Genomic DNA, 59,144 nt, shown 5'->3' with positions numbered 1-59,144 from the left:
TTGTGGTCTGGGTACCTCTTGGCTCCAAAGTAGGGATCCTAGGCTGGTATCTTCAGTGGGCCCCCAGGGCAGACTGTTAATGGGTCCATCTATTATGCATTCGAATGATGGGAGAGAATCATCTCGGGACTCCTGGTGGACCCTGTTGGACCCCCTCCCCTCTCATTTGCCCTTTTGAGACGGCAGTAGGGACATTATTATTATTATTTCGATAAATATTCAAATATTTCCTTGAGTTACGTAGAACAGTCTTATCACCAACGGTTCCGTGGAACAGCTTTATGACTATCCAGGGTTCCTCGCGAAACTTTCAGTTAGAGGCCAAAAGAGCAACCAAGGAAATGTGCAGAAGTGTGCAAGCATGTGAGGTGCCAAAAGAAAAGTCTAGAGAGTGTTTGAGCATGAGAATGATCTAGAAAGCGAGGGACCACGTCAGCCAGTGTCAAAAGAGTGACAGTGACCCAGAGAATGAGATACCAGGTCGGTATAAACCAAAGAGTTACGAAGAAAGAAGAGAGCATGCAAGCGTGTGAATCGCCTAAAGCGGTGGCTCTTAATTTTTTGTCTTCCGTGACTCCCTTGCCCTAAGTAACCGCGGCACCCTAGCCTAACGGTTCCAATAAGCCTAACAAAGAACCTTTTCATGGGGTATCGAATAGGCACACACACATAAATAAGAACAGCTCACCACGGCACACACTTTGAGAACCACTGGCCTAAAGAGTAATCTAGAGAGAGCGAAGGACCATGTCATTGAGCGAAAAAAAGACTGGTCGACAGAGCGAGGGACCAGGTCGGTGGGAGGGGGAGTCGAGTTTCCAAAAAGAATGGCCAAGAGAGTGGGAGGTCGGTGAGCGACGGAAAGTGATTTAGGGCGTGCACGAATGCGAGTGAGCAAATCTAGGAGGGAAGCGTGTGAGTAGTCAGAAGAGTGATCTAGAGCGTGAAATACCAGGTCAATTAACGACCAAAAAGACTGGCCTAGAGAGCGAGCGACCAGATCAGTGAGTTACCAAAAAAGCGTTTTAGAGTGTGAAAGCATGCGAGTGGCTAAAACAGTGACCAAGAGTGAGGGATCAGGTCGGTGAGCGACCGGAAGTGTGATTTAGCGTGCGCAAGCATGGGAGTGACCAAATATGTGTGCAAGCATGTGAATTGTCAAAAGAGTGATCTAGAGAGCGAGTGATCAGGTCAGTGAGTGAACTAGAAAGAGATGGACCAGGTCACTGAGTGCCAAAAAAAAGTGATTTAGAGGTGTGAAACCATGCGAGTGGCCAAAAGAGTGATTTATGGTGTGCAAGTATGTGAATAGTCGAAAGAGTGACCTACTAGATGCTTGGTCACCTGGGGCAATCGCGCATTTTGACGCCCCTTGTAATGTTCTAGGAGAGATTTCCGAATGAAATTTGAGCCCTCTCGGATCCAGCGCCCGGGGCACGAGACCCACCTGCTCCCCCCTAGTTGCGGCCTGGAGTGACCAAGAAAAGGTATAAGTATGTGAGTGACCGAAAGATCAACTTAGAGACAGTGGCGTATTCCCAGAAAGCGGGGGGGGGGGTCAAGCGGGCTATATATAGCCTAGGGTCGGGTGGAAAATTTGAAAGAGTGGTCAAGAAAATTAGACTAGGACAAAGGCGGTAAAACCCAGGGCTGTCTTAAGAGTATCATGGGCTCTCGGGTGAAGACCACCCCCCCCCCACCCCCAGGTCAGAAACGCCTGCCTATCAATTTGCATGCTTACCCTCAAAATTTTTAATCAGAATCTCATTTTCACGACGCCCCCGAGTCAGTGCCTGGGTGGGCCCATGGGCTAAAACGCCATCGGCAAAACCCTTAATCCTCCTCTGGGACGAAAAAACCCGGTAATTTTCTGAAATAATTTTGCCCACGAAAAACTATTTCCTGAAAAACTGGAATTCGTGCACGTTTTTGGTCACGGCAATCACGCACGGGGTATTAAATACCCAGGGTCCATCACGCTGAGAGAAAAAAAAAATTCCTCGATGACCTTGAACTGACCACAAGCAATGGGTCGCACATTACGCTAGGTAAAAAAATGTTAAAAAAAAAAGATCGTTCGAAAGAGACGATCATATCGATCCATCGACCGATCGATTCATTGGAAAACCGATTCCCCCCCCCCACACCCGCCTTTAAATATGATGGGACCCGACTGTGTGTGTGTGGGGGGGGAGGGGCGGAGCTTCTAATGAAAAGAGACCCCACCCACACCAACCCGTTCTGTCTCTCCTCTCCAGAGCAATTGGGTCTGATCTCTCGCCAATTGGCATGATATTTTTTGGCTGACATTGGCGACCAAATCCCGTCCTGGATCAACAGTCAACCGTATTGGTTTTATAGCTATTTCGAATTGTAGGACGGACAAATACATGTTGATAAATTGGGGGGAAAGGGATTGACAGGCAGTCCAGGGGCCTTTAAATCGTGGAGACCGGTTCTTAGGCTATTTTTGGTGGGACACTGGACGGAATTTTGCATGGGATCCTGTAAAGTTAATTTTTAGAGTAAAACACAGAAAAATAGATCCCGGACCATAGGGCTGTAGTCCTGTGAGCGCAGGGGCGTATCTATGGGGAGGGGGTGACCACACCCCCCCCCCCATGTGATAATGCGTGAAATTTTCGGAGCTTTTATATGATAATATTGCAACACAACAGAAAAACGGAAAAACGTGGAAAAAAACAGAAAAACGGGTCATGGAAAATACGGGACGTATGGTCAACCCTTGCTAATTTCATACTTTTTCGCGACTTGTAAAATCACCCCTCCCGACAGCGAGCTCTAGATCCGCCCTTGCGCCAGTGCTCTCCATGTGGGGGGGCCCTCCATGGCTGTCCATGGCCACCATGGGAACATTTCCCGGACCCCGTAAAGTGAATTTATCGAATAAATGCTAAAGCAAGCAGGTGAAATGTGGCCCTCAGATGCGGTCAGTAATTATAAGGAGTCAGTTTAAAATCTAGGGGCCCATCAAAAATCAAGCCCCCTCCCCCCTCAAATTTAAGGATGATGTGGGGGAGGGAGGGGGGGCACGGATTCACCGTAATATAGGTCTATGTGTGTCTGTTAGTGAAAATCGACATGTTTTTCATCAATAGATCGACAGAATTTCTAGTTCTGGCTTTTTAAAGCAGTTACAGTTTAAAAAAGTTCAGTTTTACAGCCCTTAAAATTTTGCGGCCCGGCGCGATCGCCCCCTTTGCACCTGCTTAAGTCCGTCCCTGTTTCAAGTTTTATCCCGGACCATGGGGCTGGAGCCCCCCATACAGTGACCCCCCCCCTCCCCCACGACGGAATTTTAAACGGTTCTTTATAAAGTATAGTGTGAAAAACACAGACAAATAATAGGATTTATCCCGGGCCCTATGTTTGCCGGTTCTGTTCCTCACAAGTTCAGGCTCTGGGCAAATATGAATTTTGGGGACACCTTACATGTAGTCTTCTTTGAGGCATGTGGGCTGCGTCTAAAATACAAAAAGCAGTGGCCCTCAACTCTGGAGCGCTCAAAATTTGTTGGCCTTTCGCACGTACTCTATTTGCCCATTCGACAAACAGGCCCTGAATTTTTGGAGCCATGTACGCTCACTCCCGTAGGAACCCATGCTCGCCAGGTTGTCCTGCAGGACAGACTTCCTCATGGGGCCCCTATACAGTAAATTTAAAGCTTAAAAAATTAGATTTGTTCTGACTGGAGCCCTAATTCTTTTCCCTTCAGGGCCATGAGGGTGTCTCAATAATGGAACTACGGGTAAATAATGGTGCCTACAAAAATGTTTGGGCTATGCCGGGGTGGAGGGATGTCTTCATCCAAGATTGAGACCCTTTGAATAGATTTTTTTTGAGTAAATTTATGGTGAAAAGAATTTTTACAAATAAGGTTGGTTCCCTAGGCCTATAACGAGCTTCCCTCTCGGCGTCGGAGGGACGTTTTAAAGAGGGCCGTCTCAAAAGCATGGGACCCTAAACAAAGTGGTGTTCTGGGGACCCGAACAAAGAAACTACCTCTCTAGGAGGTAATGGTCAGCCCCGCGCGCTTGTGGGGACTAGGGCCCGGAAGTTCAGGCAAAATGCCATAAATGCCTTTTTTTTGCCTATTTTCAAACTCTTTCTGCAAAAATGCCCTTTTTGAACTTACAGGCCATATTCAGAAAAGCTTTTTGAGCATTGAAAGCAAAATAATTGCTTTTTTTTAAGGTTTTCCAACTCTCAGATTATCATCAGAAAGCCCCCATTTAATCTCGAATAAGTGATCTGAGAGAGAGGGAACTTGGTGTTGCCACCTTTGCTTTGACCGTTGGACATGAATGATTGTGTGTCACATGAACGCAGCCCATGTTAGGAAAGCAGAGGAAAATTAAAAATTGCCTTTCCCCCCACACATGCTTCACATTATATGTCTACTAAGGCGCTGAACTGCGCATAGGTGACTAATGACTGTCCCAAGAGGTCATCAGTTGACGTCATGGCTCACACAAATCGTGGTAGGAGGTGACAGGGCTCTGGGACACCCCCCCCCCCTCCCATGTTATTTTAATTTTATTATTTACACCATAAATACAATGTAAACAACAACGGCTCTGTTGCGTGCGACAGATGCGGCCACCATACCCGAAGGAGTCCCACATACGTGCTAATATAAGAAAAAAAACTAATTTTTTTATACAACAAAGTAGCCATATGTTTCAACTATAGAAATGATAATGGTTATTCCAAATAATACGACAAATAAGCGAGAATTATTGGAAACTCGCAAAAGCCCCCCACAGATCATTTTCTCTACGGCATCTGCATCTGCTAATGGTGGCCCCGGAATTGATACAATTCTGAGGAACCACTGACATTTTATTTCGGGCTTGAAATCAATTTAACTTGGATAATAATAAAGCGCATTATTATTATCCAAAATGTTATAATAACTGCACAGTTATTATAAACTATAATTAAAACAGTAGACGGATTAAGCGGAACTAATTTTTTAAGCTAGTTTTTGGCCCTTAATATTTTTGTTTTCGGTTATTTTTTTCCCCTTTCCATAAATTATAAATGCCCTTTTTTTTAGTGCCAGTTTTAGGCATTTATAGTGCTTTTTGCCTGCTTATTTCGACCATTTTCAGTGCCCGAACTTCCAGGCTAAAATCATTACTTACACTTATCTCATGAATAGGAAGTATAACGACTTTATTATGAAATTTATTTCATTAAATTCATTTCTGATACTCCACACACAGAGCCCCACATGGTGCGTTCACATATTATTCCTACAATGGTGCTAGCGCGGTTGATTTATTTGCTATCTCTCATGATTTATACATACAATTTTTTCATGACTTTGAAATTTCTGATGATTGTTTCTCCGATCATTTTCCAATTAGTGCTAAATTTATCTCAGCTACTACTTCACCGCACACCAGCCATATATCGCCATACGGCAATTTCCAACCAGTGGAGTTGGGAGGTAATTGAAGGCTCCATACATCGGTGGTCGCCCCAGGCTCGGTAGGTAAAGAACTTGCTTCGATGTTCTATGCCCGGATTCAAACCCATGGACATTGATGGTAACCTTCGTAGTGGAAGACGAGCATCTTTACCGCTGCGCCACTTGGGCACTATCTCAGCTACTACTTCACCAAACACCTACTGTCCCTCAGCTACTCAGCTACTGTCCCTCAAAACAAAAGATTATTAACAAGCTACAAAAAATCATTCTGCAATACTGATTGCTCGGATGAGTTTGACACGAAAGTCAATCATTCCTTTTTTTAGCCTACAGCAACGTGGTACCAGTTTTATTCAAATTTGTTTTCACCGACTGATAACAATTAAGTACAAATTTTTCCCTCCAGTTTCGATCGAGTCGGCTCTTGCACTTACGGATCCTATTTTAGACAACCCGTTTTCTTTGGAAGAGCTTTTGTTTGCCCTCAAGAATATGAAAAGTGGAAAGGCTCATGGAAGTGATCTCATAAAACCTGAATATTTGAAGAGTTTGACAATCGTTCAAGGCTTCTAAAAATCTTCAATGATATCTTTGAAAAATCATGTTTTCCAGTTTCCTGGATCGAGGTACAAATCAATCCTATGTATAAAAAAGGTGACCCCACCCAACGAGAGAACTGCAGACCCATTTCTTGGATCTCAGTCGCGACCAAGTTATTTACCTCCATCTTGAATAATCGATTAAATACCTGGCTAAATGAGAAAGACATTATTCCAACGGAACAAGCTGGGTTTCGTTCTAATTTTTCAACCACTGATCAAATTTTTATTTTGAATAATCTCATACAGAAGTATATTTTTAAACCTGGGGGTAAACTCTACGCTATTTTTATTGATTTCAAGGAAGCTTTCGATAGTGTTGACCATTCCCTACTCTGGCATGTTCTGAGATCCATAGGTATCAGTGATAAATTTATCAAGATACTCTCTGACATGTATGCTAAAGCAAAAGTGAGAATCAGAACTCGCGATGGGCTAACTGCTGCAATAAATATTACTAAAGGGGTTTTGCAGGATGAAGTTTCATCTCCCTCACTTTTCTCTATTTTTATTAAAGAACTCACAAACCGTCTAAATTCCTCTAGTATTTCACCAGTTTTTAATAAATCATACCACTGGAATACATGCACTTCTGTACGCGGATGATGCCGTAATTTTATCAGATTCCACAAAAAACTTGCAAAGAAAAATAGATATACTCCAGGGGTTTTTGTGACGACTTTTTGATTGACCTTAATATTAATAAAACTCAAGTTATTGTGTTCAAAAAAATCAGGTAAATTGTCAAAAATATGATGAATGGTATTTTAGGGGTCAACATCTAACTATCGGAGTTAGATGTTTACCTTGTTTTCGGAGAACTAACTTTGATGTTTTGCGAAGAAGGTTAGCGGAAGTTTTCAAAGACCGGTTGGAATCAGTAGGGGTGGTAAGTCAATGGGAAGAATTTAGTACGAAGCTGTCCTCTGTTTTGCACGACGTCATACCCTTTGTTCGAAAAAAGCGTGTTTGTACATCACACCCTCTATGGTTCACGGATAGCGTGCGGAACCTTTATCTTGAAAAGAAAAGAGCATTCAGAGAGTATAAAAGTGGACGAGGTGACCTATCATTGTTTACTGATAAAAGAAGACTGTTGAAGAAAGCGATAAGGGATAGTAAAAAGCAAGTTGAATCTAGGTTGGCAGATAACATTGGCTCTGACCCAAAATCATTTTTTCGATACGTCAATAATGGATGTAAGGGGACAGTTGGCCCCCTCTCGATAGGAGGCTCAAAAGTAGAGAGCAATGTAGGCATGTGTAGTGCTTTCAATGACTTTTTCGCGTCGGTTTTTAATGGAGATAATGATATTCGATATACGGGTGTTGCATGGGGTAATAAAACGCTCAACGATATTCAAGTGGAAGACGTGGAGGTCCTAAATCTTCTAAGAAATGTATGTGCAAGCAAAGCACCAGGACCAGATGATATCTATCCCAGGGTTCTCAGGGAAGGTGCTAATGAATTGTTGGGGCCAGTCGCACAGATATACAGGAGTAGTGTTGCTGAGGGTATCGTCCCGAGAGATTGGAAACTGGCTAACGTTGTTCCGATATTTAAGAAGGGTAGTAGAGAAGTGGTGTCTAATTATCGTCCAGTGAGTTTGACGAGCTCCCTCTCGAAAATTTTGGAAATTATCATCAAAAGGCAGTTTGTGAAGTGGATAGACGAGAATAATGTATTGTCGGATAATCAGCATGGATTCAGGAAGGGGAAGTCATGTGTAACTAACCTCCTTTGCTTCTATGATTACGTGACTAAGGCTTTGGGTAAGAGCAAAAATGTCGACGTTGTTTACCTTGATTTCCAGAAGGCATTCGATCGGGTCCAACATGGCAAACTCTTGAAGCGTTTACACGAGATTGGAATAGGGGGCAACTTGCTGAATTGGATAGAATCGTGGTTAAGAGATAGGTCGCAACGAGTTATGGTGAACGGGGAATTCTCTGGTTGGACAGACGTCACAAGTGGAGTTCCTCAGGGAAGTGTCCTTGGCCCCATACTTTTTTCACTTTTTATCGATAAACTCGATCAGGGTATCGATGGAATTACTAGCAAATTCGCAGATGATGTGAAGCTAATGGGGGTAATCGGGAATGAAAGCGATAGGGAGTTGCTCCAGACCAACTTAAACAAGATTGCAGCATGGGCAAATGAATGGAGCATGACGTTTAGCGTAGATAAGTGCATGGTCGCTCATTTTGGTTCGAACAACCAACGGTTCTCTTACGAGTTGAATGGTGTCACTATCCCGGATGCAACTAGAGTCACCGATTTGGGAATTCTCATTGACGAGCGACTTAAGTTTTCTGAACATTGTTCAGCGGTTGTCAAAAAAGCGAATAGAATGCTTGGTCTCATTTTCAAAAAGGTCTCTTCGCGTTCTCCTAAAGTCATTCTTCCTCTTTTTCGAGGCTTAGTTCGTCCTGGACTGGAGTATGCTGTAAGGTTTTGGAGACCATACCTACAGAGGGACATAGACTTGGTTGAAGGGGTGCAGAGAAGAGCTACGCGTGTCCTTATTGGCACACAGGGCTTGAGTTATGAAGAAAGACTTCATTTTTTGAATATGTTTACATTGGATGAACGCAGGTGTCGAGGAGATATGATCGAAGTGTTCAAAATTTTCAATGGGATGGATAGGATGGACCATGAACTTTTAGTACACCGCCAATCGACTGCTTTTACAAGGGGACACCAGTATCGATTGGTGAGGGACAATGCAAGGTTATGGTGTCGCAGGGAATTTTTCTCCAATAGGGTTGTTAATAAATGGAATAGCTTACCCCCGGAGGTAGTAAATTGTAACACAATTGACACGTTTAAAAAGAAATACGATAAACATGTTGGGGTAAATCGAGAAGCTATCCATTCTTAGAATAAGACAACCATAAGTAATCTTTATGGGCATCGTATAATATTTTATCATGTGTATATATTGTTTGTAATTTGTGTTAATTGCATTTTTAATTGGGTTGCTGTATTTTTGAAACATATGACAACCATATTTTTATGGGCATCTTTTTATCAGCCACCTCGTTGGGCATTTTGCCTGTTGTGGCGTTGTATTTGTATTTGTATTTGTATTTGTATCACTTCGACTTACATGTACTTGGGGGGGGGGGGGTCCCATTTTCAAGTTCCGGCAAATTTTATACAGCATACTTACACTTTCTGGCAAAGTCCAAAACAGCTATACTACCAGTAATAAATATACTTAGAGGAGCTCATAATAATTCCTTGGTCACGGCTTTAAAACTTTTTAATTCCCTTTTGCTTTCAACAGCCTCATATGCATCTTCCATTTGGGTATTACAATTTATTGATAAAATGGATCAAATAGTTAGTATTTTCGCTAAGAGGCTATTGATAGTTTCTAGAAATAACCCTGTGTACGCTGTGAGAGATGAACTTGGCCGCCCAAGCCTCAGTGTTTCGTTTAAAAAATATATTTTAAAACTCTTTATACGTTTGCTTGAAATGAAACAATCCCGTTTGACAAGAATAAGCTATGACCAACTATTTCAATCTTGTAATTCGTCCACTAATAATAAAAATAATTTGGCATTACAAGTCAAAAATATTCTTTACAGTGCTGCTGGCTTCGGTTTTATTCGGGTTCAACAAAATCCAAGTCTGGTAAAAGCTTATCTCCCATTGATTATCGAGAGTATAAAAAACCAGAGTATCCAAACTAATTTAAATCTCTCTTCAGGTACCGCTAATATTGCTCAATTACTTTCGACCACTGATAACGTATACAGTCAAACCTCGTTAGTGCGTCGCCCGGTTAACACGTCACTCCGCTTACCGAATCACTTTTTGGAAATACCAATTATCCTCAACCAGGAGTTGTCAAAGCTATGGCTCACTCCGTTTAACGAGTCACTCCGCTTATCAAGTCATATTTTTGTTCTCCAAAGAGTGACTCATTAACGAGGTTTGACTGTACTCAATATATCTATTTATCTTGTCTTGTATTCGTCTACGCTCGCTCTGTTTGGACTGAGGTCCATATGTTTCTATTGTTATTAATTTACTTTTTTTCTTTTATTACTGGCTTTTTGTCCACTTGTATGTATATTACCTATTATTAGTTGTCGGTATGTTATGATCATGTTTATTTTGTGTCTGCTTATCATTCATTCATTATTTCCCCTTGCCTTATATTAATTGTTCTGACACCAACATATGTACTTCATTATATTCCCAATACATGTTATATTTTGTAAATATGACTGTAAGAAGTAGCAAGAACGCATTGCCACTCATTGAAGGACCTACTTTGTGGTCAAATCAATAAAATTTATTATTATCATTACTCCACAGAGCCAGAAAGAAGCCGGATTTTTCCTTCGCCTTTATTTGACCGTTCCAGAACAATTCCTGGATAGGGGGTACGAAAATGCGCACTTGCCCCTTTGCGTGTGTGGCGGAGTACATTTTTGATTTTTGGTACCACGGTCCCAGTCGCCCCCCTTCATTTTCCTGAACATCGCCGTCTACGTATGACTCAAAAGCGTTATGTGAAGTGAGTTTTTACACTATCGGGAATTTTAAAAATTTCAGCGCCCAACTAAAACCTACACTGCCGCCCGGGAGCACCGCACCCTTTGCACCTTCACTTGAGCCGCCCCTGGCCATGAAAAGTCTGGATCGGGGGCCCAGAAAAAGATCCCAGTCTTCTGGATACGGGAGGCCCATGCTGTCAGTCTCCCCCCCCCCACCCCCCTTCCCTCAGTAGCTCTCCGAACGCAAAGTCCCTGACTATGATGAAAGCTAGGGGAAAAACAAACAAACCGTCAGACGTAACAATACCGTCGCCAAAGTTGGCGACGAGCCATCCACTCGCTCACGGACCTTTTTGGCGGCGGGCGCCGGTCACCAACAACAACAACAGACACTGCTATAACGCGTGCGCACGGCTCCTCTTCCGCCCTTAAAAAAAAAAATAGCCAGCCAGATGATCTGGTTCCACAGCATCCCTTCCATTATACTACTCCGAAAATAATTTTTTCCACCGATGTCCGCAGGGGCTCCCACAAAAAAGGGACCCCAGAGGATTATTCCTTCCGTACAGTCCAAGTGAAAAAATTACACATCTGGAATACTCTAGGATTCCATCTCTCATCCCCCCTGAAATTCTCCTACAAATGGTGGACACCATCCAGCAGTGAAGACGAAATGGTCATGGTGAGTGGGACACCAACCGATTCTCCGTTCAGGTGTGTATATGTATGTATTTACTCGTATATTTAAATGTGCGTGTTTTACGCCACTGTCGCGGCGTCTGGAACCCATACAGAACGCCGTGAGAGATTCGTCTTTTGTTACTTGCACCATCCGGGCAGCTTTGTTTTAGCGGGACGGCTGCGGTTGTCGGCAATAATTAGCAGCATCTTGATGGGGTCGGATTGCACAACCGAAACAGTAATGGTAGTTCTCCGGGGTCTCCCACCGGAAAGACTGCGTTACTCCAATCGCTTTCTGGAATATTCCGTGCCCCTGTGTCTTCTTTCTATATTCCATAAATAGAGGCCAGTTTTCCGATAAGTAGTCCGAGGAACCTATCGAAGATCCTCCTAGTGGGCTGTGTTTAAGAGGAAAAATATATCAACAGTGAAAATATGCCGAGTGATCAGGGCTGTAATTTAGCCTGTCGCCCAGGGCATTATCCATTTTGGTGCCCCCCCCCACTGTAATTTTTGAAGTAGAAAGAGTGAACCCGGCACCTGGTCCAACGAACGGGACACCAGACCTCCCTGCCCTCCCATAGTTGCGGCCCTACGAGTAATTATGACATAATAGACTCCCCTCCCCACAAGGGTGGGTCTCATGGGAGTACAGCCCAGAGGGCCTAAGACGATTCTCATCATTTTTTTTTTTTTCGCACTATAAATTCACTATAGAGAGGTCCATGAAAAGTCTGACCTTGGTCAGGGATGTGGGGGCGATGCATAGGTGATGATAGACTTGAAAGTTTGTTGGGGTGGGGAGGGGCATGATGATGATAGTGATGACAGTTCATATATACCAGGGCTGGACGAATTTCCAAAAAATTTACATGTCTGGTCATGCATGTGACTTTAACTAACACATGCCCGAATCGATGTTTCACATGCCCGAAAAAATACTCCTAAAAACATATTATCGGATTTACTGATTTCATTGTATAAAAATCATTTCGTATTACTGAAAAGAACGCACAAAATAGCTTCACGTGCAGTGGAACCTCCCATGCTAACGGACAATCCATGTTAACGGACACTTTTCTGAGAGAAAGATTCCCGGTCCTTTTTCTTAGAATTAAAGCGCTTTGATGTATTTTACTCCCCGTTAGCGGACACTCTCGATAGCGGACAGTAAAATCGGGCGAACTCTAATTTATATTAACTTTTGTTCATAAATCGAGAACTTATCGTATTCAGTGGTGATTACGCATAATCTCAAGCTCGTATTGGTAAATATGATAATCCGTCAATCAATTACTTGATCAACTGAATACAACGAGGGATGGGTGAATTCGAATGGTAACGTGTGTGTCGGGTTTTGTTTGCGCATGTTGATGCGTGTGAAGAAAGCCAACATTACAAGACTGATAATGTGAATGTTTATGTTATGAGAATGTTTCTATCTCTTCTTCACACTTATTTTAATTCAAATTTCTATTGCAAAATATGTGCACCGCACGTATCACACATGTGCAAGTGAAAAGAAATGGTAACAAATTTTACCATATTTATCGTACTTTCCAACTTCATTTTGGGAATTATGCGTGATCGCCGGTAAAAGTGATAAAATGGCGCGAAATTAACAAAATTTTATTCATTGAGACAATTGGTGATTATGCATACTACACCGCACCGACACGTTACCTTGTCACAGTAACATTTTGGCATTAAAATTCATAGGAACTGATTGCGACCGAAGTCAAAACGTCGTATAAGTATTGAAGTCGTATAAACGAAGTTCCTACTGTAACTCATCAACATGAAAACCAGCAGAGAGGGGGGGGGGGGGTTCCCCATATCTCTTACTGCCTTTTTTTTTTTTGCAAGAAATTGTTTTTCGATTTAGGGTCAAATTTATCAATTTTTTTTTTTTTTACTATCAGTCCTCATCCTCATAACAAATTAGTGCGATATCTCCAATTGAAAATCTAAGCTCACTCAATTATAGTTTTTTTGGGCTGTTGGTGTGTGGGGTCATTCAAGTATTACGTCAGCATCGATGGGAGGGGGGGGGGTTCCGATTTGCTGACTTTTGATGATAAGGGAGGAGGGGGGGGTTTGGACGATGCTTCCGTCATCAACCACCCTTTATGAAAATATGTAATATTCTTAATGGCATCTTACTCGGGGGTGCGCCAAAAACTAGAAAAACCTTCCCCTAGTTTGTGGGAACCTGAACTATCCTTCTTTCTATTGATAAGTCCCCCCCCCCCCTACAGAGCCACTTTAATGATCTCTGAATGTTTCGCGGATTCACGTGATCTGGAAATGTGTCCGCGCCGCTCAAGTTCTCTGGAACTGTGTCACGCATCACTGAAAAGATCCGTAATTATTCCGTGGGCCACTTAAGTAATCTGCTGGGAATGGGCCGCGGGCAACTTGAGTGATGTAGAAGCGCACTGGGGCCGCTTAAGTGCTTTAAAACAGTGCCACATGTCATTCAAGGGATCTCTAAATGCGTCACGGATCGTTTAAGTGTTCTGGAACTGTGTCACGGGTCACTTAAGTGATCTGCGAATGTGCCACGGGCCACTTAAGTGATCTGCGAATGTGCCACGGGCCACTGAAATGCTCTGGAATTGTGCCACCGGTCACTTAATTGATCTGTAAATGTGCCGCTGCTTAGTTCATTTTCACAAAATTAGGTTTGGGTGGGGGGCAGGCCACATCAGATAACAAAAATTTGCTGACGTAACACTTGAACGGCCCCATACATTAGATCAGTCGGCTCCGTCTTTGACGCTGGGGGGGGAGGGAGTATGCCCCATCGTGTAACCCCCCCCCCCCGAATATCCACCCATGAGGCCATGCTAAGGTGGGTTCGACAGAATTGTTTTTGTCGAACCCCCCTGGCAAGCCCTCCCGCCCCCCTCCCCCACTTCCATCGAGTGCGTGCTTAATGAAAAATGAGAGGAGTAAATTGAAATATATTTAAGCTGAAGGCTGAAGTTATTTTTTTCATTCGATCATAATTATAGTTGCGATAATTGTTTTCCGTGTAAATCATAAAATCCATCGATATAATTTAATTATAATAATAATAATATCGCAGTTATATTTTTCAGAACACGCATGTTCTGTGAAGCTTCTTCACTCATGACACAACACGTATCATACTCCTAATTTAAAAAGGATATATCAGTGAAGTGTGATTCACTCACACGATAATTCATGTGATAATCGTTTATCAAAGAAGAGGATATGTCCGCGTGATAATGAACTGATGATAATCCATGTGATAATCGCTCATTAAAAAAAAGAGGATGTATGTGGCGTTTCCTCAGTCTGATTCATATGCTTAGAGCATAAAAAGCAGCGTTCTTAAGTAGGGTTCAACGGACCCCGTGGGAATACTTCGAGAGGTTTCGGGGTGGGGGGGTTCCCGTGAGCTTGCAGGAGAAAACTATTGACTTATTGTGTTTTTACATTACCATGGGGACTAGCGGGGTTAGCTATCGACCGACTACTCTATTAATACTTGCACCTTGTACGCATTCCCCTACCTACGGAATTTCAAACGAATTGGCACATGCCGGAATGTGCGTGCAACGTGTTATGAATCTAACGTGAAGGTGTTTCTGTGTAATGTTTGTCGTATTTAGTGCTGCTGCCATCTGCCATCAATTTTTCTAAACTATGAGTGAAGTGTAAAGATGTAATGATTGTACCGATGTAGGCTTCTTCTGTGGCGAGACTTTTTTAACTGGAAGATCGGCTCGCCAGCATTTGCACGTCTAAGTTTTGGGAACCACAAAAAATCAACTTCAGCTGACAATGTGGTTACGGGGGGTTCGAACGACCGGGTCCTCGCGATGCGAATCCGTCACTGGATGACCACTGGGCCACCACAGCTATCAACAGACTAGAAAACGTCATCGGCATCTGATATTTATTAGAAAGAGAAGCTCACATTTCTTTACTATCATCCTTGAAAACAAGGTGACAGTAAAACCCCTCCATCAAAGAAATGTTTTCATGGGGTGGTCAAAGCCGTACAGCTTTCATGAAACAACAGTACGTCAAGACCGACCATATTTACCTCAGTAATGTATATAAATATGGTGCTCATGGATTTCGTTGTACTTCTCGGTGATCTGGACAATCTTTGGCGAGGTTTTTTTTGTTCCCCAACTGGCGCTGTTTAGGGAGAGTTAATTCTTACATCCATGGTAGCAACAATATTGTCAAGAATATTACATCCCGACCTGTCTTGAAAATTCATCATGTGAGCCGCCATATTTGTTTACTGTAAAGAGACGGTTTTTGAACGGCTTTGACCAGTGGTATATAAAAATACTCAAAATCATAAATTTGCTGCCATCTATGGTTTAGAAAAAGTACTTGACAGTTTTTCGTTCGCTTTCTAAACAATAGATAGAAGTATGGGTCCTATTTTTCTGTTTGTGATTCATTAATGAAGTTCTCAAATTTCACGATAGGTGGCAGCAAGAGCTATAGTATCTCGACGTGAATATCAAGAATGAATTTTTGCAGCATAAAAATTCAAGAATTTAGACAACCATTGGCACGGCTGATAAGGGATCCGTGGTTGTTAATTCTATTGGCATAGTGAAGAGTCTGGGTCCACGAGACACAAAAGGTTATGAACCCCCCCGACTTACGATTTTTATGCGGAGTGAATAAAAATAATTCTATTGGTATTTGTTACTGACTGTCGGTCTATTTATTCATTCATGGTGAAGTGTTAGAACAGTTGATTCCCAAACGGTTTGCCACGGCATCCCATTCGGCCACGAGATATATTGAGGATGAAACTATAATAACGTCGGTATAGCGATAGGGCAATCGCGGGAATTTACAATGCTGCCACCAGAGTTGTTTTGAGATCGGAGAGAGAGAGGATATAGGCGGAGATAGACTTGAAGGTCTGGGGAGAGGGGGTTTGCACAATGGCAATGCCAATACATATATACAGACATAGATCACACATCTTTGATTTTGGTGGGGGGGGGGGGACATGCTTCAGTATCTTCACCCACACCAAAAAGGTATAAATAATGCAAACGCATAACTATAGAGGGCGTAATAAATTTAAGGCAGAAAGACCAAAAAAAAAAAATGCCTAGGAATTTATCGGAAAACTGAAAATATTTTATATAGAGATTATAAGAAAAACTCTAAATAATGTTGAGGCCCGGCCTGGCTCAAATGCGTAGGCTTTTAAGGTTTATAAAAATCTTTCTCGCGCAAAGAAAGCATGCGAGACACCTCACCCCACACACACACTACATATGTCAAGATGTTTGGTTGGTCACCCCTGGAATATATGCTGTTCAAATTTGAGACCACTAAATTATACAGGGTGTCCTGTAAGTGCTAGTACGGCCTTTATCTCATCAACCGTCCGCCGGCAGTAGAGGTATAGCTTAAATTTAAAAAAATGCTCAAAAGGCGTTCAAAAATTACCCCGCACTAGTTTTTGAAAGCAGAAATACAGTGTGCGTCACAAAATAAAAAAAACCTAAATTTTTATACGGTCCCCTTGTGCTCTAACGTCCAATTAGTAATTTGTTGCCCTGTCTCTCCAGATACCAACAAACACAATTCCAAGTGCAATACTCACAGAGGGAATTCGGGAAAGAACCGCGTTAAATGCGGGTAAAACGATGTTTCCGCATTTAACGCTGTTCTTTCCCAAATTTCCCCCGTTTTCCGAATATCTCAGCGAATATTGCACTTTGAAACGTGGGAATTTTTTTTTTTTTTTTTTGTTGGTATCTGGAGAGACAGGGCAACAACTTTCTAATTGGACTTTAGAGCACAGCGGGGACCGTATTAAAATTTAGATTTTTTTTATTATGTGACACATACGGTATTTTCACTGTCAAAACTGGTACAGGGTGATTATTACATCATTTTTTAAATTGGAATCATAAACCCCTCTATGGCGGACGGTTCATGAGATAAAGGACGTGGTAGCACTTACAGGACACTTTGTATATATAGGGCTCTGCACCAGCACAACTTCTTTTTACTCAGTTCGGAACATTAACGTCTAAACGTTGGGACTAGTGATGTCATCTATCAACAGACTGGAAAACATGTGGATAATCATAGACACGGGTTTTTTGTTCCCCAACTGGCGCTGTTTAGGGAGAGTTTATTATTGCATCCATGGTAGCCTGTACCAACAATACTGTGAAGGATATTACATCCCGACCTGTCTTGAAAATCCATCATTTGTTGACTGTAAATAGACGGTATTTGGACGGCGTAGGTATATAAAAATACTCAAAATTATGAATTTACTGCCATCTATGGTATAGAAAAAGTACTTGACAGTTTTTAGTTTGTTTTCTAAACACTAGATGCCAAAATGGATCCCATTTTTCTAAATACAAATACAACGCCACAACAGGCAAATTGCCCAACGAGGTGGCTGACTTAGGTGGCCCTACCTACTACTGCTACACCCTCCCCGCGGAACCCCCAACGAATCGTTACATGCGGGAATGTGTGTGTACGTGTATTGAAACCTGACGTGGAGTTTTTTTTTTTTGTTTCTCAGTAATGCTTGTAGTGCTGCCATCTGCCACCAGTTTTTCTAACTATGAGTGAAGTGTCATGATTGAATGATTTATCGTTGTAGGACTGTTGCTCTCTGTGGCGAGACTTTTTAACGGGGAGATCGACTCGCATTTGCGCCTTGAAGTTGGGAACCACAGAAAACCAACTTCAGCCGACCACCACTGTGGGGTTCGAACCCCACGGCGGATCCTCGCATCGCGAGTCCGTCACTATAACCACTCGACCACCACAGCGGCAATTCTGTTTGTCATTCATTAATTAAGTTTTCAAATTTCACGATAGATGGCAGCAAGAGCTATAGTATTTCGACAAGAGCTACAGTATTTCGAATTTTCACAACATGAAAATTCAAAAATTTGTCATCTTCACTTTAACATACGGAAGACAGATGGCAGAACCTGCAAAAAAAAAACAAAAAAAAAACAAGCACAACGCTGACACATTATAAATACGATAGAGCCATCAATATACACACCCACACGTTCCGGCGTGAGTGATTCGTTAGAAATTCCGCAGAGGGATTTCTACGAAGTGCATGTACGGGGAGGAAGAGGTGCTAAATATGATTTTACCACCCTCTAAATTTTGCTGCAGTGGTAAGATAGTCGTCTATGACCGTGAAGGTTGCTGTCAGATCTGCGAGTTTCAATCTTTGGAGAAAACCATGGGCGGAGATACGGGGGTGTGGGGGGGTCATTGCCCCCCCCCCCCAGCGTCAAAAGTGGAGTCGACTGATCTTATGTATATATGAATTGACATCATCATCATCTTGCCCCCAAGCAATAATGACCGTGCCCCCCCCTCCCCCCAGGACTTCAAGTCTATCTCCGCTTATGGAGAGAACATAAATAACAAGTTACTGTTATTACAGTACATTACAAATACAAGTTACTTGTTACTTACAAGTTACAGCCCTGCCGATAGATGGCGCCTTCATTTCCAACCCAAAATCGTTCGGCTGTAAATTGCTATATAACGATGTGACCGGGGTTACCGTGATCAGAGGCGGATTTATCAGTGGACGTGCCCTGAGCCCCGATTTCTGAAGAGCCCCAACAAAACCTCAACTTTTCACGTTTTTCCAATTTAAGGATAACACAATGTTTTCTTCTGCGCCCTAGCCTCAATCGACACTCATTCCGCCTCTGTGTGCGGTAACCTCGGCCGACACTGTGCGTCAACGGTGGTGGTCGGCTGAAGTTGGTTTTCCCAACTTCGCCGCGTGGATCCGAGACTGTCTCCATGGTAAAGTCTCTCCGCTTGAGAGCAGGCAGACCCACAACACGATACTGACATAACACGAAAATTCAAGAATTTCTCGTGTTCACTTCAAAATATGGAAGACAGGTGGCAGCACCAGCAATAGCACGAAACAAGCGTGATTCGAACAACATAACTACGTACGTTAGGGACACATACACTGAGAACGCACATTGTCGCATGCACCAATTCGTTAGAAGTTCCGTAGGAAAAAGTTTGTACGATGTGTTAAGTAAATAGAAGTAATAGCAATAGGGACAAAGGGGCACGTGGGAAACAGGTTGAAGACTCCTACTGAAAGATGTCCACAAGGTCCATTAATTGTCATTGTAAGAATGACACATTTTTTGTGTGAAATTGTCATTTGTTCATTTTTTACGGTATGAAAATGGCAGCAGGAACACGTGTGCACAATTCTGACAACATAAATGCGTTAAGGCCACATGGCACAGACAGAATACTCGGAACGCACATTCCGGCATGCACTAATTCATAAGAAATTCCGTAGAATAATCTGTACGAGGGGCATGTAGGGCGAAGTAGTTGTAGCTCCATTGTCCGCCCCCCCCCACCACCACATCCTCACATCCTAGAGCAAGGCCCATATGCTGAGACATTGGATGAGCCCCCCCCCCCCCAGACTAGACTTTCCACAGACAGAAAATTATGATGATTCTCAAATGATGAGAATCATCCCGGGCCAAAGCCCTGTCAGTTACTGCAGGCCCTCTTTGTCCTCCTTTAGTTCCGGCTCGCATATACATATTATTCCGGATAAGGTCTCTCGCAAGCACTCAAGAAGGCGAAACACGAAACAATTCGAAGAATAACACCGATTTATTTTACACAAGCAGAGATTTGACTAATAATAATAAATACTAATAAATCTCATTTAACAGAGAGAGCGACTTTTCTCACATTCGAGATCCCGTGTTCAAAGAACTCAACGAATTGCTCATAGTTCTGCTATGGTGGCGCTTTTGTATAACACGAGAAAAAGTCGGGAAGCTTCGGGAAAGATCTTTTGGCGTCATGACATCGCCAAATCATCGGAGTAGTCGGTAAATCCGCCAAGTTTGTCGTCAATTTGGCGAGATTTACAAAGAAAAGCGTTAATGATTATTTACAGGTGAAAGATGACATAATAAATGGTATTGAAAGATGACATAATAAATGGTAAATAATGTGACTATTTTCGTCACAATGTGTATGGGTCACACGTACTCATCTTTGATGTTGGGGGGGTTCCTTCACCCATGGCCACAAGATATTCAAAATGCTGCGAACATAATAACATTAGGGAATCTCTATTAGATCGTGAACGTGAAATTCACATGGAAATGTTTACGTCTAATTAGGGGCGTACGCAGGATCGACCTATGGAGAGACACAAAAATTTTCTTTACACCCGAGAAATTTTGAGTTACCACCCTTCAAAAAAGCATATACCGTATAAGAAACAAGTGGTTTGAATGAAATTCTTGTCGTGTGGTTGTTCATCATGGAATTTGTTTGTTATCAAACTAAATTGTTTTTCTCTGCTTGGAAAATTTTAGGAATATTCTGATGTGACTGTCTCCATTGACAATTTGATCCCCCGTCAAAAATAATAACTGAGACGGCTGTTTAACAAGTTGCCGTCGTACTGAGTGTATTTGAATCGGTAGAAAAGACAAGGACCGTGGTATGACGGAGAACTCGCCAACCTGTATCTTGAGCAGCTCCTCCTCCTCCTGTATCCACCACAAGTCACCGCCTCCGTCACTGAACCGCCGCAGCCACCGCCGTCAGCAGTCCCGGCAACAGCAGCAACAACAGAGGGTCAACCTCAACTCGGCTGTGGCTACGATACCACCGACTGTTGGCAGCAGCAACAATAACAGCAGCAGCAGTCCACGGGTCGTATTCAGCAGACCGCAACCACCGCCGCCGCCGATTATCGTCGACAGTGGAGACATAACTGATCCGGATCCCGTCCATAATCCACATCATCTTCACCCGCGTAAGAACAGCGGTGGGAACGAATCGACGAGCGAAGACGAAGATCCGAATCCGAAGCAACGTAGTTTGAAGAATAGACGTTGTTTCAGCAGTTTGACCGCGTCCAGTTGCTCGTCCGGCAGCACTGGGGGTCACCAGCAGCAGCAACAACAGGCTAGTGTGTCTCCTAGCACGACGCGATCGCGATCTCCAGTCTCGACGTCTCTTAGCAACAGATGCTGCGCTGGTAACAGCTCTTCATCTTCTCCACCTACTTCTTCTCGTGGACGATCTTCTTCAGCATCACGTAACACCCTCTCGCTGCCGACTGAGCTTGGTAAGTTTTGCTCCTGTTGTGTGTGACACATCTAACATCATTCAGTTCACTATCTAGTCCTGTCTATGTACAGAGCCGTCTTAAAGGTTGGGTCACAGCCCCCACCCTAAGTGAAATTAGAAGCTCTAAAATTACCCAATACTTTTCATTATTTTAGGATTTTTGTTGTTTTTTCTTTTAATAATTCCAAACATTTTTCTTTCATTTATAAATAATAACTATTATTAATTGTAAATGAAACTATAAATTATATAACATAAGAAATAATTCTGGCTTTTTTGCTAAAGTCCGTAGAAACTATAAATGCATAAAAACCGGAAAAATAAACGCAGAATTAGCATCGCTAGGTCACGGGATTTTTGTTAAAGACGGGGAAAAAAACAGCCGATAGGTGGCACTGCCGTACACAAGTCAAAGAAAAGATACACAAATAACGAACAGAATGCTTGCAAATCGCTTACTACAGCAGTATGTATTCCACATGACCACCACCACAGGGTATAACACATTGCAGGAGAGTCACAAATCCAGCAACATCAGAGTGCAGCAGGTCCGGATGTATACATGACACCTCGGCGGATCGCATCTTTCAGTTCCGACTGATTGGATGGACCTGATCGATGCACTTTTCTTTAACTTGTGTACGTCAGCACCACCTATCGGCTTTTTGAGCTCGTTTTTTTTTTGTTTTTTTTTTCGTCTTAAAAAAATTCCCACGACCTAGCGATGCTAACCCTACTACTACTAAACCAGACATGCACCTCGTCCATATTCCTCTGCGGAACCTCTAACGAATTGGTACATGTTGGAATGTGTGTGTCCGTATAGTGAAGTTTGTTTCTGTGTAATGCTTGCTATGTGTAACGCTGCCATCTGCTATCAATTTTTTAAACTATGAGTTTTTCCTCAACTCATAGAGCGTGAAGTGTAATGAATGAATAATTATAACGTTGTAGGCCTGTTGAGCGATGCTAACCCTGCAAAAACACGTTTTTTATTTCGATTATTTTCCGGTTTTCATGCATTTTTATAGTGCCCACCCTGTATAAATAAATATATACCTACTACCTTTATTCTGAAATAATTTCTTCCATATATTCTGAACTATTCTGTTAATTATTTTTACTTCATTCTGAAATCATTTACTGCATTCTGGAATGATTTCCTTCATAAATTTTAAAGTTACATTAATTCTACAACCTTTTCCTTAAGTAAGATTCTAAATTTTTATGAATTCTGACATTAGCTTCTTTTATTCTGAAATCCTTTAATTCATTAATTTCGAAATTTTTAAATTTCCAATTTATTTTAAAATCATTTGCTGTATATAAATTCTGTAATTATTTCTTTTGTCTATTATATTCCAATCCTTTCCTGCATTCATTTCTTGCATGAAATTCATTCATTAATTCTGCATTTTTATGAATTCACAAATCATTTACTTAATTCTAATTTTTTATGAATTCTGAAGTTACTTCTTTCATTTATTCTGCAAATTCTAAGCAACATTCGCGGATCTGAAATGACACCTGGACTATATAGATCGAAATAATCTGATAGAAATTATATTTTAAGCAGGCATGCTGGTCGTTTACTGTGAAAAAAAAAAGGTAAAGAATCACAGTAAGTCTTCATAATTAAATTGAATAGAATTGATTCGCCACTGAATTCAATAATTCTGGTGGTAATGGTGACTATGGCGTCATATTATCTATAGGAAGCCTGTACTTGCCCTGTCTTTCTACTCGTGACATAAAATCATGTCTTTGATGTCAATGGATGTTCATGTGCATCTTCTTTTCTTCCAGACAGGAGAGAAGAAGAAGACGAGTCGAGCACCTCCCCGAACAATTCTGACTCCCAATCTTCACAGAAATCTCCCAAATCTAGCAAAGTTTCTGCTTGGAAGACTTCCAAGTTCTTCAGCAAATCGATGACGTCTAGTGACCTATTGAAAGGACTCAAAAAACTCTCCTTGTCCTCGAACAACAACAACAACAACGAAGATCAACCGCAGCAGCAGCAACAGCAACAACAACAGCCAGCAGAGCCCCCCAAAACACTGAGGAGCAGAATCACAAACTTCAAAAAGAAGTCCCTCGTCGGCAACGAGGCCGAGTCTGAAGAGGCCACCGGCGACAAGCCTAAGACCCCCGTCAAGACACCGGTTTCAGACGGAACGACCCAGAAGAGCGGCCAGGACGACGGCATCGTGTGCAAGAAAGAAGACCTCAAGGCCATCATCTGCAGCGCCACTAAACGAATACCCCTCTGTTCACCATCCAGGAAGAAACGAGCTTTGCGCCAGACGAAATCAGCATCGTTCGAACCTCCTCCGGACAAGTCCAAGAAAGAACCAGTCCGCAGGGCAGGTAGCGAAGACTACAAATCCCGCAAATCGATGCCCAACATCGAGAGAGACATCGCGCATCTCCTACCAAAGCTGGACAACAGGTTGGCAGCTGCGGCATCAGTCTCAGCCATCGCAACGTCTTCGACGAGTCACGTCGCCGCCACCAACAACGCCACGCAGCCTAAAATCACCGTCTCGAAGACGACGACTCCCACCACCACCACCACCCACTGCGAGGTCCAGTCGGCACCAACACCACCGCCGCCACCGACACTGGTCTTGAGTAAGGTAGTCGAACAACCAGCAGCAGCAGCATCCGAGCAACAGCCATCGAAACCCGAAGACGCCTGCGTCGTCTCTTCGACCGTCAAATGGGACGACAGCGAAGTCGTAGACGCGGTGCTCATCGGGGACGCCATCGAGTCGTTCTTGAAGGGTTCGATGGCGATCATCGACAAGAAACCGGCACTGCGCAAGAATTCCTGCGAGCGTAAGAAGTCGTAGTCTGACGCCAAATATTCCGATCTTTTGAGTCCTTTATAATGAATGACAACCGGCATCTGATATTGCTGTGGATGCTCTTTTGAGAATTTGCCATCCACGTCGAAGATACTACAACATTCCAGCAACAATATAACAAGTTGTGGTGAATGACATTGTTAAGATCTGAACTGAGGACAATTGTTAAGACGAGGTCATGATGGTCAAGATGTTGTCCAAACAAATGGAAATACGAGCTGAATTTTTTTTTTTTTCTCATAGATTAGCAAATATTCTCGTAAATGTTCTCGCAAAAAAAACGAAAAAAAAACGGAATATTATAGCACGTTTAATGTTATTTGTGACAAAGAACGATTTTATAATCATAAAAATTAATTTACGATTTTTCTTTGATCTAATATATATAGTTTTAGCATATTTATATTATTAGAGATTTTTTTTTTTTGGGCAAACAAATGGCACTACGTAGAATGCATATTAAATGGTAGCGCGTATTTATACATATTAGCAATTTTAGTAGTAAATTAACCATATTATATATTGTGATAATAACATGAAAAAAATTGTGCCACTAATTTTTGTGTGTGTGTGTGTGTGCCGTGATATATATTATATGGTGTGTTGTGCGTGTGCTTTGTTATACTGGAAATTTGATGTATGAGATAAATATTTAGATAGCTTAGATTTTTAATTACACGTTCGTTTTTTATTTTATATTGATATATATATTGTAATATATATTGCTTTTTTTGGTTTAGTATATATTTATTTATTGTGGATGGTTTGTGGAATAAATGTGCACGTTATCGATAATATTATATATACATATATATTTACATATAGTTCCAGTTGTATCGAGCTTCTATCTGCAGTGTTTGGATTGTAATATTTAAGACAAAAGTAATATTAATGATAATATTATTGGAAAATATATATATATATTAGATGTTGTGAAATTGAGATCTTTTTGTTATTTTAGTTGTTACCCCCCCCCCCTCTTGAGTTTTATTTGATGTTATGATGTAATTATAATATTGTAAATCATGATTATAAAAATGAATATAGAGGTGCGAATTATGAATTATATTAACTGTTATTTGATTGGTTTATATGAGGTCATTGACTAACCAACGCTATTGTTGAAATGTGAGCGTGAAGTTTGAGTTAAAATTCTTTTACGTTTGAAATTTTTCAACATAATTTTATCAATTATAAATTTTTTTAATTGAAAAAAAAAAATTTTAAATACTTATATATTTCTTTTTTGCTTAATACTTCCAAATATTATCCACCAATATGGTAATATTTCAATGAGAAATAAAATATATATATATATGTATACAAATCACATCAAAATTAGAGATCAATGATAACTTAAAACACAGTACATTATATACACAAATAAAATAAGAAACACTAATTTTTTTTTAAGCACAAATAATTCTGGCATTTATCAAGGCATTTACTCTAGGAGTTTATAATCAAGGGGGGAAAAAAACGTAATTTGCACTGTTATAATAATGTCCGAAAATGGATTCAAAATATATATTACATATATAATAAACTCGATTAACTGTATTTGTGAGGGGGAAATATATATATATATACATATATAAATATATCCTTTTTATTTGTACAGTTTTATGTGCTAAAGTGAAATAACAGAGAAAACAAAACTGCAGTTTGTGGAAACATATCGTGATGGTGAAATAAATGCTGATTATTATGACAAAAAAATGAAGCTGCATTTGTATTTATTTCTATTAATGATCTCTTACTGTGTAAATGATGCTGTGATAAGACATTATCATGATCGAAAAGTTACTTCTAAAACAGAAATGAATGGTTTGAGAGGAACAAAGTAGTTACTCTACAATTGTACACAATGAAAGATCCTATTATAAAAATCAAGAGACCAGATCACACAAAGAAAGAATGTAAATTATAGAATTTTTTCTAAACAGATAAAACTCGCACAACGTGGGGGGAAATGTTTAACTTATAAGCATATAATATATGGGAATGATTTCTTTTACAAGGATCATGATTAGGATGACACTAATTCCATTGACACAAATACAAATACTAATGATTCATTAGTAATGAAAGTCCTGCTCTTGATCACTGGATTGAAAACATCAAGAACAGTCCAGAATCCCAAGGATCAATTTGAACCATTTTTTAGAGCAGGCATCTTCAACCCGTTGCTCGCGAGCACCACTGTGCTCCATGAAGTAGCCAGAGTGCTCGAATCTCGTGACCGAGTTTGTGCTTACGAGCACTTGATCAACGTTCCAATTAAACACCTTGTACAAATTACATTCAAGTCAAACTTTCTGCATGTAGTCATACTACATGAATTCGTATGTCAAACTTTCCGTACTCTTTTTTTGCTCTTTTTTTTTTTATGATGGGTGCAGGCAGCGCTCGTGACTGGAAAAAGGTTGAAGAACTCTGTTTTAGAGGAACAGTCATGCGGTTTATGTTTCGGAAAATATAAGCCCTGGAATTTTTTAAGGACGGGTGTATTCCAGAAATTTTTTCAGTAGGACAATATCAAATACTCAAATGATGTAAAATAATTCTCGAAAATTATAAAGTCGTACAGACAACTGTAATTTTTGTCAAAGTTGACACGTTTCACACGTCATGAAATCCCATATACTTTTTCGAGATTGCACTATAAAAAAGTTTGATAAAAGATCTTTTGCAAAACTTGAAAAAAACAACCAATAAGCGCATTGGTTACATTCTCTCCCGATGTGATTATTGGTTGCATTTTTCAAGTTTGATAAAAGAACTTTTATCAGACTTTTAACGTATAATCTTGACTCAAGATAATTCACAAAAGTTAATTTTTATACACATAATTTTTTCTGAAAAATGTCGCAACAATCCTTTCCATTAATTAACATTCTGATATTTAGTGATGAAGGTAAGAACTAGAAATTTGCATACATACGAATTTCAGGTAGGAAACGGTACTGAAGAATTTCTCATAAATGTAGAACATAAGTGCAGTTTCACATAAATGTGTAATTTAATTTCACATAAAGTGCAGTTTCACATAAATGTGTAATTTAATTTCACATAAAATGCAGTGTCACACATAAATGTATAACATAGGAGTTCTCCAGAACCATGGATAATTTTCTATAGGTGATTCCGAACACATACAAGTTGTAATTTAAGTATTACTTAGAACACGTCGATTGTATCAAATATGCATTCGAATATGGATAAGGGTTCTATTGGGTTCTCAAGGGTTCTATTGAACAGTTGTGCGCAATCTCCGGGCTTACGAGAGGCGTACGTAAAAATATCAATCCCCACAAGTACGCCAGTTCGTGGCCCGCATATGATAGCCATGTCGCGTATCTGGCCCGTAAACTGAAAAAATTTTACACCCCTGCTCTAGAAGTCACTTTGAAAAAGAAGTCCACGAACCCGCGGGGATCTGCGAGTCGTTTCACAACAAAGACACTGGAGTAACAACGATAGGAGTGACTATGACACAGAGTGGGGAAGGGGTGGAGGTACCTTATATTACTCGGTGTGGACCGAAGGGGGTCACGGGTAAGTGCTGTTTAAAACCACTGCTTTTGTGCATGGGAATTATCTTCAGAGTTTAGCAAAGACAAAAAATATTGAGGTACATTGGTACATATTAAAATACATTGCATCGCCAAAAAAGAAGTGGACGCAGGACTTTTGAATTTTTCTCAAATTTCAAGAAAAATACTTGATGAAGTATTTTGTAATTTTGGGCGTGAATATAATGCTTGAAATCACTCTTTCCAATGAAGTTGCAGCAATCATTTCTAGAAATTCGAAAAAATATTCGAAATCCTTTTATATATATATATATATACAGTACATAGGCATAACATGTTTAACTGAAAGAAAAATTCTTGACAATAAATCAAATTAATGGCTTTTCAAAAAAATTATTCATTACGAATGAAAAATACAAGAAAAACAATACAAATACTCCCCGTAATATCAATTTTTCGAATCGAATTTGAAAATTCTTCGAAAATGAATTTCCACGATCAAATTAATGAAATTTTTCGAATCGAATTTTCTTTCACCTCATCGGCATAGCTGGCCAACGCCTGGGACAGTTCACGGACGGCCACGGCTGGTATGAGACACCCGACAATCCTGGTGCCATCTTCGACCCTCAGTCGGAGAACCTGCATCTTGGAGGCTTCGATGCCGACGGTTTTGGCCAGCACGCTCTCTATCAGTGTCCACACCGACAGGACGGAGCCGCTCAACAGGTGGTAAGTACGTGACCGGAGGCCGACTTCGCATCTGGCGCCGACGAGGTTCCGACGGCATTTGCCGTACCAAAACATGTGGCTGCAAGTGTCCTTCGAAGCGTCGTAATTTTTCGACCACGACTCCTCGACTTCGGACTTGCAGGATTTGTAGTATTTCTTCTTCAAATCGGTGATGGTTTCCCTCTGCCCTTGCAACCCCGTGTTGGGCCTGTATATCTTGAACAGCTTGCTTTTGGTGTCCGATGGCATCGCGAAGTAATTCGGGGCGTCAGAGACGGCCAGGATGACGGTGTTGCGGTCGTTCCGGGCTATCTTGGACACATAGAAGCCTTCGTCTTGGTCCTTGAGGTTGTTCCATTTCTGCAGAGCTTGTTCCCAGCTGAGCCCACGTTCGACCAGAACGGTGTGAAGCTCGGCTTTCATAAAGCCCGAATGATGCTTCCACGTGAACACCTGGCATTTAACTCTCTGGACTTTGTCGCTGTCAGCACCACCTAAGTCTAGGATGCCGAGGTCGAAGTTGCCGGCTTTTTTGGCTCGCGCTATCGTAGCACCGAGTGTGTCCGAGAAATATCTGAACAGGCTGTTCTGGAGCTCCACCTCTATGCCAAGTATCCTGTTCAAGAACTTGTTGGTGTTGTTGTAATCCTTCTCGAACATCGACATGTTGGGATCAGTGTGGACGAGGTTGACGCCGTTGAGCGCCCTGCGAGCGTCTTTGAAGAAATCGCCCTCGTAATCGTTGGGCGGTGAAACCAACGGATCTTCGATACCCATTATGGAAGCCATCGTCTTGTCCAAAGCAGCCCTGCTGTATTTCGTGTCCAAGTTGAACATGCTCAAGTCTCGCGTCTCCGTGGCACGTCGATCACCGTGGGTAAGGGCACCGAGACTCTCGAGTCTCTTGGCAACGACAGACGCGAATCTGCGCTCGCCGGCCAAGTCCGAAATCAGGAATATGTATTCCGGAGAGTTGACTTGATTCGAACGATGCGTCCGGCCGAACTGCTGCACAGCCCTGTCGGCACTCCACGGCAACTCGAGCATCATGTGGACTCTGCGGGCCCGGTTGTTCACTCTCCGATCCGAATGCAACGATATCCCGGAACTGGCCGCTTCGGATATGATCGCGACGTACTTCTCGCCATCCATGAACCTCTTCTTCTCCGTCATGTTCAAAGCCTCCAAGCGTATGTCGTTTTCCGATCTGGTTTCATATCGGACGTCACCCGTCGTTCGACTGACGATGCGGCCCTTCCTGCCGGTCATTTCGGCCACGTTTTCTGGACCGCCGAGTTCGTCGATCAATCGATCTAGTGTGTTTGGGGGCAGACTGCCCGCTAGCTCGTCCAGTTTGGCGAGCAACTGTTTCTTCATGGCATTCGCTCGTTGAATTTTCTCATCGGAAGGAATGCGCGATCTGGAAGTGTATTCACTCGTTTTTGTCAAATCACTCGGGCTCTTCTTCTTCCTCTTCTGCCCTCTACTCGTATCTTCCCTTCGACTAGTCCAGGGCTCGTCACTGCTCGAATCCTGCTCGAAAGGGTTGAAGTCGCTGTCCTGCTCCTCCGAATCCGACTCGCTCGATTCATCCTCACTTGACGGATTAAAGTCGCTGTCGGACACGGCAACTTCGTCACTCGAACTGCTGCTATCCGATATAATGTACACGTCTGCCATTTCTCGCTCACGGACGATCCTTTCGCTCCCCTTTCCGGACGTTTTTAGCTCTTCCGCTTTCTTCTTTTTGAATGGCATCGGCTGGAAAGTAAGGAACTTCGCGATGCCCTTGCTATTGGCGGCTGGAAAATAGTTCTCTATGAGAGACTGGAACACCCCCTTCGCGGTGGACACGAAATCTGTCAGCTCACCACCATGGTCTTCGAGTTCCTCGAGTGTCCTCGCTTCACCTGTCGATTGGAGACCGATCACGACGCATTTCCCGTTCTTCAGAGACTCTTTTGAGAGCCGTACGACATGATCGACTTTCGAGGCGATGCACAAGTACTTGAAAAATCTCTGATGCGAAGCCCAGAAGTTACACCACATCGTCTTCTTCATCAGATTGTCACTTTCGATCATCTCTGAAGCTTGCATGAATTTTTCGCGAGCTTCGACCCACAGCTTCACAGAGGCGTTATACATCTTAACAAAGTTATCCGTCAACGGAATCTGTTCGATATGGAACGACACTCCCGAGAAGCTCAGCTGCCGCGCAATATAAAGTCCCCTCAACTTCATGTCCATAGCCACCAGCTCCATGGCACCGACGCCGCGCTTCTCGACGACAGACACGAAGTCATTAAATTCGAAGAACGACGTGCCTTCACCCCAGAGACCAAGACGTGTCATGTATGCCATATTGCTCGGTTCTGATGCACCCGTCGCGCTGGCATACACAACGCGGGCTTTGGGCAGCGAATTCTGCAGCTCCAGCACCACGAGACCGGTCTTGGAGGGTTTCCTAGAACCTACAGGGCACAGGTTCTTAGCCCTGTGGCACTCGTCGAACACTATGACGCCGTCATATTCGTCACCGAACCAGTCAATCAGCTGCTGCAGCCTCGTGCGTTTCTTGTAGCTCGACCTACTCTCGCCGATCAGCGAAGAGTACGTCGAAAATATGACACCTTTCTCTATGGATCCGTTAGCCTTCGACGATATCTCGGAATACTTCAGCTTGCTCAACACGTGCACCTTGATCAGCTCGCCGGCCCCGATGTCGTTCAAATCCCGCTCGGCGTCGTATTTCAGGTCGTTGGAAACGCTGAGCCAGATCGATTTCTCGCGTCCGAGAATATAATTTTCGTATATGATACCCGCGATAGTCCTACCTTTGCCGACTCCGGCTCCATCGCCGATCAGGAACCCGGCCCTCGCGCCGTCCGAGAGCACGACGTCGTGCTGCTGGCAGGCGTACGTCAGCGACTCCAGCTGCAAGGCGGACAGACGTCCCGATACGATCACATGATTCGGGATGGACAGTTCGTAGGTCACATCCGGGGGCGACACGCTGGACAGGGAGCTGGTTTCCACCACCTGGACCGGATGACGCAACCCGATCTTCAACTTGGACGGCATGTAGCTCGAGTAGGTTTCGGCGTGGCCCCAGGTCTCTTCGTCGTCGTCGATTTCCTCCGTCTCCGCAACCGAGGACGGCGACGAAGCCGCCCTGACGAGTGATTTACCATTACCGCCACCGTGAAAACTCGGCGTGCTGGCGGCCGGGAAGCGACTGCCGGCGGTCAACGGACCGCCCGTTCCATAGTGGTAGTTGTGGTCACTGGACACGGACGCATAGACCTCTTTCCTCGACAGCAAGCTCTTGAAACCTCTCTTGACGTTGAAATTGCGGTTGGGCATGGTGTAAGGCACCGGTCCCGGTACGAAATCGCACCCGTAGGATATGGAGCAGGTCGGTCCACGGGGCCCACGTTGAAGTACGTTGAAATAAGCGGACACGTTTCCGCCGTTGGCACTGGCGATACCGTTGTTGTTGTTCGCCGCGAGGTCAACAGTTTCTATTCCGCTTTGGTGCAGGACCTTCGACAGCAAGTCCTTCGAGTCCATCGCGAGAGATTGAAATTCCACCACTTACCGCTACTGGGTCCTTCTTCCGCGGCGGGCAGTTCCTAATATTTGCTCGATGAAGAGGACGACATTCACAAATAAACAATCGTCACAACGGAAGCGAACACGACTGTCAGGCCAATACGTACCCAGCGGTATTAGCAGCTCGATGACCAGACGATACCTCATCATAAGTAAAATCTATTCTCTACGCGTGCTTTTTAGCTCGACAGCGTCGTCTAGCGGCGAAAATCGGAAACCACCGCCAGAAACGAAACAAAAATATTTTGCTCACAGTGGGAGCAGACGACAGACATATCATGTTGTAACATGAATTTACAGCCTCTTCAGTCAACACTGACCTCTAGCGACAAAAGATGTAAACAATGCTGAAAATGACGTAAGGGAGGAAAGGATGTTTATTGTGGTTGTTTTTTGAATTGAAAATCGGCGCCCTTCCCTTATTAGCAGACGCGGGTGCTCCCTGTGCTGCGCGGATATTGCTTTCATCAATTCAGGAATTGTTTTTCGTTAATTCTAAGTTTTCATTAATTTCATAATTTTTATTAATTGTGTGATTATTTTTAAATTCTGAATTTTCATTGATTTCCAACAATTTTTGTCAAAAATTTTCATTCATTCTGAAATTAATTTGTATTAATTTTTAACAACCTTAAATTTTCATCAAAATATTCATTAATTTTCAAAACCTTAAATTTTCATCAAAATATTTTCATTAATTTTTAACAACCTTAAATTTTCATCGAAATATTTTCATTAATTTTTAACAACCTTAAATTTTCATCAAAAAATTTTCATTAATTTTCAACAACCTTAAATTTCTATCAAAAAATTGCAACATGCGCATCCCAACGCCATGCGTGGGATATTTTGACGTCAAGGGAGTTCGTATAAGATAATTTCACATGGTCAGGTGCGGCCCGACCCGTTAGCACGGGTAGCCACTATAGAAGGGACGCCAAATCAGGGACATATCCTGATATGGATGTTTTAAAGAGTTTCCATAGCCCTTTTTCCTAGGAAGAGGAGGGCTGGTTATAGCCCTGGGGCTCACAATATGAATCTTGCTATTGTTATTTGTTTAAACGATATGTTTATTGGATAAATATCAGCTGTTGGGGGGATTCCTGCGCGTTCGCCTCTACCTCAATGAATGCTAAATAAAGGGCCTCAAAAAGGGGGAGTATCTGCCCATGGTCCGAACTTATCTCCCCATCAGGGAAAAAAATGAAAACATCATTATATTAAAAAAAAAAAATCGAGTGTTTCTGTGTTAACTTACGCAATTCTATCCAACGGCTGATAGATTAGCATTAATTATCACAAACTTGGCGATCTTTTTATAACACTGCCGTACTCCTTATCTAAACAGCAAAACCAAAGTCGCCAAAAGAATCCTCCCCCTTCCTCTACATAGAAACGATCAAAACAAAGGGCTTCCAAGGAGAAATTTTTTTGGCGAGATACGAGCCGCTATCCAGTCGCCAATGTTAATCTACCCCGAACTGCGTTTACATAAGTGAGTGAGTGAGAAGTCTTCTCTCAGCTGCTGCTGCCGCCGCCACTTGCTATTGCCGGTGTTTGTGTTTATGTTGAAATTCCTCGATGGGGGGGAATTAGTGCCTTTTAGTTACTTTTATTACGAAATATATATTAAAGTCTTAACATGAATTCCTCTTGAACGTTTTATTGTATAGAAGGTGCCCGAAAAACCTCTGCCAGCTGTTAAACATCTGACTAGGACATGAAAATATGGTAAGTTGTGATTATTTCTTTGAGATAAGGCTAAATAATAAGGCAAAAAACACTTCCGTTTGTAGGTCCCAGCTCTTACACGATTATTGTCTTCCCCAATCTACACGAATACACTATTTTTTCCTCCATCAAGACCACAAGGTGGGGTTCCAGCACGATTTTTAGGAGCCTGGAGGGGTCCCTGCTGCAAGAAGGTTATCCAAATAATCAGAATTTCCGAAATTTTTAATGACAGTCCAACAAAGTTTGATACGGATGTCATTTATACCGACTGTAGATGAGATCAGAGGCTCTCAATCTATGGGTCGCTGCCATGGGCCCCACCAGGGGGGGGGGGGGCTGACGAAACTCTAGCCCTGGGGCTCGGGACAGTTCTCATTACTTTTTGCTTTTTCACGCTATAAATTAACTACAGAAATGGCCCGTGAAAAGTCTGACCGGGGGCCCGCAAAAGATTCCAGCCTGGGACCCCCTCTCCAGGATGTGGGGGCCATGGTCGCTGCCCAAACTTGAGTCGCAGGAGCTTCCGTGGTGGGCCGTTCAGATATCTACTAACAGACGTGGGGAGAGGGGGGGGGGCTCTTGAGCTATGGGTCCCGACCCAAACTTGATTCGCAGGGGCTTCCGTGATGGGTCGTACAAATCCACTTAAAGCCACGGACTCTTGAGCAATGAATCGCGATCCAAATTTGTTGGCAGATGAGTCGTTCGAATCCACTTGGTCTGTTGAAAATGCACTTATATTGCGTCACTGTTTTCACTAATTTCAAAGAACAAACAGTTCCTATACGTCACTGATCTTGTTGATTTTGGGCCGCGGCCGAAAGGGGTTAAGAACATAGGCGGAGGTGGACTTGGAAGTCTGGGGGGGCCACGATGATGTCAATTAATATATACATTAGATCAGTCGACTCCACCTATGACGCTGGGGGAGCAATGCCCCCCCCCCCACGTCCCATAGTTAGTCCCATATCTCCACCCATAGTTAGGAACCCCTGGATAAGATTATTAGACTATTCATAGTGTTCTTATTACCTTAAAACCTCTCTAAAATTTCGATCTGATCCTTTAAAAGCTGTTACTGAAAATATACGGATCGAAGAAAAATTGTCCTGATGAGAGTCCAAAGTTATTCGCCTTGATATTGATTGGGACCTTCATAGAGGTCCCACTGAGTTTTTATATCAGAGAAATGACTTTAGTGAGTTGTAATTATTATTTTTGCTTTGTTATAATCTCTATCTTGCCACTGGTTATGACCGAACATGTGAATTAATTCAATTCCTCTAATTAAAGTTGTCTTTTTTTAAGTAAAGAATTGTTGTATTCTGTGACTATTGACATAAACAATTTACACAAACAAAAATGCAAAAACACGTAGAATATTAAAAACAGATGTCAAATTATAAGTAAATCTCACATAACAAATATTGGTTTTAGTTTGGAAAACCAAGTAGGCTAGAGAAAAATGAAATAAAACAATTTATGTGAAATATGTCTACGCAGGGCTGAAACTAGGGGGGGGGGGGTCAGTTTTAGGTGACAACAAACACCGTTATAGAATTATCAAATTTGAAAGTTGTGGGCATGGCCCCCCACATCCTGTATCGGGCCCCTATCTGGGATCTTTTGAGGGGCCCTCGGTCAGACTTAACGGGCCCCTGCTGTAGTTAATTTATAGCGTGAAAAAAAAATGATAATCGTCCCGGGCCCCAAGGCTAGAGCCCTGTCAGTCCCCCCCCCCCTCCCCATGTGGGGTCGGCAAAAATCATAATTACGGCCCCGTACCTACGTATAAGTTGTCAAAAGGTTTTTAAAAATAGCATGTGTTCCTCGGAAAGCTTTACCTTCATAGATAAAGGTATGGGAATTTTTGTATTTTGTCCTTTTTCTTTGAAATTTCACCGCCTATGCACCAATAGGGTATTTAATCAAACACATGTAAGCCAAATAAATATTTTTGAGAGATTATTTCACTGATTTCTATAAAAACCAAAATGAATTCCGTGTCAATGTAGACGTGTTTGAGTCCTTTCTCGGACTCTAAAACAATTATTCGGGTTATCGGCGCATTCAATGACGTGTATTTCTTTCTCTTTTCCTACGTGAAACAAGATTTTTGTGAAAATTTTGTACCTCATTGATTTTGTATAAGCTTATTCGCGTGGATTTTTTTTAAAATACATGTAGCAGCATGTGCCACGAAAACACTTTTCTCCCTCTGTCTCCATATAAAAATCCAGTGGGAAGAAAAGATTACCGACAACCCAAAAAAAAGTTAATATACATGTACGAAGCATGCGATAAATCTCCGATTTTTTTCCCTTCTTTAGGGAGTTTTTTTTTATTAGGATTTTTTTTTTTCCTCTACGCAAGTGAACAAACAACACGCGCAGCACCAACGATTTCGTAATAACACGGTAGTAGACGGGCGTGTAACGCATGCGTGCTACCGGCAAAAATAAATAATGAACGCGCTTACACTCATCTGGCGTCCGATTCCGGGGCCCCGCCGTTAGCGGGACCGGGTGCGAAAAGTTAACGGTGAACCCGGGGCAGCAACTAGGAGTGGGCGGGAGGGTCTGGTCCGCCGGGCGCTAGATCAGAAAGGGCGCCCAGTCCGTTTTTTTTTTTTTTTCTCGTTCAAAATCGCGGAGGGGAGGGAATAGACTGGCCCGGGTGACGGTAAATTTTCGGATTCTATAGTTGCGGCCCTGTAGGAACAAAGGGCTGCAAAACAAAACCAAAGAAACGGCATTCTATTGCCCTGGGCAAACATCCATATACCCCACCCTTAGATTTTGTGTGGACAAAGTGGGAATTCGAGACATAAAATATGGCAGGGTCCCTTCTATAAAGCCATATTTCACGCGCAGTTGGAATTCAACTTCACAATTTTTTAAATTTTATAATTTTTTTTTCTTTTAGGGGCCGTTCAAGTACAATAAGCAAATTTGTAGCCATTTTTTACCCCCTCCCCCCCTTGTCAGCAAAAGTAAGCGAAACTCTGACACCCCCTCCCCCTTGTCAGCAAAATTTCGTCATCAGCTCTGCCCCTCTGAATCCTAACGCATATTGGTGGGATCAGAGACGGACACGGGGGGGGGGCATAAGGGGCTGATGCCCCCCTCTCGCCCACGATCAAAAATTTATTTTTTTAATTCAAAAAATGAAATTTTGGAAGAAAATACCTTTTGTTATAATCAATTTCTGTTAATTTCAATGTTATTTGAAGGCTATGAACTCAAAAAAAATTTATCTTTAATACATTCATTGCGACCCACCCTCTAAGCCATATAATGATAAATCGCATAAAGGCCCGCGGACCAAATATGGCCCTGGGGGTTATCTGATGATGCCTGCCCTCCTCAAACCTAATTTTGTAAAAATGAACTAAGCTGCACATTCGCAGGTCACTTAAGTGGCCCATGGTACATTTTCAGATCACTTAAATGACCTGGGACACAGTTCCAGAATGCTTAAGCGATCCGTGACACATATAGAGATCCCTTGAGTGACCTGTGACGTAGTTTTAGAGCACTTAAGTTGTCCCCAGTGCGGTTCTACATCACTCAAGTTATCCGTGGCAGATTCTCAGATTATTTAGGTGATCTACAGCATATAATTACGGATCACTTGAGTGATGCGTGGCACAGTTCCTAGAGCACTTAAGCTGCCCGGACACATTTCCAGATCACTTGGATCAGCGAAAAATTTAGAGATCACTAAAGTGGCTCTGTAGGGCACTTATCAATAGTGGGGGGGGGGGGAGAATGTTACTTCAAGTGCCCACAAACTATCGAAAGGTTTTTCTCGTTTTTTGTTCACCGAGTAAGATTCCATATTAAGAATTTCATATTTTCATAAACGGTGGTTGATGACGTAAGCATTATCCAAACATCCCCCCCCCCACTCGTCATGAGAAGTCAGCAAAGCGGAAACCCCCTCCCCCCCATCGATGATGACGTAATACTTGAACGGCTCCTTACTGCGGTTGCGGGAAGCACCCAGAGCACCGGTGCGGCCACACACCCCAATTTTTATTGTGGCTGTAGACCGATTTATATATCGGGCTGAAATTTTTTTTAAGCGTTTCTTAAGTGGTAAGGTTTTCGCGACCATCGTTAGAGGAAAAGTGACTTTTCGGGCTTGAATATCGTCGTTGGTTTGAGTTTTCCTTCAATGTTTCTTCAACGCTGGCATCATCAGGAGCAAACAGTGGGTCCGTAGTGCAAGCCAAGCCCTCCGGGGGGGGGGGGGTTCAAGTGCAGCCCGAGACCACTTGAAGAAAAAAAATTTTCAGTGCCCAATTCTCATACCCACTTCACGATACTTAAATGACACAAAAATCCATACGTTTACCATCTTCACTTCAAAATTTGGTGCACTGGTGGCAGCACCGGCAAGAGCATGGAACAGGCATAATTTCAACAACATAAATACGTTAGGACCATGCATATTCACACAATCACGCAACACGTTCCGACATGCACAGATTAGATGAAAATTCTTCAGAGGAATGTGCACGACGTACATGTCCGTTAAAGAAGTAGTAGTTCCCGATTCTTACAGTAAGTTACACTGTTTGTTCCTGATGTGATGCCGCCACTAACGTTGGAGAAACCTCAATCCCCCGACGGCTTTCAAGTCCGAAAAGCCACTTATTCGGCGTTTTTGTTTTCAGAGTTACCAATGCAGTCTCGAGAAAATAGACGTGTATTAGCGGAAATATATTTCATCCATATTGTCAGAGCCGTAACTAGGCAGGTGCAGCCGCACAGGGCCCACTTGGAAGGGGGGCCATTCTGGGCCCAATAATGTGCCAGAAGGTCCCTAAATGCAAATTCTTTGCACAGGAATGGCTAGTTACGGCACTGCAGCATAGGCGTGAGATAGACTTGGAAGTCTGGGGGGGGGGGGCCCACGATGATGTCAATTCATGTATACATATATCCATTAGATTAGTCGACTCCACCTTTTGACGCTGGTATCTCCGCCCATGCACTGCATATTGTATTTAAACGGAGGCAAATATACTGCTATTTTTGAATCTGATTAGCCCAGAAAACTAAATTCCATTTTTTTATAAAATATATTCCTCCCTTTATCGTATTCCTACAGGAAGCCTCGAATGCGTTTGACATGATCTGAACATTTAAAAAGAGGGAGCTATATTTTTCATTGCGGCTGGCGGATGCTCTCGCATGTCTGCAATATATCCAGGGATTCGATTTGTACGATCCATACTACGAAGACTGCCTCTTCAATTTGGTTTTCACCCACGTTCCGGTAAGATCTAACGTTATTGAATCAAAAGACAAGTTTCCCCCCCCCCCTCTTCAAATTTCATCGAAATTGATCAATTGTAATCGTAGTTTTTGTACATTCAACCTGTTTAATGACGTCCGGAAATTTCACCGAATCTTGATTGAGAATTATGATTATGTCGGTATTCCCAATTAACACTTCGAAGATAAATTGAATTTAATGATATATGTAAACTGAAGAGCCAAAAAAACTGGATAGGCATGCGTATGCAAATAAAGAGATATGGAACCAATCGGAGTACGGCGCTGCGGTCGGCAACGCCTATATAACACAACAAGTGTCTGGCTCAGTTTTTAGATCGGTTACTGCTGCTACAATGGCAGGTTATCGAGATTTAAGTGAGTTTGAACGTGATGTTATAGTCGGTGCACGAGTGATGGGACATAGCATCTCCGAGGTAGCGATGAAATTTGGATTTTCACGTACGACCATTTCACGAGTGTACCGTGAATATCGGTAAAAAATTAAATTTACGACATCGCTGCGGCCGGAAAAATATCATGCAAGAACGGGACTGACGAGAATCATTAAACGTGACAGACGTGCAACCCTTCCGCAAATTGCTGCAGATTTCAGTGCTGGACCATCAAAAAGTGTCAGCGTGCGAACCATTCAACGAAACATCATCGATATGGGCTTTCGGAGCCGAAGGCCCACTCGTGTACCCTCGATGACTGCACGACACAAAGCTTTACGCCTCGTCTGGGCCCGACAACACCGACATTGGACTGTTGAGGACTAGAATCACGTTGCCTGGTCTGATGAGTCTCGGTTCCAATTGCTTCGAGCTGATGGAAATGTACGGGTATGGAGACAACCTCATGAATCCATGGACCCTACATGTCAACAGGGGACAACTGGTGTGGCTGAACTGGTGGAGGCTCTGTGATGGTATGGGGCGTGTGCAGTTGGCGTGATATGGGACCCCTGATACGTCTAGATACGACTCTGACAGGTACGTAAGCATCCTGTCTGATCACCGGCACCCATTCATGTCCATTGTGCATTCCGACGGACTTGGGCAATTTCAGCAGGACAATGCGACACCCCACACGTCCAGAATTGCTACAAAGTGGCTCCAGGAACACTCTTCTGACTTTAGACACTTCCGCTGGCCACCTAAATCCCCAGACATGAACATTATTGAACATATCTGGGATGCCTTGCAACGTGCTGTTCAGAAGAGATCTCCACCCCCTCTTACTCCTACGGATTTATAGATAGCCCTGCAGGATTCATGGTGTCAATTACCTCCAGCACTACTTCAGGCATTAGTCGAGTCCATGCCACATCGTGTTGCGGCACTTCTGCGTGCTCGCGGGGGCCCTACACGATATTAGGCAAGTGAACCAGTTTTTTTGGCTCTTCAGTGTATTTAAGAAGCAGGAATTAACAAAATTAAACAAAAGTGGGGAAAATTAAACAATATTGCAATATATACAGCAGCAGGGGAGGCTCTTGATATGATACACGATAACATTTTCGAAAACCTTGGAATGTTCTCATAAGTTTTGTTTTTTTCAAGTATTTTGACGACATTTAGTAAAATCTCTTTCGCGGACACCGGCTGGACAAAAAAAAATTCGTTCGTAAAAGGGGGGGGAGGGCGGTGACCGTTAATCAGGGGTTTGAAATGCATATTTTTATTGTGTATTGGTAAATAATTTTGCCGTAAAAGAGGGTTGACCGCATTTATTGGGTGTCCATTAAGCGGGGTTTAACATTATTTAAATTTTTATTTCTCCCTCTTATTTCATTTTACTCAAATTTGAAAAAACGTAATACCGTTTTGAATACGCAATTTACTAATGAACTTGAAAGGACGGAAATTTCGGAATAAGGCCTTCATTACGCTATAAAAGTTTTGTAAAAGCTCTTTGATAAAAAGTGAGAAATGCAACCAATAAGCGTATCAATTACATTCGAGCGAATATAATCAATAGACTTATTGATTGTGTTTTTACAAGTTTTGTAAAAGATCTTTTACCAAACTTTTATAGAATTTCAAAAATGCAACCAATAGTCGTACCACTCATCGGTTACATTCGCGCAAATGCATCCGATAATCTTATTGGCTGCATTTTTTATTTTATAAAATAACTTTTATAAAACTGGAAAAATTCAATCAATAAACACATCGGTTACATTCGAGCAAATGCAACCGGTAATCTTATTGGTTCAATTTTTCGAGTTTTATCAAAGAGCTCTTGCAAAACTGAAAAAAAAAACCAATAAAGCTATTGGTTACATTCGCTCGAACGTAACCGATACGCTTATTGGTTGAATTTTTCAAGTTTTGTAAAAGAACTTTTCTAAAATTTTTATAGTGTAATGCCAACCTAAGCTATAAGCTGTTCGTATTTCCTCGACGAAAATACTGGCAATTGAGATCCGAGTACAGACAGAAAAATGCAGGACATCGCATCATTTTTAGCTATAATTAGCAAAAATGTGTGAAAAGTTGCCAAACTAATCACTAACGCACTCAAAAATCGCCAATCATGAGAAAAGGAAGCACCGTTGAAAATTGCAGTGAATTGAAATGGATTTAAAAAAACTTGGCTTTTTATTTTCAGCATCATTTTTGGCAGTAATTGGCAGTTTTCCGTGTTTTTCCTCGAAATATGGTCAGCCTAGATATAAGTCGTATCGTCACTTGATGTCGCATATGTTAAGCGTTTTGTTCGTGGAAATCCTTTTCCACTCATTTCAATAATTAACTTTGTCAACAACAATTTGCGATTTCCCCTGATGGTGTACCGATTTTCCGTTGAGAAAATATGGTCAGGGTTAGTATTAGGAATTTAGTTCGAGAGTAAATTGAATAAAAAAAAGATCCCATCCTGAAAGTTTTCTTAAATGGTACTGCTATGGCCATCTATCGACATGAAATTGTAACTCCGGATCGAATCGTCTATTATTAAAGTTTCGTGATAAGGGAGGAGGAGAGGGGGGGTGGGTGCAAGGGCGAACGGGTGACGTCACCCGACGTGTCCTTGCGCGCGACTGCGCAGATCGCGGCTTCTTCCCTCTTCCCTTGTGCAAACTGCTAGAGAAGATGGCGGACGCTGTGCAGTCTTCTTGTAGTGTCCCATCTTTCAAGCGGCCGCGACTCGATTTTTCGTCTCACGAAGTCGTCAGTGAATCGCGTTTCGACGGATTCCCGTCCCCGCAACAGTTTCGTGATGATTTGGAGCTGCGAACATTGAACAACGGTGAGCAATTTCGTTGCATTTTTTTGCTGGTAATGGCGGGTAAAAGAACAATCGCATCCACCACAACGCCTACATCGCGCGCGCTAAGCCTAATCTCCGTAGGCTCAGCATTGACGGCTATTGCCATTGGTCGTGTGACGTTGCCGTGACGTCACCTTTTCTTTCCCTTCTCTCTCTCTCACGGGTGACGTTTGTTGATGTTGAGGTCGGCCGAGAGCGTTGATCTCTTTAAATGCTGCTCAACAGCTGATCTCTCAACCTAAGTTTGACATTTCGTGTCTTTGATTTAAATTTGTATATTGAAGTTAACGGAAATTTTTTACGAAAGTAACACGTGAATGTCTAAATTTAATGTTTTATAATCCTCTAACGTGTGTGTGTACTAATTCCGGGTGTAAATACCGGCGTGTCCGTAGGAAAACGAAAACAAAACTTATAGCATTGGAATCCAGTAAATAAAACTCTGAAAAATTCAATTTCGGGTGTATTGTAATAATTGAATTTTTATAATTAACATAAGAATTATTCAATTGGAAGTCATTTAGTTAAACCGTGGTTTCTCAAAACTTTTTTGTTCTAAACTAACTTTGTTCTTCAAACTAACTCTTAAGTCAACCCGACTTGTGTTGAGCCGCATTGAAGAATAATTTTTTTGGTAAATCCCCAATGTATACGGCATACCGCAATTTGACTACTTTTTTTTATCGCTAAACACGCTTTGGTGCTCGGATTACATACTGTCAGAACGCCCAAAAGTAATTAACCCAGGAGAATTTGCTCTCACACTCATTGACGGTATGTGACAAACTGATCCTTTACCGTCACTTGAAACGCACTGGGTATCAAGATGAGTGGAAACAACAATCTTTCTCAGTTTTGAGCGGGAAGCAAATTATTTGACGTCGTGAGAGGAAATCTCGCACAGTGATTTCTCTCGGGTTAAGAACACGGGGAAATGGAATAAAAGTAGCAATAAACCTTTTTTGGTGCTGGAAAAGATAACTTTAAGGGGGTACTAATATCATTTTACTAAATATCACTTTTATTAAATGTCATGAAAAATTGGCAAATACATGTAAATATTTCAATGAACATTTATTGCATTCTCGTCTTTTTTTTTCTCTTTATTCTTTAACGGTTTTTTAGAGATTGTGAGAGGAATATGTTTATGACGGGTGGGGGGGGGGGTTAAAAGATACAAATTTTTTTCTTTTACAAAACTATCGGAAAAGGGTGGTTTTCGTCTTTACGAAAACGACGCTACATAAACTCAGCCGGGTATGAATTGAATTGTTTGGTGCAACTCCACATACCCCTTTAACGAGTTCTTTAATATGTGCCACAATCTTTGGAACAGCTATAGTATAACCTACCATTTCCCTTTGTGACTTTTTCTGACAGCCTGGCGATAAGTTGTCAAGCCCGACCTGATGACTCTGAATTGTCATATCTCTCTTGTTCTTTTTATGCAGGTTGCGCTAGTTGTTTTCTCTCTGGCTTTCTAGAATGTTTTGTTCTACAGGTGGTGCTAGTTCCCCAGTTTTCAAATGGGTTTGCCGTTTGGTTGTTCGACTGAGTCTTTTAGAATTTGAAACAGCCATTGCATTTTGTCCTTTTTCCCAGTTAGACTAGCGATGGATTATTCTTTTTCCATTGTCAGTTCAGGTTAGCAGTATCACTTTGGGACCCCCGGCTTTGAAAAAACAATAGAAATACACAAGGTGAAATATATATATTTTGAGTAGTATGTTTTTGTGGGGGGCCCCATTGGCAGCGATTATCAAATTTTGAAGGCTACTACTAATCCATATTTTTGTTTCTCATTCATATTACTCTTCAAAACCTCTAACAATTAGTACATACTTGAATGTAAATAATGCGAACCTAACGTAAAGCTTATTTCTGTGTAATACTCGTATAGTGCTGCCATCTGTATTTTAAATTTCGAGTGTTGTGAAGAGTGATGATTGAATATTTGTACCATTGTGGAATTGCTCTCTGTGGCGAAACTTTTTAATGGAGAATTTATAAGTAGATAAGAGTTTAATATTTTGGTTTGCATTTGCACCTCTAAGTTGGGAAGTATAGAAAACACAACCTCAGCTGACCGCCACTGTTATACTGGTGGGGTTTGAACCCGGGTCCTCACAAATATGTTGGAGGCTGGAAGGTATTGCAATGCTGGTGTGATGAGAATGACCAATACCTTCCAGTCTTAATTTCCGCCTTTCTTCTTTATCTTCCAATCCACCTGACCACACATTGGTTGAAGAATGCCAATAGTCACAACACGGAAAGTGTTCTGGAATCAAATATTCACCAAGAAAACATTGTGTCAGTATGTAGTCGGCCTATGCTGGTGCTTCATTGTAGTATCAGGAGGCAAACATTGGATGCCAATATTTGCGGCACCCATAAATGAGAGCAGATTTGTTGTCTATCTTTGTGCAGAGAACAGGTTTGTCGCTCCAAGTTGATATCTTAGAAATCATTGGGATAAAAAAGGCAGGACTGTGAACAGACTATAGCTACAATACTGGCATCACACATTTGCTCAGGTAGTGGTTAATTTTCCCATAAGTGTGGTCACCTCCAATGTGGCACGTTTTTTTCAACACCAAGCAATCGACACTTTTGCAGTGGTCAGTTCAAGATGGCTGACAAAGAACACGTACAATTGCAAAAAAAATTTCATTTATTACATGAAATTAATCTAATATACAGTAATGTGAGATAATCAAAATATGCCGGGAAATGTAGAAAACTACGAAAAAAATTATGTACAAAAAATTGAATTAACTAATTGCGCGGTTATCAATGAGGTTTGTTGATAAAGACTTATCAAAACTGGCAAATGCTATGGGCTACCAAGGTTGCCATTTTGGTGCGAAAAAAGTTGTCACATTGCCGCTTATGGAAAAATTGACCCCTGAGCAGGCCATAGCAGATGAGTGGACCTGGAGCTCCAGTTTGAACAGTCATTCTCGCTAACCTTAACAACCCACCATGCAAGCAAGCATTTTAGCCATCAGCTTTTCTTTATATAGTAAATTCAAATGAATGTCATATCCATACATTTGAAACAATGCTCTTCGGCTGGAAACTGATATTGTTTTTATTACATTCACTCTAAATCCATTGCTTGGAAATAAGATGTCGAATTACGGGAGTGGTTCTCAACCTGTGCTCCATCGAGCACTTAAGGCTCCTTGTGCACTTCATGGCCATTTCAGGAAAGTGAAATAAATTGGTAAAATGAGTGAAACTAAAGAAAGTGGAAAAGGGATCCACTCATAGGGATAGATTTAAAAAATGGGAGGGGGGACTTTGCGAGTCGAAATTGGATGTCACTGGATTATGTATTGGAAAGCATTAGATTCTGGAGTAATTACAGTACAGTATATAAATGACATATTGATTGCTTGTTAATTCCGTTTTTGTATTTCTCGTGAATATTTGAGATTTTTTTAAAAATGAAATTTGTTTTAACTATATTTTTTTTGTGCAATGTTCCTTAATTGCATTATGTCTATTTTTCAGAGGTAACATCAACAAGTGATTCTCAGCTTGAACTGAATGGAGATTCTGGATTTCATGATTCATTGCCACCATCTCAAGGAGTCGATACAGTAACTACTTTCACCACACCCAGTTATCAACATTATTCAGGAAACGGTTAGTATCAAGTGCTCGTGTTTAAGTCATGGCCATCTTTTATATTATGTTAACAATGAAATATTTAGATGAGAAAAAACAATACCTTGTCATAAACTTCATGAAAATTAGGTTTGTTGCATCTGATCTAATAAAAGAACATCCCATGGGGTGGGTACAAAACATTTTGTGTGTGGAGGTTTGCTACAGTATGGTTCAACTGTACCTTATAGATTACTGCAGCACAACTTCACTACAACGGTATGCAATATGATGAATCACTCTACAACAATAAGTTTTCTCAAATCTTGTTTGGAAATGCCTATAGTTTGATGTTAAACTCCTCGATACAACGATAGCTTTTACTATGATAAATCCCTCTATAACGATATTTTTTGAGATGGTAAATTTACTACAACTATAATTTTTGTATTTCACTCAAAATCACACTTCAGTTACATTACTATCCATGCTTGTAAGTAATTTGAGCTAATAAGTTTTTGGGAGATGAAATTTCATTGTTTGTAGTAGTTTAATAGTTTGATGTCATTTCCCTCATGCTAGTAGCAGAAATTTGCAAATTTTTCACATTCTTTATCAGCTGGTTGTGCACCTTATTTTACTATCAGTTTTGCCTGAAGTACAAATGTGTATCTGTATTGAAACACGTTACAAAACATTTTAGGCAAATAAAGTCCGTAGAGTATTATGGGTAAACATTAAAATGTCATTTCCCAAATTCTCCCCAATGACATTGCTCATTCGTGCTTCTAGCATCGGGAGTGGGGAGATAATGTGAATCTGAAACAAGGGGAAATTGCGATATTGGCAATGCTGTCAGCAGACTGTTTCTCACGAGTTTGTGCCCTAGACAAGTTGGGCCCCATATATAGTGTTCTTTGAGGTAGAGGCATATAGCGTGGTGCCAGTGTTTATAATATAAAAAGCAGCCAATTTTGAAGCCTTAAAAATTTTTCTGGAGCTTTTAGCAGTGAAGAGCATTTTGAAACATTGACAAGAAGTTTTTCTTCATAGGGTTTGACTGAGTTAAGATTTCTAAATTTGCCTCCACTCAATAAATAAGTGGTCGCTAGAACAAACCTAGCTTATAAAGAACATAATTTTTGTTCAGTCCGATAAATGTTATTTTATTAGATCAGATCAGATGTTACAAACCAAAGTTTTGATCCCTTGAAACTCATTATAACAAGATTTCGACTATGTATTTGATAAACATGCAATCAAAAAGAGTGTAATTGCATGTCTTTGGCATCATGCTGGACATTTGACGAGATGAAATATTCTAACAATATAATCTTTTACTTTAGGATATTCTGTATCATTGAGTGTCTAACAATGACAACATAAAAGAGCAAAAGTCAACTTTAACAATTTTGACTTTTGCTCTTTGATGTTACACAATGCTGTTTTTTTCTAATTTGTGTTTAATAATCTAACATTTCAGAACCAGACACCTCCAGCTTTTGTTTGGATGAAGATCTTTGCACAAACATGGCTGCACGATCACCAGATAGAGATTACGAAGATAATGATGACGATGCGTCTACTGTGAGCGAGTTGTCTGGGCTCAGCGACTTTTCAAACTTTGATGGTTCTGATAACAAGCTGAATGGTAAATGTATTTGTTCTTTTAATTTCTTGTATCAGAAACAAGCCAAATGATTTACTTCGGGTGTGTTCAGTTACACTAATGTAGGATTTGAAAAATGACTCACAAACCAGGTTTCCATGGAGACCAGAAGATTCCCATTGGCACTTGAAATTTTCTATGCACGAGTGTTAAATTGGAGTCTAAAGACAACTTTAAATTTATCTCGCCATGTGTCCAGTAACATGGAAAGGGGTAACTAACAAGGAAAGGGTCCCAAAGTGACGCCTTCAAAATTTTGAAAAAAAATACCACTGGTATAATAAATGTACAAAAACTACTGGTATTAAATATGTACAAAAATATTTTTCAAAAATCCGGCAGAATCATTTGGGTTAAGATATTGTAAATATTAATATTTTGAGGACTAAGAACCAATTTAAAAACCTTGCAATTGCACAGTTAGTGACTTCATTTATATAACACATGATCAGGTACACCAGACAGAGAAAAAAAACTCATTTCCTAGAAGCCGGAGGAGAGGAAGGGAAAGTTTTTATAGATATTGTCAAAAAGCACAAAAGGTGATGAGTAGCCAATTGTTGTCATTTTTAGTAATTTTTTGCAGCTTTAATAATTATGACCTTTTTTTTCCTCACATTTCCATAGACGTTCACTTCCAATTAGTATGAATTGGGGGGGGGGGAAGAGAATTTAATTTATATAAAACCATAAATTTTTTCTTATTTGTGTACTGATCTAGTATTTATAATTCTAGGTCCATATGAATGGATTTTGAAGCAGATGGAAAGCGGCTTTGATCCAAGGCAGTTATTGTCTCAGTTACTTCCAGGAGATGCTGTTATACCTCCTAATCTTAGTGATACTCTTCTATGGAGGTTTGTTTTCAGCTTACTGAATGAACCGCCAGCCCGACCAAAACTTGACAACATCAATACAATGGAGGATGTCATATCACTACTTCAAAAGAGTCGCAATATCATAATTCTTACAGGAGCTGGGGTTAGTGTTTGTTTTTATTTTTGAAATGTACAAAATGGTAATCGGTTTTTTTCTAGCCATTAAATATTTTTAATAACTGATAATATATGAAAAAAGTTTCTATTTGTAAATATAGAGCAGTTTCCCAAACTTCTTTTCATCACCCCTTTCTTCAAAAAATTTTTCCTTTTCATCACCCCCCTCCATCTCAAGCTAACCCATAGGATCCTATGTTAAATCCAAAGCTTCTACTGCCCCCTTTGGCCCTCCTATCTGCCCCTGTGGTGATATTGCCTACTTTGGGAAACACTTGATATAGAGCATCACACAATTTATGCTTTTATAAATTTTTATATTAGGTGTTTTTTTAAAAGAGATATTGCGTCATTGATAATGGTTCCGTGATCAACAGAAAAAAGACTAATACGATCAGCAATTACTAATCAACCTGTGTATCACTGCTCTAGATAAACGCATAATAAATTAATTTTTAAAGTTTATTAATTGAGTAAAGTTATAGGAACAAGTTTTGTGTCGCTCGAACAAGCTTATTGTTGAATGTTTAAAATCGTAAATAACTAGCACGCAGAAGATTGATTAGAACTAAAGTGGCCACCTTATTTTTTTCAATCATTTATAAGTTTGACTAGCAATATTTCTGACAGTCATGATAGAATGTTACCTTTGTTTGTTGTAGGTGTCAGTGTCTTGTGGAATTCCAGACTTCAGATCCAAAAATGGTGTTTACGCTAGACTCAGTCAAGATTATCCTGATCTTCCCGATCCTCAAGCAATGTTTGATATCCAGTATTTCCGCAAGAATCCTAGGCCCTTCTTCAAGTTTGCAAAGGTGAGATTCTTCACTTGATGCATGCAAATTTATAAAATAAATTTGGCATATATAGTTGCTGTTAGATCACAATTCACATAGCATGAAACGGGATGAATCATGGGATATTTTGTAAACAGAGTACCATTCCTCTAAATCAGCCTATTTCATAGCAATATCAGCCCATGTTTCAAGTTAATTAAAAATGTCCAATACAAATATATAATCTCGATTTTTGTTTTTTTCATTCCTTGTCAGAGCTATTTATTGTCTTTACGTAATACTCTATTATGCATTATTTGAAACTATAGCACATTGAATGCATTGATTTATTTTTGAAAAATTTCAATGTAATTGGCTAATTGTTTCTCTCATTTTACAGGAAATTTATCCTGGACAATTCCATCCTTCTCCTAGTCATAATTTCATCAGGCAGATTGAAAGCAATGGAAAATTGCTTCGCAATTATACCCAAAACATAGACACATTGGAACATATCGCAGGCATAGAGAAAGTTATAACTTGCCATGGTGAGTTTTGTATGCAATTTTCTAGATGGTACAACCATATAAAAAGCTATTATGTGCATATAGGAAAGATCTTGTTTGTCATCATATTTTAAATTTTTTTACTTGTATAGGCATCTATTCTGTCAACTTGCTTTTTTTCAAGTTTGCTCTAAAGAAATGTAAAAGTTATGTTACAGCAGTTCATATGCATGTAATATTCTGTTTAGGAATTGATAAATGTTCTTTTCAATGTAGGATCATTCGCTACCGCAACGTGTACAGTCTGTCGATATCGTGTAGACTCTTCAGTTATAAAAGAGGACATCTTTGAACAGGTAAATTCATCTACAATCGTATGACACTTCTATGATCAATAACATCAATTAAAGCTATTAACATGAATAAATTCTCATCCATGCTGTCGGATAGTCATTTGGATTTATAGCAGGTTAAAGTTGGTGACTCGCAAGTTTTTGGATTAATTAATGAATTGTTTTTCATTGTTTTGTGTCCATTTAATTTTTGTCAATCCTTTTAAAACTGTTATTGATGTGATGTTTGAACTGTCTCTGGACAGTTATACGGGTCAGACTGAAAAACTAGAACCTACACGATAGCATAATCAGCTTTATTTCGAAACTATGTTGAACACAACAGCGATAGAGAATTGCGACTGACTTTAATGACTGCCAGGAAGAGAAGAGAAACTCAAAGCGAACAGCGCATGAATTGCCGAGCTCACGTGTTTATTGTTTCTAATACGCTATCGCAAAACAATCCGTGTATTACAGTATTCGATGCATTCTTTGGTTGAATAAAAGATTATAAATTGAATAATTGAAAATTAAGATTTGAGCCCCTTGGGGAAATAGAATTCTTGTATTCAGTTGTGTGGTATTTTGAATTGTTTTTGTGTGTGTTGTATTTATATGTTTAATAAACAAGTTGATGTTACCGTGTTTTAAAAAAAAAAAATTGGAATTAGTGAATGCAGTGTGAAATTTTCTGTTTTTGTATGAATGTTTTCTAATTGCCAATTATCTCTAATGACTAATTTTTTCCCCCACAGAGAATTCCGTACTGTCCCATTTGCTCGTCTGACTCCAGCGAACGGGGTATCATGAAACCAGATATTGTTTTCTTTGGTGAAGGTTTATCTGATGAATTTCACGATTGCATGGCCAAAGATAAAGATGAGTGTGATTTGCTCATTGTAATGGGGTCTTCATTGAAGGTCAGGCCAGTTGCTCTTATTCCAAGTAAGTGCTTGTATCATATACCATACATCATTAGGTATCCATGTTTTCTATGTGTTTGGTGTATTCAGGTCCGTAGTTTACAGCAAATAATTACAAGTTGGCTTGAAGCGGTAGTTCAGCGTTTCTCAAGCTATTGCTCAAGAACAAACATGTGGTCCATAGACTGACTTAATGATTCAATTCCACACACAATTAAATAAAAATTATCAATGTATTCAATATAATTTATATAATTCAAATAAAATAAAAAAAAAGGTTAGACCCATGAGAGTATAGCGATTTAAATTGGCTTGATTCTTTTTTCCTTCAAATCATTGATTCAAATCCAAAAAATTGAATTTTGTTTTTTCTTTACATAACTTCAATGATATTGGAACAAAAGTAATCTGGTATGGTATGTATATATATGTTACTGATATGTGGTAAAGTTCATAATTAAAATAAGTATAGAAGATCTTTGGGGTAAATAATAGACTTGAACTTAATCCCTAGATACAATGCAGAAAGAAAGCGGCTCTATTTCTAGATTTTGTGCATGGGAAAAAATGCAGAAAAATATAGGGAGCTAAACTTGGATATAACTGCACTAAGTATTTTCAATGCATTACAATGTGGCACTAGGGTTCCCAATTAAAGTAAGAGGAATTATTTTTTGTATAAAGCCTCAAATTCTACGTCCTAATAAATATTGGGCTTTCAACTTTTTGTATTAAAATTTCAAGTTTGCTTGTTTTTTTTAAATAAAACTCATTGAATTTGTGAAAGAATAAATATGTGTAAACTATTAAGCAACATCGTGCAAGTCAGAAACACATCCATGAATTGTGCAAGAAACAATCTTGTTAATAGAATGTTTTTTATTTGGTTGATGCTCAATGGCCCTTTTGGTGTGCATCCAGTGAATTGAGATGTCTGCACCATATGTGTGATACTGAGTTACCACCACTCATTCACTTTAATAGGGGGGGGGGGGTCCTCATGAATAAAAGCACTTTTCTCTATATATAAAAGAAAAGTTAATCCATGAAGTTAATTTAAGCTCAATGGCTTTTCATGTTACATGAACAGATTTTTAGTGTTTGTATTTTTTGCTTATTTTGTTTGTAGTTAATGTTGAATTAAATTTGAGCAATTATGAGAAAAAAGCAGATGGTATGAAAATATATGTTGATGATTAACAAGATTTGTTTTAATTAATAAGCAGTCAGTTAATTTTAATTTAAAAAAAACTATTTTTTTTCATATCCTGAGACTTACATACTGTAAGTTAATAATCTTATGAATTGCTTCCAGACATTTTATTGGGCCTTGTATTTAGAAATGTTGGGGAATGTTTTTTGCTATGGTCTTTAAGGTGGTATTTGACATTTTCATTACTAATATGCAAGGAGGGACCAAAGTAAATAATACTTAGCCAGCATATTTTATTAGAAAAATCAAGTGATTTATAAACCTTTTATAAATGGACATTACATTTGAAGAATTAGGTAGGGTTGATTTATAAATCCTATAACTTCATGGCATTGTCTCAAAAAATTCAGAAAAACTCTTAGTATTACTGAACTTCAAGAATAAGTTGAAGAAACACTGGAAATATTTTGAACCAATCAAGTTTTATTAAACAGACATCGTGATTTCATTATGCACGTAATGCAACATGCAAAATATTCAATTTGTATTAAGGGAATTCATCTTGACTACATTAGACTGCATTTGAGTTTTATTTCTGAAAAATCGTGGGAAATTTAATGGTGTTTGACTTGAAAAGTCTGATCTTGTTAATCTTCAGCTTGAGAAAGTTTTAAAGTTTTTTTTTTTTTTTTGGTTGGGAGTCACCTAGCTGCACGCATGTGACTATCAGAAGATGGTACAGTTGACGTTCGATTTTATGTATCTCCAATTGACGAACACTCTTTTTTACAAATTGGACTTCTGTCCTGAACATCATGCCATAGAGCTAATGTTAAATTCGCTTTATTTTACGAACTCTTATTTCTATCAACTCTATATTTTATGAACGCCATTTTTCTTCTGTTATCTAACTTTTATCATTTTTTGTTATTTTATTCTCCACCTCCTCTGAATTTGTGGCAATCAAAAGTAAATTTCGTTTCGGAAATTCTGTGTGTCTTGAGAGAAAATAGAGGAAGAGGGGAGGGAGAGTGCAATTATTGGTGGGGGTAACCATGAATTGAAGACGCGTTGACAACGTAACTCACTCTTTAAGCATTATGATTGGATAGATTGGTGGTTTCAGAAATGGTATGATACATGAAGTTATTGATAGGCCATTGTAAAGTTGAGTCAAATTCTATTTCAGCCGACTGTGCTGTTCGTCTACTTTTCTTTTCACTCTGTCAACTAAATGAAAAGATACTTTGAAAAAGGTGGATAAAAGAGAAATATTTTCAATTAATAATGTGCTAACTTTTGTAAAGACGGAAATTGCCAAAAAGTACCACATTCAAAAAATTATATTGGGTCAAAAAATTATATTAACTTTGATTAGAGAATCAAAGTTCAAGTGATTGGCAATCATCAATGAAGGGGAATGGCTAATTCATTTTTTATTTCTCAAATTTTTTCATTGCCTCTCTCATTTACAAACTTTTCATGTTACAAATAAAAAATCAAGTCTGTGTGTTTGATTGTAAACCATAGCTCTGCAATGTAAAATTTTCATTTTTCTCCTTATTTTCCAAGCTATTATACAGTGAATAAAAAATATAATAAACATAGATATACCCGAAATGTATGTGACATAATTTCCCATATTTTTTGGGTATATCTACATTTACATATTCTTATTCTTTCATCGTAAAGGTAATCTTATTTTACAGTGTTTGCAAATTTTTTATCTTGAATTTTTGACCTAGAAAAATCATCTTTCTTGTAAGAGATATACATTGCACACCTTTTAAATCTCTCATTATGTATATTTTTTTTACAGATACCCTTCCACCACATGTGCCACAGATATTGATTAATAGAGAGCCTCTCAAACATCTGAATTTTGATGTCGAGTTACTTGGAGACTGTGATGTTATAATCACCGAATTATGTCGAAGGTATTTTAAACAAGCATATTAATATTTAATAGTTCTGTATGTGCTTTCCCTCAAATATTTATTCTGATTTGTTCACATGCTTTACACTATTCCCCTTCTTTCCATTTGAATGTTAACATTTCTTCGAACAGCAGTTGAATTTGTTATTATGCGTATTTAATTCTGGGTTATATTGTAGATCAGGGATTCTCAAATGATGTGCCGCAGCATCCCAGAATACTGAGAGTTAGCTTGGAAGTAATAGGTCACTATAATTTATTACAAGAATTTTAAGGTGTGGCTGAGAAGTGGTTTTGAATAGAGTGGGGGGGGGGCAACTGTCCCAGGTGGCAAAATTTAAGGGTGGCAGTTTTAGATGAGAACAAAGAACACGTTATAAAATTATTGAAAGTTGTGGGGGCGGGGCACAATAATATTTGTCCCAAGGGGGCAAAAATCCTAGTTACAGCCTTGGTGGGGGTGTTACGAAATGCTTATAAAATTTGTAAGCGATTACCATTAAAACAAGTTTGGGAATAACCGGTCTTGGACTCACTCCAATTATTTTTTGAATCTTTATTTCTTTTGAAAGTTTATTTGTCTGTTACATTTTACTAATTTCTCCACGGGACCCTTGCAAACCCTCCCTTATGCCACATAAAAAAAATCATATGGCAAAATTTAGAATTTATTTCATTCTAGTAATAGCATATACAATTCCTTAATTATTATCAACCTCTCAAAATCTGGAGCTTTGCTAATTTGCTGGTGGAAATATCGATTGAGGTTATATTGAGAACTTTGCTGTCGCTTGTAGACATGATGGCTTATTTTCACTATTCAAACACCATTTTGCATCTTACAGGCTTGGATGGAACATTAAAGACTTGGATCCAACACCAATGACTCAAATTACATCTCTTCCTTCTGCGACATTCCCAGTGGAAAGTCACTTCCAGGAGTTGAAAGTTGACAAACCTCATAAACATTCTGAAATGTCAAAGGATACCTCTGTTGCGGAAGCTAGCAGTTCAAAGAAAATGTCGCACCCTCCTGCACCCGAGGAAGAGAGTAATAGCTGCGGCTGCCGGGGCTTATCTGCAATCAACTTGAATGACAACACACAAGATGGATCCAGTCTGGATAACAGCGAAGTACAAAATAAAGATATTGGATTGCCACCTTGTATGGATGATGATGCCGAACAAGACACATGGGCGCAGCAACAGCATCATAAAGAATCTATCTCCTCCTCCTTACCAGGTGAGGATTGAGTTCATTGACTGATTTTTAAAACAACTAAAAAGATAAACCCGAAATGTCCAAATCATAATTCCATTTCTAATCAATGTCCAAGATGTTACACTTTAGAAAAAATATTTCTGTGTGTGTGCGTGCGCATTTATACTTGGAGGCACATAATTAATTTTTCTAATGGTGATAATTCTGTAGAAATTGGCAAAAAAAAGGTTAAAATATTAAAGACCATTTTTAATTTTTCCTTTTAATTATCAATTCATTGGATTGTATTTAAAGTATTTGCTATTGATTTTCAGTCGGCATTTATCACCACATATGACTCCAAAAGCATGGGAAGTTGCAATTTATTGCTAAAATCACAGATTATGCAAAATGAAGCACTACTGCTAATCACAATATATTAAAATGAATTCAATGAGAAATGTTTAATATGACAGGTATGAAAGATGCAATATTCATAATTTCGTTTATAAGTTTGCAAAATGATTTTGGTATTTGATTTCAGTGAAGGATAAAAATTCAAATAGGTTTAGTTGAAAGTATGGGAAGAAATGGGACATTTTTTTTCTTTTTTTTTTGAAAATTGTAAAGGTGAAAAAGTATCCTAGGGAAACAGGAAAATGGTCATATGGCGACCCTATGCAATCCCCCAGTTTTCCCTTTTATTTGTATGTTTTCTGTGGTGCAAAATATTTTTTCACATGACAAATTCAGACCTGCCAACTCTCTCGATTTAGGCGGAAGACTCCGGATTTTTCATCCTTCCTCCCGCTCTCCGGATTTGTTAAAATTTCTCCGGATTTTGGCAGAAAATTAGATTCTACGTGAGCTTTCACGTTGTCATGATGTCAATAATTACCGTCGTCGTATGGAAAACACCCATAGAGGACAGTCGTAGTCATCTCCATCGAGCAGCCGTAAAAAAACGTCTGTGGCCACATTTAAGCAACTGGCAAAGACGCGACTTTGTTTTCGTAGCATTTATCGGCAATCATTAATCAGGGGCATGACTTTGGTTGCCAAAATTCCTGTATAATCGTTATTGTATTTCATTAATAGCTGCGCGGTAAATATATTTTTCCGTCCGCAGCTTTGTAATTTGAATTTTTTTTTTAATCGTTTCTTCCGATTAAACATCTTCAGAAAGCAAATATAAAACTTTATGCTATATACAGCTAAATATAAAGCTTTTAAGAATTCATATACCCAAGATTATCAATCACTGATAGCATCCACAATAGGAAACACATACTTTATGAACAGTATGTAGATGCGATTTCTCTATTCTGCGTGGAAAGACTGGCATGGAATTATATTCTCGGGGGCAATGCAGAACCTGCCTTGGGGGAGGGGGAAATGTAACTTTTTCTTAATTTATTTTAAAAAAAAATTTTTTATAATTTTTTTTTTGTTCGAGTCTATGGGGGGGGGGGGTGCCCCCCTCGGGAGAATTTCTGGATTTCAAAAGTTGGCACGTCTGCAAATTATAGATTGTTTTAGTCTGGGAATTGGCACACAATATGCATATGGTCACTTTAGTTTCAACTGTATAAAATTTGAGACATTTGCCCAAAAATGAGTTAATTTTATCTGTAGGTTTGCTGCAGCAGGATAGTATAATAATCCCACTGTACATAGTTTATAAATACTATGTACTGGGGAAACACCTATATGACGATATTCAAGTGCCTAAAAACATATCTAGCATACATACATCTAAACATATTATATATATAAACATCTCTCAGTACCATAGCATACATGTTGCAGGTTGGCTTGTCTGGAACTAGCTGATTCTCCGAGAAGAATCTCATTAATCACGATACCCATGGGAATCATGAATAAAGACAGCTGTATTCGTTTAAATAAGACACTAGCTCAATCAAGTTCAACTGTTGAATTGAAAGTTGTATAAGAAAAAATATTTAATGAATTTTTTTTCATTTGTGCATTGCAGAAAAAACCTATCTATTTGTGTCACCCCATCGATACATTTTTCAAGGAGCGGAGGTTTACCAGTCTGACATCTGTGCCAAGTCATCTGCGTCCCCTAAACGGTCACCATATGTGCTTGACATAGAATCTTCCAGTTCATCTTCAAACGAGGAAGAAAATGTGAATAATGAAGACGATGATTTGGCTTCTTCACGCAAACAGCAAAAGAAACTAGTTCAGAGTAATAGTGAGGAAGAGGTTTGCAGTCTGGTTGTGGAAGAGGCTGATAGTAGCTCAACTTCCTGCGTTGTACCTTCTAGCACAGAGAAGAGGAGAAATTCTTGAATCTGTGTTAATGTTTTTTTCCTCTTGCTGATTCATCATAAAACCATGTTTTTATTTCCCCCACCCCGTTTTTTTAATTATTATTTCTTGCTGCACACTGGCATAATTTTGTTTCCTTCTGCTCATTTGAATTGTTTGGAACTTTTTTTCATTCATGCACATAATTTTTGAATTGAAAGATAATGGGTAGAGTATGAATTCAAAATGTTTATGTGTATATACATTTGTGATTATTGATAGGACCATGCTATAATATGCTTTACATCCAATTATGAAATTTCACTTTTTCTTTTAAATAAACTTGTGTTTTTTTAATATTAATGATTGTATGTAAATATATATATATATAATGGTAGTTGATTAGCATCTTTTTCTCTGGAATATGCTATTTCATAACACTCATTCTCTTTCCTTTCCTTTGTTATTCGATTCACTAGGAGTATGTCTTCTGCATATTTTCAACAGTAATGGAATTATAGATCTGCATTAAAAGTTTTTTTGTTGCTGTAAAAATTAAATTGAACATTTTCTTTTAATGAGTAAAAGGTAAAGCATATTTTTCATATCCTGCTTTCACGATTTCTCTTACGCGTGTTTCTGATGTGTTCTGCCAGATTACAAACTAAATCTGACTACATCAGTGTGATAAACCTTTAAATAAAAATGAGCATCGCTCCAGTCACGCTGCTTATATTATGTTTTCTGTCCCGTAAAATTCTGACTGATTTAATGTACTGTAACTGTTTGTTTGTATCTGATCATTTCTCTTTTGAATCGCCCTGGAGAAATGTTCATATTTTCTTTATTTCTGTTTATGTAATATAATTATACATATGTATATGAACTGTATATCACATATAGAAATATAATATATACTCTATATCAAGGGGGTGCACAACTTCTGGTCCGCTTGGCCATATGCTATTTCAAGGCATGCAATATGCAGCCTGTGAGGTGTATTTTAAGAAATATAAATATATTGATTCATACAACAGTACAAGTATACCAGTTTGCGGGCCGTAAGCAATAGCCAATTTGCATATCCGGCCCGCAGACTGAGAAGGTTGTGCACACCCCTCTGCTTTATATGAATATATTTGGTGCTTGTGTGTTGGTAGTATACACAATTTGGTGCCTGGTGTGTGCACTAATCTGGTAATTATCAGAATGAGATAATACTTCAGGGATGGTATTCTCAATGTAACTTTTTTTCTAAAAAATATGTAACAATTCTAACCAGAAAATAGTG

The 59,144-nt window shown here is 40.1% G+C and overlaps 2 protein-coding genes and 1 pseudogene across 3 annotated transcripts; 2 read left to right on the top strand and 1 right to left on the bottom strand.

The window, feature by feature from the left end:
• The first annotated feature begins 10,969 nt into the window (after positions 1–10,969).
• LOC149089583 (uncharacterized) lies at positions 10,970–25,448 on the top strand. Its single transcript, XM_089239185.1, has 3 exons — positions 10,970–11,285; positions 20,657–21,417; positions 23,226–25,448. The coding sequence occupies exons 2-3, from the start codon at positions 20,787–20,789 to the stop codon at positions 24,272–24,274; spliced, it is 1,680 nt and encodes a 559-aa protein (XP_089095311.1). The 5' UTR covers positions 10,970–11,285; positions 20,657–20,786; the 3' UTR covers positions 24,275–25,448.
• A 2,875-nt stretch (positions 25,449–28,323) lies between these two features.
• LOC149089582 (protein strawberry notch homolog 1 pseudogene) lies at positions 28,324–32,127 on the bottom strand (annotated as a pseudogene).
• Positions 32,128–33,678: 1,551 nt separating this feature from the next.
• On the top strand, positions 33,679–58,712 carry LOC149089581 (NAD-dependent protein deacetylase sirtuin-1-like). Of its 2 annotated transcripts, XM_089239173.1 has the most exons (12): positions 33,679–33,903; positions 39,025–39,192; positions 45,987–46,121; positions 47,566–47,733; positions 48,488–48,732; positions 49,409–49,561; positions 49,923–50,070; positions 50,305–50,384; positions 51,119–51,308; positions 54,259–54,376; positions 55,221–55,618; positions 57,573–58,712. In XM_089239173.1, the coding sequence occupies exons 2-12, from the start codon at positions 39,108–39,110 to the stop codon at positions 57,893–57,895; spliced, it is 2,043 nt and encodes a 680-aa protein (XP_089095299.1). In that variant the 5' UTR covers positions 33,679–33,903; positions 39,025–39,107; the 3' UTR covers positions 57,896–58,712. The 2 variants fall into 2 exon arrangements, with proteins under 2 accessions (XP_089095299.1, XP_089095290.1); XM_089239164.1 differs by lacking the exons at positions 33,679–33,903; positions 39,025–39,192 and adding an exon at positions 42,271–42,446.
• Positions 58,713–59,144: the final 432 nt, after the last annotated feature.

Source organism: Pholcus phalangioides, unplaced genomic scaffold (assembly GCF_987345545.1).
Source record: "Pholcus phalangioides strain wild (caught in Gottingen) unplaced genomic scaffold, Ppha-v1.0 ptg000002l_1, whole genome shotgun sequence".
Taxonomy (NCBI): Eukaryota; Metazoa; Arthropoda; class Arachnida; order Araneae; family Pholcidae; genus Pholcus; species Pholcus phalangioides.
The sequence above is the reverse complement of the archived record's forward strand: the minus strand, read 5'-3'. Positions and strand labels throughout refer to the sequence as shown.

Bases quoted from the DNA above. Each gene is read 5' to 3' on its own strand.
- LOC149089583 (XM_089239185.1), top strand. From the start codon at position 20,787: ATGACGGAGAACTCGCCAACCTGTATCTTGAGCAGCTCCTCCTCCTCC. The intron at 21,418-23,225 runs GTAAGTTTTGCT...CTTTTCTTCCAG, and splicing joins CTCGCTGCCGACTGAGCTTG to ACAGGAGAGAAGAAGAAGAC.
- LOC149089581 (XM_089239164.1), top strand. From the start codon at position 42,290: ATGGCGGACGCTGTGCAGTCTTCTTGTAGTGTCCCATCTTTCAAGCGG. The intron at 49,562-49,922 runs GTGAGATTCTTC...CTCATTTTACAG, and splicing joins CCTTCTTCAAGTTTGCAAAG to GAAATTTATCCTGGACAATT. The intron at 50,071-50,304 runs GTGAGTTTTGTA...TTTTCAATGTAG, and splicing joins GAAAGTTATAACTTGCCATG to GATCATTCGCTACCGCAACG.